Raw genomic sequence first — 72,089 nt, 5'->3', positions numbered from 1 at the left:
AATTGTAAAATTGCAAATAAATAAATGTTTATTGTACTCTATTACCACCTAACTACGTTATTTGGAATCTTTTGTAATAAAGATTGTTGACCACTGTTTATTTTTAGCTGCCCTAATCATAGGCATAGTACACGATTCCGCGTGAATACGAAATATGAAAAACGAAAGTATTATATAAATCTAGATAAGAGCACAAAACACTTTTGCACATAAATAAATTATAATCAGTATAACGTTATTAATATTATATTAATTGTAGCAATGTGACAATGCTACAATGCTCTAAATGAATTGAATTCGCTTCCATGTATATTAATATGGAAGTGAACTCAGATTATATTTCCTCTCAGTTGTACTTTGAGTACAACTTTATCAGTAGCTTACTTCAAAAGTCTGAAGTGGTTTAACTGAATAAATAAGCCTTAGAACTCTCTGAATTATGAACAGAACGTCTATAACTCGATTTAGAGTTTATAACAGCCTAAATCCCACTACAGCATCTCTTTGCAGTGGTAATATATTTTATTGACTTATTTAGTCATACACTGATGAATACAATTTAATTAATTTGATTAATACTAATACATTTGGATATTCCGTTATGTCATTTATGTATTAAAGTCGTTCAATATTATATTTGTTTTAACAATAAAAACGCATTGTGGCGCTTATTTGTTTATATATAGCAATATGACTTATACATCACACATGTCACGGGGAGCCAGTCGCGAAAATATATTTAAAAACAATAGATATTTTAAAAATAAAATTTTTTAATTCTATGTTTCTTCTAGATTAAGAATATATATAACACTTTATAGTTATTATATTTCGTTATTGATATAAACAAATTGTTCGTAAACCCTTACACTCAATTTTGAAGCTCGCTCTAAGACTGGCCTGCGTTAGGAGTGTTTTGTTATAGTATAGTGTTTCACTTTGGAATTTATTTTTCTGCTTAGGTTCGCTACATTGGTTTGTTTATATTCTGCATTGTAAAATAATCATAAGGCCATAAAGTGATAATGTTAGTATATGTAAGTTACAATGTGTTGGACACGTACAGAAACGTGTAGGCACCAGATTGCGGAAGTTGAAGAAAGAAAATAAAGACGTGAAATTGAGTGATGGTAAGTTATTGGCAGGAAAAGGAAGACTAACAGATGAAGAGATAGACCAGTTGCAAATGGCCTAGTCATTAGGAAAAAGACAGAAAGCGTTGAGGCTATGCAAAAAGCGATATGGGCCACCTTTTACCATAAATTATCTTCTGACGAGAAGCCTCAGCACCAGCTGTGTCCTAATGATAGCGAAACATGGTGTCAGTACAATAAGCAGAAACAAAAAGGAGAAGCCTACAGCCACAAACACTCTTTGCTAGATGCTTTCATGGATTTGATCAAACCTGTTTTTAGAGATTTGTCAAATACAAATCTTTTGAAACGGTGCTTACACAGGAAAACTCAGAACCCGAACGAGAGTCTGAATGGTGTTATTTGGCACAGATTGCCAAAAACTGTTTTTGTACGACTAAATGTAATTAAATTAGGTGCAACCGATGCTGTTCAGTGAGGGATCCATAGCCAAAACTAATGTCCTTAAGCTCCTGGGGTTTCAACCCGGAAAGTGTATGGTCGAAGGCCTACGGAACATTGATAGCGAAAGGATAAAAAGAGCCAATATAGAAGTAAGAGAGGGAAACAAGAAGAAGAGAGTAAGAAGGAGGCTTTTGAAGAAGAAACGAGAAGAGAGTGAAAGTACTGATTACTGACCTGGTGGATTTTAGAAGTAGCGTTTAGATTTTTTGACTTTAAACTCAATTTCCCGAAACCTGTGTTTTTTAAACTTAGCAACCATTATTTCAAAAACTATTCAACGTATCATCTTCAAATTTTGTACATACCTTCTCTATACTATGGTGAGTAATGGCATGCATTGTTGTTAGATTTTAACTAATATAGGCTATAATAAAAAAAAATATAAACTTTTTACCGGTTATTCAATTTTTAAGCAATGTTTAGTTTTGTTTTATAATTTGAAAAATTTATGCAATAACACTCAAATTGCATGAAATTACGCCTTAAGTAATAACAATCACACACCAAAAATTTCAAGTCTGTATCTTTAATACTTTTTAGTTAAACGGTACCTATATGTCATTATGTTTCTCCATATAAATAGCATGGGAGGAGCCGTCGCGACTGGCTCCCCTTAAGCATGTTTCTTAATGACATATACTCAATAATTGTTATACTACGTTATAATAGTCTTCATTTCCTGACAGATGTTTAAACTAAAATATGTATATGAATGTTTTCTACGCGTTTTAAACTATCAGTAAAGACCAGTTCACTTTTTAACCTTACTCCTGAGTTTTGAAGTTTTGGAGATCGTCGCAGATAAAATGCAAGGAAGCGTAAGACTTATCTCTTTTTATCATTCGTGGGATTGGAAAAAATAGTATTTCTGACTTGAAATTGTACATGAAGCTTCAATTTCTATAAAACTAACACATTTTGATGATGGTACACGTCACTCCCTGGTATTTGGATGAGCATTAGAAAATATTATTACTTTGGTCTTATGGGTAACCATGATGGCAACGTAAAACTATCAGATTACATCGACTTGAAAAAAAACTGAGTATACTCATAAGAGATTTTAACAAGTGATATATTAGCAAGTATATTTGTTTAATTTTATTTTTGACGATAGATTGTGAAGGAAACATGATTTTTCTGGACATTTTCTATCGTTTAGTGATACAAATAATCAGTAACAGGTTTCGAGGTCTGCAATCTTATCTCCTCCTCAAGTATATAACTAACCTAACACATAACCACAATGTAGGCTAAAATAAACCAATCATATCAGAACGATGAGACACACATCAGTCAGGAATCACAGTAACCATGATGCGTGTCAGCTTAATGCACGCTATCTCTAAAACATGCGTTTAATAAAAACAAAACACTAATTATTAAAACAGAACTGAATAATTACAGGTCCCAATACGTCTTCATTAAACGTCTAACCATAAAAATGCCAAATAAAAAAGAGAATATTTTAATTTTAAATGGGTCGCATTTTGAGTTTTGGTTAAAATAAATTCTTTGGAATTTTATATTTTTAGTGAGCACAATCATAGACATAAAGTTGTGGATCCACGGTTAACACAAAATATAACATAAGAAACTATGTTATGAATTTCGCTACCATGAGGTGAACCTGCACGAAATGGAGCCCCTCTGGGTCTTCCACCCTTACCGGCTCGTGGAAGACTACTAGATCTTTTATTCCTCCGTAAAATCGTGATCCTCCATTGATTGCCCAGAAATTCTTCAGATGGTTCACATCAATGTTTCCCAGCAAGCCCGCCACCTCCATCTATTCTCCAAACATTGCTACGTGTTAATTCAGGATTTTTGTATTTGTGTGTTATTAAATATGTCTTGTTAATATAATATTGCATGAAGCACGGATCTTTTAAAGTTGTAGTGAAGCACGAAGTTGTAGTGTTTCGAGTTACTTTTGATGGTTGTGTTTGTTTTCAATTTTTATATCTGCAAGGTGTATACTACTTATGCTCTATTCACTATTGTATTATGTTGTATAGTATTATGCTTATTATGTTTGGCTATGCTATGAAGTCTTAAATTATGTGTTCCTATTATATTATATCTTTCTGTACCCATTTCTTAGAGATAATTTCTATAATCTTGTATTTTTTTCTCTTTTTAATTATAAATCTAACATTATATTTATTTACAATGTAAAATTGTGTATTGTCGTTTATAATTAAATAAATAAACATCTTTTTGTTATCACATGTAGCCTAATTATCCCAAAACAGCCAACATCATTTCAAGATGACTTGATGGTCAAGCGCTTTGTTACTTAAACACTGATTTGAAATCCAGTTTAGTGAACTAAAATGTGAATGTATAACTTGGAAAGATATCTATAGAGAAATTAATGGGTTGACATGAAATTTCGCATGAGACTTTATTTCTACATAACCTAGACAACAATGGTTTCTATTATATGTCATACCATGGAATGTCTAACCTCAGTAAAGCCTGTTACATTATACATGGTACGCTTACGTGAAATTAAGATAATGTAAAACTGATCAAGTGCATCACACAACTGGACCATGTATCTTGTTTAAACTTTAAGTTTTCACTTGAAAATTCGTACATAAAAACTGTTTAGTGTGTAGTGGTGTAATTTTGCATGACTTTTTACTCTATTAAAACTGTTCACTGTTCTACTGCCATTTGTTTAAAGGTGTACAATTAAGTTGTAACTTATAGGCTGATCGTATGCTATTGTCTTAGTGTAATTATTGAGAATGCGTGTTTTTGAACTATTCGAGGAAAAATAACTGTAAATGTTCAAAAAAATAAAATGTATTTTAAATAAATAAACTTTAAGAATGCTTTTTTCTATATTCGGGTATTATAAAAATGGGGTAGTATGTCAGTAGCGGCATTTATATGACACTGAAAAATGTAATTATTAACCACGCTTTGAGAAGGGACGGTATTCTGTCGTACCTGAGGAAAATAATATCCTTTATCTGTATTCAAGCAACTGCACAAAGGGTAGAGTTAAATTACATTCCTGTTTTTAGAGTGACAGTGAAATAAGATGTTGACATTCCTTTTAGAATTCTCTTTGGTTGGACAAATATTCATAGCATTTGCAGTTACGAATAATTTTTAAACATATGTTTCTATCAACCTATCTATGTTTACGTTTGTAATTGACAATTATTTATTTAAAAGTGGAATAGGATTTCGGATATTTTCCATTACAAATTTCCGTTACGTCGTGAAATATTTATAACATAGTTATTATTAATAATATTTGCGCTCTGACATTGATTTGTGTACCTATGTTAACATGTACTTTTTTATATTACTCCATTGAACTGCACTAACTGGCTATGCACGAACAGTTGATTGCAGAGATCATGATTGTGATCTCTTATCTATGTTCGAAGGGGCAGTTTTCCGAACCTCTCTCAATCTGTATTACGGTGGATAGCGTACCCTGCCCCTGATAATATTCTTGCTTGAGCTTTGTAAGGAATGGTTAGTCCGATCTCTTTATCAAGTTATGTGGCTTTTCACCCTCTCGCTCTCGCCACGGTCACGTTCGCTTACAACGTATCGTGCCAGAAACCCACGTTCTTATTTTATTTCCTCACTTGGTGGAAACTCCTTTTACTAGGAGTCTTCTTTCGAGTTATGTTGTGTTTTCATAGGTTTGCCTATATCCTTTTCTCACTATCTGAAGTTGTAAACGAACCAGGCAACTGTTCTGGTGACTTTTGGAGATACTGTAAGCGGTGTTTTGACAGTGATGTCTAAGACAACCAGGTGCTGTTTCTTGGACCAAAACCAGAGCTGTACCGTGCCATGTTGTGCTGCACCGGTTACCAAGGAGTGAAGCCTTCGTTACCGTAAGCTCAAAAACTAACTTCATTCATTTATTCATTTCTAATTGGAAAGCTCTATTTTACTCCTTTGTGACCCTCCTCAGTCCAGTCTGTTAAATGTAATTATTATTTATTCGCTTATTATGAGCCTTTTTTTATTGTCATATGTAAAGCCTATTACCTCTATAAAAATCACGTGGTTCCCTAGGAGCCGAATTTGTCTATATAACAATCACAAGTATAGAACGCTATGTTTCAAATATTGAAATTGAAATACACCCTTTTACTCAGGTATAAAAAGCCGTAGACTAATACTTACGAATAAACGTGCAAAAATTCTTAAATCCAAAAAGTGCCACACATAAAATTAAATTTAACATCACACTATTGTGTACGCAAAGGTTAAGGGAGTAATAGCGTGGAGTCCAAACTGGTGAGAACGGAACCAAACGATACCACTGCACAGAACCAATAGTTCTAAACTAAACATGTCACGCACCAGGGAGGCTGGAAGACTGTGAAGAACTCAATATTTCCATACACTTCCTGCGTTGTCACGGCATTTCATCTGGACTAAAGGGTACAGGAAGGCGATGGTCTGTAGTTGGAGAGGTTAAGAGGTTAGACGCCTCCGGTCTTGTGTTTTTGGTCCTGGACTTTCATGTCATTATGTGTGTTTTCATTAGCTAAGATTAGTTTGATAGCCTATACTCTTTTTTAATATTGGCCGAACTTCTTAAAAAAAAGGCTGACGGTTGATCATATGTCATTTAAATGTTATTTTCCATATTATATAATAAACGATGTTACATATTAATTTCTTCTAGTTTTTATCTATACTAAAACATCCTGCGTTTCTCTCTGTACATTTAAATTTCGGCTCACTGATATCGCATGTTTCGCGCCTTAAGCACTGCAAAAATTGTTAATTGAATGGACATTCACCTGCTTACTTTATGATATTAAATAGATTAGACAGAAGTCTATCTATCAAAATCGCACGTGGGACAGACATTCGTGACAACTTTGTTACATCAATACCAAGAACTTTTAGTTTCAATGTGATATACTCGCGACATAGACCAGAGGTAATACGTTTATAAAGTGCACTGCTTACAGTTTTTTTTATTATTGTATGTTTCTTTATCTAATAAGGTTTCAAGGCCGTACAACGTTTCACAACAATGTAAGTGAACATGACATCTACTTTTATTTCGTATTGACCTACTACTTTTATGTACCACAACTTATCCAAGAATGTCAGTCAGTCTCATTTAATAAAACATTTCTTGAAGACGGCCGTTTTTATTTATGCAAAACATCTACCTATGCTATTGCACAACGAGAACTTAAATAAACCATTAATTACACGCTTATTTTTTAAGGATTCAAGATCAGAGACGCTCAAATTGTGTAAAGGTGTAACTAAATCTAAGCTTTAAGCCCATAGAGCAAAATCAATATTTTTTTTGGTAATTCTAAGCAATATATGGGTCAACCTCGATTTTTCTCATATTACAATATAATGTTCCAATAGTCAATTAGAAAAGGAAATGACTAGAATTTCTTACCGGAAAGCAGTTATAGGGAGCAGGCAACTCATATTACAATATAATGTTCCAATAGTCAATTAGAAAAGGAAATGACTATAATTTCTTGCTGGAAAGCAGTTATAGGGAGCAGGCAACCGCGAGAATTACCTATTAGTGATCAGGGGCACTGACGTGATCTGGGCTTCAAATTTGGAACTACTCGAGTTAATTTTTTTTCTAAAATAGCAAACAGCGCGAAGCCCTGCGCAGCGGGCAAGCATCGTGCGTGATCTTCGTCTATACTGAATTGATTCAGGCCAAAGGAATGACACAGATTCCTTTACCAGATTTTTACGGAGATTTTGTATTGGGCGGATTATATTGGTTTACTTTGCTTTCCAGCATGTAATTATGTGTTTAAAATTGTTTTACATACATTACCTACATTATATTGTAATATGTAATAACAATTTATCAGAAATTTTTAATAAAAAAAAGGATCACGCATTATGCCTGCCCACTGCGCAGCGCTTCTCGCTGCTTGCTCTTTTAGAAAAAAAAATTAACTCGAATAGTTCCAAATTTGAAGCCCAGAAGATCACGTCAGTGCCCCTGATCACTAATAGGTAACTCTAAGCAATATATGACCGTCTGGCGGTTGCCTGCTCCCTATAACTGCTTTCCGGCAAGAAATTCTACTCATTTCCTTTTCTAATTGACTATTGGAACATTATATTGTAATATGAGAAAAATCGAGGTTGACCCATATATTGCTTAGAATTACCATTTTTTTTTTTTTTAATTCATGACTCAAAGTTCTTGTCTATCAAATATATGTCTTCTATTTTCTAGATTGCTCGAAATGATATCCAGATAAATGTCAGAAAAAAAGAGTTGTATGCTGTACATGCGTTAATTAATTTGTAATTACGCAAATAAAGATATTTTCCATGACGTAAATAGTACGTAGTAAGTAGTTAATGATTACTTATCGCCTTTAGGAGTAAAGTGCAAACATACAGTTACTGAATAAATATAACTGTCATGGATATGCGATGCTTGTAAATATGATTAGCCTGTTTGACCATAGTTGGTAAGAAACCTTTATTGATTGAGCATCGACAAGGGGTAGAGTAATGAATCACCTCTTTAGATTGTATGAAACTGGAAACTGCAGGTTCTGGGATCTCCTAGGCGCCTGACCTGATAACCGGATGACACCCATGTATACTATTTATTCTATAAATAAATCGCTGATAAAGAAACTTTCAATTTTATACTTCAGAAGTATTTTAATTACTAGTAACATCAAGATTGACGGATGACGTATCTAGTCCACAAAAATAGTTTATTTCTATCATTTTTTTCTAATTTCGAAATTACTTTATGTAGTCATTGGTCTGATTAACATTGACTTCAACATCAAAGTAAATACTTACCATATTTGGTAAGAGATGCTTTAGACAGGTTAAACTTATTTGTGCCCAGTTATAAGTATGTAAATTTTATCTTCTGCAAACATTTCATGTACCCAATGTTCTGGAAATTAAAAGTTTAATCTCTAAAAAATCTCTTGAGTAGAGGATTTAATCATAAATTATATGAATAAAAACTGGACATTTTCACGATTAAAAAAGAATCATTAATTTAAATTATCCCTCTGTCGTATGAAAAACACCTGGTAGAGCGGAGTGACGACACATGGATACTAATGATTGTGTTATATTCACCAAACTGCTAGTAATACAATTTGTATGAATAATTAAATAAGTAATGTCTTTGATCGGAATGGAAATAAACCGTGACAGAGTAAACAAGTTTGAATAATTTATTGATATTTATGGAAATGCGTTGTTTGGTTTATGCAAATATGAAGAACAGTTCATTATTTCATGGTACAATTAGTTCGGAGCTCTGAAGTTAGAAAACAAAACAGTTTCTTATTAAGCCCGTACATAATATGAGGTAACAGGGGCCTAATTCCATACCCCTTTCTTGAGTAGTTTATATTATTCATAGCTGAAAGCCGTTGTCGTGGAACGAGTTTCTAATTGATAAACCAGTTTTCATGGAAACAGTGAGCTTTAAAATCGAACACCGTAATTTTTGTATCCTATTTTAAGTAGGACCACAATATTATAAAATTCCATGGTAAGTATTTGAGTATTTTAAGGGATTTTAGTAGTTTCTAAGTTCTAATCAATCACTCCTACATGATTATTAAAAAGTGCATGAATTTTGATTATTTCATTTTTATGTTTGGTGGAAGTATCAATAAATAATTATTCTTCATAAAGTAAGGATGCTTTTTAATCCGCTCCTTAATGAAACGACAAATCTAGGAATGGCAAATGGGGAGTTTTGGCTATTAAATTATCTAGGGATATATCGTACACTCCAGTCAAGCTGGGAGTCAGGGGGCTCGTCTCCGAGAAATGTTTAAATACTATTGGTAAAAAATAAAAATTTTACAGCCATTTGATAGCATATTACTTTTAGAAAGTAACCATACTACTTTGAGTGGAACCATATCAGAAAGAACAACCAACCACTTCTACGTGATTACTAAAAAGCTCATGAATTGTGATCATTTCATTCTTGTTTTGCGGAAATATGGATAAATAATTATTCTTCATAAAGTAAGGGTGCTTTTTAATTCGCTCTTTAGTGAAATTTCAGTTAGTTAAGAAACTCATCCATTTAACTCAGAAAGGAAAATTTGTGACAAATCGGCAAAAAATCAATTTGAAAATGCTATTTGTAGAGTTTATGCTTCTGAATTCTGAAATTGTTATCAAAACTAATATTCCTATTTACCGTATGTTTTATTTTTCTTCTGCTTTTATTGTAAAAAAAAGAGTTCACAACTGGAACTACCTTGATCCTACAAACGTTAGTTCGTTATACCACAACTTTTTACATCCAGTTTATAGAATCAAACTAAACGTTATTACTTCTCACTCCAGGTAAAATATAAACTGTATCCACTGCTTACTTAGTGACATAATAACTTTGCTACAAGTTCCGTGTTACACTGACGTCAAGTGTAGGAACTTTCACCTCTACACGTCTGTTTAATATTTATGCCCTTGGCTTTCACAAAAGCTTGGTTTGTACGAGTGTAATAATACGGTGCCTTTGTGAATGCAACATATTTTAAATCCTACAACCGTGTTTGACACGTGTGTGGTAATTAAGCAAGGATTAATTTAGATAAATAACGAAACAGAAGTAAATTTAATTTTAAAAGATATTTAAACAATAAATTACCTCCACCATAACCTAGCAGACAAAACAAAGCTATATGGCATGTCTATACGCGAATGAGAGAATTAGATCAATTCTCATTACATAATAGATGGCATCTCTGGTAAATCGTATTAACTTACAACTACAAACTTATGTTAGAAAGAAAAGATATGCAAATATAGCAGGAGCGATGTATGTGATTTGTATTAATCAATATTTGAGCTCAACACATACATACGGTAATACTCAAAGCCAAATCACACACCTTGTTGAGTGTCATGCACACTAGAAATGCATGCCCCTTGACATTCCTCGTGACCACTTAACTGTGGTCTCTTACTGTGGTAAACACTAATTGTGGGTGTACCAATCAACGCTTAACATAATTCAATATGTATCTCTGCTGACCAGCTTGATTCTAGGTCAGTTATTTATATAACTTATTTAATAATAAAATAGAATGCTTTGTATTTTGTTAATAAGATTTGTTAAATGATATTTGCCACTACGTAGCATACTCAAATATTGAATTTATGTTCATGCTTTCAATAGAATAACAAGAATTATAATCATAACACACTTAAAAGATACTTCATTATGGGGGTCAATATACCCCATGAGCAACTCATTTATAAAATAATAGCACCTCTCGACCAAAAACACCTTTACGTGTTGATAGGAAAACTTGCCGCTCTCAGCAGTTTTCATGTCCCAAGGCAACGCGTTGTACAGCCGTAGGGCGGAATAGTGAGCGCCCTCCTCTTTAAGAATAAGTCTGTGAATAAGAACTACCATGTTATGAAGAGTTTTGTAGGCCTGCCAAACCTCCCAATTTAAGAGAATTTGTTTGAAAATGCCATAGATAAAAATAATTGGAGAAGTGTTAGGATATTGAGATATATGAAGAGATGCTCCTAAAATTTGACTCCACTTATAACTTACACCTTTTTTAGCATTTTACAAACTCTTTGAGATTTAGAAAAAAAAACCTAATAGCTAAACACCATAATATTTTATTCTACTGTATACATATACATAATAAACACATATACATACTCAATTTTAGTATGACGTATATTCTGACTATGTGAACTGAGGTTCTGAAGGCAAATCTAACAATGTCAGCTTAAAGAATTGATGTGGTTAGATCAGTTCAGCCTTTTTCCGTACTAACCTCAAGAAGTCGAGTAGAATCTGAAGGACATGCCTCATTAAAATTAAAATAACTAACACTGCCACGTGGTAAAGTGACCATAATATTCCAATTGTTCGCATTCAAGTGAAGGTCATTTGACAAAAAACCATCTATCAAGATCTAAGTGTGTGTCACTCATAGATTTCTGCAGCTCTTTTATATCAAAATCGAAGGATATAGAAATTGTGTCGTCGGCATAGCAAATAATATTGAAGTCAGCGTTGGCCCGAAGATAATTTACGTAAAAGGGAAAAAAAGGACCCAATATCGAGCCTTGAGAGATCCCCGAACTAACCAGCGCCAACTGCCAACGTTAGTAGTCAAATACGAAACAATAGAGAATGCTCTACCCTCAACCCACACATCTGCGATTTTCTCAACAGAACTGAATGGCTCATACAATCAGATGCTTTGGACAGATCTCAGGACATCGCACCGAGGACATCGCGCGAGCCATCTAACTCATGCACGACTGCCTAAGTCAACTCATCAGTTGCATCAGATGTTAAACCAACCTTCTTAAATCTAACCTGACAATTAGTCAAAAGATTAATAGATAGGAAGTTATGATTCAGTCTATAAAAAGTTTTCAAACATCAGGAATTGAGCTTTTTAAGACTGGACTAACAAACGGCAGTTTCAGGATATCAGAAAAAATACCCACGACAAATAACTTATTTAGACTATGACTCAAAGGATGGATAAGGAACTGAGCACATTTCGTTAAAACCTCCAATTTAACTCCATCCCAGCTACTCGAATTTTAATAATTTAATTTAGACATGGTCCTTATGGCATCCTCACATATGGCAGATTCAATTCATATATACCGATATTTGTTTTTTCCTGTGTTTCTCAAAGATACACAATCAAGATTTGATATAGTCAAGAGATAAATCAACAGGCGTATTTCTAGATATGCAATCTGCCACCGAAATTAAATATGTTTTGTAAATTTATTTGCTACATCATCGGATTTTGCCTACGATCGTTTATTGGTATTAGATATGAAGATGTCACTGATAGACCAAGTTCGCCTCTTACAACCTCTAATATGCATTGACTCCATTGTTGCTGTTTTTGATAAATTTGCTGTAGTAATTCTTATTTAAGAGAGACAACTTTAGGTAACGTTTGCTTGTATCTGCTAAATAGTATTTTAAATCATCCGTCACATTTGTCTTACTGATTGAGTAACGTTCTCATTTGTATACACATCATAATATTGTTGAAGATGAGTTAGGTGTCTCCTGAACATCGACCCAAGTTTCATTTTTTAAGATTGAGTAACGTTCTCATTTGTATACACATCATAATATTGTTGAAGATGAGTTAGGTGTCTCCTGAACATCGACCCAAGTTTCATTTTTTAAGATTGAGTAACGTTCTCATTTGTATACACATCATAATATTGTTGAAGATGAGTTAGGTGTCTCCTGAACATCGACCCAAGTTTCATTTTTTAAATATTAATTCAATGTTGAAATGATATTGCCACGTATGAATCTATTCCTACCAGCCGATTACTTTACGGTTAGTTCACTGTGCAAAATTATTGCAATGCCAGTTTCAAAAACAAATTAATTACATTGTTGAAAACTTAGAGCTGTCGATAAACTGCTAGATCCCTACTTCGTTATTTTAGCGCGAGTTGTGGTGCTTAATTGACCATTAACAGATCTAACTACATCGATCCAAAACCTTGTTTACTTTGGTTCCCCTTAAAGGGGGAGAAGGCAAACAAAAAGTGAAATATTTTATTAACTGGCCATTTTTTTTCAAATTATACTCTAATGTGTACTTTTGGAGACGTTGTTAAAAAAAAGTGGGACTTTTTCTAACCCTCACTGCAGATTATATACCTTAATTGATTAAGATTTTTTGTTTTGTTGAACAAAACAAAAAATCATCCATCTATCTTTTATAAAACTTAAGAAATTTAATTCTTTGAGCGAAAAAAATAACTTTTGGAAATCGGTCAAAAACAAAAATATTGAACTTTATAAGTGTACAAAATTCTATTTATATTGAATTAGGGAGTGAATCCACCACTTTCATACGTAACACCTTCCTTCTTGCTCTGTTCTGTTCTTTTTCTTCTTGGATATTCTTCAATCTTAAGAGTATCTTCTTCACTGTACCTTTAAGAAATGGCTTTTTCTATTTTCTTATAGCGACGGTGGTCATACAGTTTAGCGATTCTCGAAGTCCATCACCGAGCGACGGGGATGCTCGCACAAGACGTGACAGTAGAAATGCAGTTTCAAGACTCAATTGTTGCCCTATCACATCTACGCCTAATATGCCTATGTATACTTTCATTGCTACTGTGAGTTTGACCTCTAAGACCCTATTTGAAGAGATTTGTGTCAGATAATAGGCAATGTATTTTAAAACAGTATCTTTGATAAGTGTTTTGATATCTTGGCTATGGATCTGGATTTTCTTTGTTGCCTACGGCACGGTTGAGGGAACTGCCATCCACTCACCAATATTATACAAAAAAACCTAACACAAGTTAGAAAACTGTTCATTTTAGATTATTAAATTATTGTGAAGATCCAGAGTAAACCACAGAGCAATAGGACTACAATCTTTATAACCAATACTTACATATTTATTTTTATTTTGTATTTAGCTGGTTGAGTTGTACTCTTTACAGCCTGCGATGAAATGAAATTAGACATAAACAACTTCATTTTCAACTCCAGGCTTCCGTAACCTTTACCAATAAGACACCTAGATACCAACATAATATTATCTCGTATGTGTTCTTTTAATTTTAGTATAGCTTACTCTAATTTGATACAATACCAAAGGATTATTTATTGCATAAACCCTCTAAATAAATTATTATTTTCTGTTTTCCATCAATTGTAAAATCTTATATTCAATAAAATACTGTTTCATCAATAATACCAGTCACAAGACTTTATTACAATTGTTTGTATGTGTTTTAAATCACACTTGTACAGAATCCCACCCAACCTGCACGTTTTATTAAAAATATCTCATTCAAGTCAAGACACAAAGAGGAAGTACAGAAATGAGTACCTGTTAACTTCTACACGAAAGTGGAAAGTTAATTCTCTGGAAATGTCACCAACTGAAAATATTACCACACATTCAGCAACAACATTTTTCTTGTATGCTATTGTACCTTTATACCCAATGGGAATCAGCACTCGTTTACCAACAAAAGTTTTGTTTTATGCAACTGTGCTTTTTACACAATAATTAACACGAAACTTTCTCTAACAATAGTTTTGTTTTATGCTACTGTACCTTTATACCCAATGAGAATCACCACATGTTCACCAACACCAGTTTGTTTTTTGCTACTGTACCTTTTTACCCAATGAGTGTAACTTTCACCTACAACAATAAAATGTGTATTGCTTACAGAGTGTAAATGTGTATTGTCCGACATTCATTAATAAGTTATATTTGTTTTCCACATACATTAGAGTGCACTACGATATGATAGACACGATTTCTAAACATGGTGGAGCAACCGAGTTTACTACACAGAACGTAGCTATGATGGGAAAGTGTGAATAAGTGAATAAATTGAATTACATTGAATCAACCCTTCCCACCATAGCTACGTTATGTGCAACCCTCTCAATTAAATATAGCATATGGTCACATTGTACGCTTGAGAATCTTTGAGGGGCTTTGAACTTAGTGTACTCCATCTATTTCTTATATCACTCCTATACAAAACAAGTGGTAAGAGCAATACTCTAGGATAATTCTTTGGTACGTTCACGCCAAACCACTGTTAATATTATTTCGCCTAACTCTTGAGCTCTCTCGTCTAACCCGTGTTCTATAACAAAGCTGGTCACCTAGGTTTCACATCTCCAGTCCCTAATAATATTAACACAGGTATATTATTACATGTGCGTTCCAGCTGCCCACTTCTAATCTTTCTTTCCCCGATTTTTCGTCCTCGGGAATTGAGTAATCTGGTTGGTCCTCCAATAAAACTTTGCAATGTATATTTATATTCTATGAAATCATTTGGTAATTTCTAAGAAAACTTAACTTTACGTGATCAAAAATCACGTGTTATCTGTTTTTATTTAATCTCCTCCCTTACCAACTGTTCTCTTCATTCTATTGCATAAAAATATGGCAGATGGGTTTGGAGGTTTAAGAATTATTGCAATTTTTAATTTGACACCATTTTTAATTCATGGAAAGAAACAACTAAACAATGTTTAACCTAAGCTTCACTTTTTCTATTCATGTGATATTATTTACACAAACCCCCATCAATTCGCTGTAAGTTAGGTAGGTTTTAGTCAACGTCTAACAAATTAAGTCTCTTAAATAAATAAAAAAGCTGTAAATTTGGGTTTTCAGAAATGGAACGAAAACCGATGCAACGTTATGTTTTTACACCTGAAAACTATGTTTATATATCATTATATTGATTACAGATTTACTAATGATCTCTTAATTCATATTTTAAATTTCTAAAATAATTCAAAAGATACCTTTTATACATAAAGAACAGTCCCTTTCATTTTTCAGTTTTATTCCAATGGATAACACTGGATTTTTTTTAGGTGGAGGACGTCCGAACTTATCATCGCATTACATGGGAGTGGGTTTACGTTTACTCTTTACTTTTTAATATTATACTTTATATAATATATTAGCTAAATTACCTAAATTAAAATCGATACCAATTTAGATGCGCTAGATTTGCTTTTATTTATAACGCATCTCATACTATTTTTGACGTGACAACGTCTTAAATTAGGTTGCGGCTCGGAGTCACTCATGAAAAAGTGTAACGCCCGGTAACGTTACGATGCCCGTCCAGTGGGTCCGCCGCACGGGATCCGCACGGGATAAAGCAGATAACTGTGGGTCCGCCGCACGGGATAAAGCAGATAACTATGTTTATTCGTGAAAATGTGGAGTGCTTAGATTCGTCATTTACAACAACTACAACAATAAAGGTAAATAATTGTACACTGATATTTCATTATCGTAAACTATGATTGATTGATTAATTGTTAGATTGACACAAAAGTTGAGAAACTGAGTTTATAGGTTATGTCATACTATTGACAAATGTTGATAGTGTTAAGTAAATTATTAGTTTAAATCACTCTGCAATCAATCGTAATTCAGTCGATTGAGAAGAAACAGCGCGTATTGCTAGTCAAACATTTAAAATAACAAATTATAACCTCTAACCTGTCATAACAGTGCGACCAAACAAACGAACTAAACCGACCAATCACCACGCGCGGAGTTAGAATTTAACTGTGTTTAGCAAGAATTTCAAATTCCAATTTTAGTAAATGTTTTATTCAACTTTACCATTTACAATAACAAATTTTAATTATTTTCAAATTATGTACAATGTTTTAGTAAACAAAATATATTTCTATATTTAAAATTTGTGCAATTCTTATTTTCATTCAATTCCTTGTTCCTATTGTGCAATTTAATAATATTCATATCAATAAATATTCTACCGAGAAAAAGACGTTGTCACGTAAAATCTTCGCCCGTAAAACCGACTTTACAGGCAACCATAATTTTTTTTTTATTACATAATATTTTTGCTCTCTTAGGACAAGAAGCTTAGTAATTGTACATAGTCCTAAAAGGACCTTTGCGCTGCTTCCGGAGTGACAGGATATTCTTGATGAGTAAGGTTAGGGGAATGGAGCCGCCTCCTGTCAAAATCCATGAGGAATAATTTAGGACATTAATCTCAGTCATGTCTCCTCGGAAGAAGGGGAAGCCAGCTCTGAACCAGTCTCTCCAGTCAAAGCAGGCAGGGTGTAACATGACCTTACTTCTAGGCTAGCAAGAGCCTTTGACACTCCCCCCTTCCCCCACCTACCAACTCAATAGCCATCTCCCGCAGTAGACTAGACCTATCGATTTACCCTTACATCCCAGAATGTCGACATGTGCGGTTAGTGGTGTGTCGCTCCTGAGCATCCATAAGGTTGCCCAGATTTAAGTGACACGCCAGTTTTGCTGTACCCAGTGTAGGTTCAACTGAAAGGTGTGTAGGTATAAACCAGTTAGAAGTGAACCCTCCTGGAAACTCGAAACATTTACTCTCAGGTCGTATCGGGTCCTTGGGCTCTCGATATAAGCGGTAGTGTTTTAAAATGTACATGTTTTTACATTCATATTGTAGCGGGGCTGGATGACCATCACTATACTTCAATCTGCCCTGGTTTACTAAAAGTGCAGGCATTGAAATCCTGACTAAATGTTTCGTTCCTTATCAAAATAGTATCGCTCGAAGTCCATACATAACAAACTGTACAATTCGTTCTTTATAAAACATTACTTACAAGTAGTTTTACTAATATTTAAAACAGGATGATAGTATCTCCAGCACGTATCTCCTAGCCCAAGCCAACCTGTACGAAATTTCCCACCTCAACCTTAATTATAAGAATTGAATTTATTGTCCCCGTGCAAATACTTATAATTAAGACAGAAGAAGGCGTGATAAAATTTAGTAACTAAGCTACAGTGTGTAAGAAACCCATACAATTTGAAATATTTTGAAATTTGAGAAAGCGATTGTTAGTATTATAAATGTCTTTAGAAGTGGAGGTAGAGATCGTAGGAGTGCAGATGGTTGGAGAGGTGAATCTCCTCGTAGCATATTGCTACGTTGATATAAAAAATACAGTAATCGTTAGCTTAGTATGCAGTGATACTAAACTAAATCTGGAATACAATACTTACATCTGTGAATGCGGCTGAGAGATGTAGTGTATTGCAACAATAGTAGGTTAATGGTGTCGTTTGTAATATCTTACAATGATAACCGTTGTTAGCAATTGTAATGAATTCAATAAAACTGCGGTACCCCTCTCTATCTCCCTGTAACGGTTTTTATACTATTAGATAAATATGCAGATTAACCTGAAAGTCCAATATTGCAGACGGCAGACTGTTGTTAACATACTGTCGCACTAACTGAAGGCTTCATTATGCATAAATAATTGTCGGTAAGAAAATGTAATTCATTATAAAGTAGGCCTGCGTAGTTAATATCGCTTTCTCAAATTTCAAGATATTTCAAATTGTATGTGTTTCTTACACACTGTAACTTAACATTTTTGATGAAATTATAGATCACATAGTAAAAGCAATGGTGTAAGTAAATGACACAAAATATCTATAATACCATTTAGGAATGGTTGATAATACGAGGCACTAAACTAACACTAGAGCACGGCAGGGTTTGTGAGAGATGCACAATGCTGACAATGTTTCCCAGTCAGTAATGACTAATACACATTATTATCATACCTTAATTGTTGTTGCTCTTTGGCTATCTGAAACCTCTGGGCCCCAATAGTATTATTACAGTTAACTATTTACGAACATGTTTTCACGGGTTGTCCGTACTCCAACAATCTGTAACTCCATCTGTTTACTCATTCGTAAATATTTAGCTTTCACTAAAAACATACAATTGTATACGTTTACTAACAGGCGAAACCTGGAATCTTCTCTGGGGGTGTCCAGAACTTCGGGGAGTCCATGGTATAGAAAACCCCAGTTCAGTGGTGGGAAGGGTACGGGTTTCTACCCCTTGAACTATTTAATTATTTAAGGTCCTAAAGTCTTTATTTATAGTACTTCTCAACTTGTAAAAGGGATGCACAGATCAGATCAGTGTATAAAGTTTAAAATAAAACCACTACCGCTAATCATCAGGAAGCTTAAATATGGATAAGTAATATCTTCTGCACCAAGCTCAGTTTATATACCGTGCATTTAACTAAGCAAAATCTAATAATAGCATTAATCAATGAAATATTGGATTAAATAGTTAAATTTAATGCATTAATCAACATCAAAGCTAAATGTTGATTTCTATTCTCAGATCAAAAAGGATAGATATCTAAGTTTGAAAGTTTACCACAACCTAACTAATAGAGCTACAATCACGGGAGTTACATTAAAGTTTAGATTTTTATTTATACGTTTCGACATATACAACAAATCATTTACTAATAATAAACCTATATTTTTTAATCGATAACGATAAACAGTACTGGTTTTTTACGCTTATCAATAAAACTGCAACATTGAACACTCATAACTCGGAAACTTTTGATCATATTTTTGGTACAAGATATATACAAATGTACTATAGTTGAAAAGAATGGATTTTGGTTATGAGAACCGTGAAATAAGATTTTAGAGGCTCGATTAAGAAGGACCACTTCACACTAGGCAGTGAAGACGCCGAACACACTGATTTTAACAAGAGTTCACCAGGTTACACATAATGAGTTTATGAACAGTGCATATTCAAATAAAGTGCAGAAAATAAACAGTTACCTTTGTTTTCATGAGGGGTAACCGTAGTCTGCTGTTGTTGAGGGCCAGGTTGTGATCAGGAAGTGTGGAAATAGGCTGCTGTTTTGTAGGCAGGCGTGAAGACGAAAGATGTCCTTCACGGATTCACTCACGCACAATACGACCGCAAACGAATAGTTCATAACACTGTGGCCAGTCCTGTAGAGCACGGTAGACGCGGGTGTCCGGGAACAGAGACGTTCTGGTAGAGATTGCCAATCCAGAGCACTGACTTTAATGTTAATGTAAATGTGCAACAAATAGAGATAAAAACTAATATTTAAATGAGAGAGTAACACATGGGGCATAAAGTCACGTGTTGAGTAAGTATGGTCAGCAGTGGCTAGAGTGCTATATAAGTGCCCCAGGCGGGACTGAGCGTACACTGAGCAAGCGTGCAGTCGCTTGCAAGGTGGGCAATTGATAAGTCAACCGTTGTGATTGGTTGGTGAGTGTACAGTAAACAGCTGATTCGTGAAACAATGGTTCATTGGTCTGTCACTGTACGTGAATATTTTAATCCAGTAAGGAATAGTATTGTAGGCACTAGGCCGCAGAAAGAGATATAGAATTAATGCAGTATATACAGTTTAGTAAAATAAAGGCGATTATAGAGTATAAATTGCACAAAAAATATATACACAATTATTGTTCAATAAAAGTAGCCTTTTCATATTAGGCAATAAAAAACAAGTTATTTAAGGCAATAATACTTAACAATAGTTGATTATGCAATTTTAGAATAAAGTGAAAAAAGTTGTTATTATTACAACTTATAATCTTGACAGGTCTAAAAGGTTCGGTAGTGGTCTTGTTATGGAGCCCTTAAAGTCATTATCTTGGGCGTGTAATTTTGTCAACTAGTAGGCTACTCATATTTAAAACGTTTAATTTCCAACACATATTACACTGACGCTCAAATTGCCAGGTTGCACAGTGCGGTGTTGCCTCGTGGTGCCAACAGAAGACAACAAACTAACACAATATGGAACTACTACGTTGTAACAGGTCAAATTACGACATTTGAATATTCGCGGGGAATTGGCAGACTGTGACGTCAGTGAATCGGCAGACTGTGACGTCAGTGAATCACATGTTGTCGGAATTGAGATTTATTTAATTAATAACGAAGAAATATATTAAACTTTATACGGGAAAAGATTTGATTAATTAAAATGAAGTAAACATAACCAAAATTCGTGTTTTACAAAGGTGCTAAATAGAATTACGCAGAAAAGCCAATTGTGGGATAAATGACTTGTATATTGATGACGTCATAAAGCACATGTTGCTAAAAATTTAAATAAAAAGCTTTGAAAAAATAATAAAAAGAAAATAGAAAGACTTAAATTGATTAATTATAGTAAACGTGATAAATTTCGACAATTATAAGAAAAGAATCAAATTACATTTCTTCGTGAAGACGCTGATTTGAACGGGAGAGGCGATGAGTATTGTTTTGAATCGGTATCCGTAGTTTTAGACGGAGATTCCGTCTTCTCTTTCCAGACTTGAAGCAAGGAGGTTGTGTGGATTCTCCTGAGATAGTAGTGGTGAAATTAATAGGAAACTGTAATATGGTGTATTAGAATTTTAATGAAGGATGGGATATTATGTTAGACTCTTAAATTATCAAAGCAAGGTGAGTGGAATTATATATGTATGGACAGTGTAATATGGAATAAATTAACGTCAAGGTCACTTGGTTTCACTTTTCTTTGAGTATCCCATTTATAAAAAGTGTGATAGGAACTTTAACCCTTTTACTGCCGGCCATTTTTTTATTGTACCAGTCAAAATTGCCAAGGAGGAAAATCGCTGTTGTGCATTCATTTACAAAAAATGCTGTATCTTTTTTATTTTTCATTAGATTTGCATGAATTTTTATTTTATTTACTCGTATTTAAATGCTGTTTTTAAATAATAAAAAGACATTTTAATTTGAAGCAAACACATTATTTAATTTTAAAAATGATGTAAATAAAAAATAAATAAAAAAATAAAAATTGTGTTTGGCATCTGATAATTTATTTTTAAAATTATACTAAAATTATGAGCATGATATCATTATAAACTAGAGCAATTGCTTAGAACATATACCAAATTTGAAGGTGCTACCTTGAAACATAGCTGCACTATGAGGATTTTCCCAAAACTGGTAGGCCTCCTCTAGGCCTACCAGTGGAAATTGAAGGTAAACTTATCTGTGCCACATCCCCCTCACTATCTAATAACTCCTCATTATCTGATGGTAAGATACAGTCAGGATCATCATCAGTGTCATCCAAATCACTTTGATTGTCATCAATAGCCCTAACAATAATATCAGATTCGTTTTCGGCATCTGAATCTGACAAATTCTGAAGGAAATCGTCACTCAGTTCGTCTTGCACTTAATTATTGTTCCCTCACTCACAGGAGAGTTAGATGTAACTCTTTTACTCATTTTATCCTTGATCAACAAAAGTAACACTTCAAAAAACTTTCGATAACATTGTAAACAACAACAATGAACGAAGATTTCAGTAACATAACCCGATCAACTGGTTTTGACAGCTGTTTAGGTAGTTCGTCAATTCTAGTCAAAGACGACGAAAATAGAAATCCAAAGTTCTTCAAATGGCTTCTTTCATTATCCTTTGCTCCTAAACAACCAAAATACCGAATATTTTGGCATTTGAACATAACAGTAGCCAGTAACGATAAAAAAAAAAACAGACGTCCGACATATCGGACGTCGGCGTTTTCGGCAAAAAATGCCGACGTCCGATATGTCGGACGTCGGCAGTAAAAGGGTTAATGGAGTGATATTAAATTTTTTAACCACTACTCAACCTATTTTAAAACCTGAGATAGATATAGACTTGTTGTTGGTGACAACACGACAGACATTCAAATTTAATAGTAATTTGGTATTAAGTTGGAATAGTATGAGTTAGCTAACACGAAGTAATTTACATCACCAATGAGAAGGAGCACTTTTTGAATAGTGATTGGGAGAGGATTGGGACAGCAATTTGTTTATCTGAAAGGTGGCAGAGTTTCAAGCAGTACCAAGGGGACGCAGCTAGCTTTGGGTAGATTTTGAGCAAGACGGCGACCAACACCATCCGGAGCAAAATGGTACAACAACGTGGGACTGGTAACAAAAAGGCGCACAACTACATGGGGCGTCAACAACACTAAAAAACCGACTCACTTCAAATTGACGCAGCCAACGGGGGCCGATACACTTCAACGTCTACCCGCGGATTTTATTGAATCCACTTCTTAGCTTTTTTAAGCTGTTTCCTCTTGCATTCTAAGTTACTATTAACGTTCCTTAATCTAATAAAAGTTCTCACTCTGGCATACACGTGTATGGCTTGCTTGCAAACATTAGGGAACTTTTCAGTTAAAATACTCTTCAGATTGGCTATAAAATGGTTTTGTTTTGAAAAATAATTTCCTTCTCCGTGGATCTTTAAAAATACATTTTCAAATTCTTTAATTGTTTTTTTCCAATCCTCTGAAGGCACAGTTAATTTTCCGTGAGATAAAGTTTTAATCCAGATTTCGTCATCTAAGTGTTCATGAGGTAGATCTCTATTCATTTTTCCCAGTGATGGGTCTACTTTCCTTGCCCTGTAAGCAACATAACCAGCTACATAAGAAAGCGCTTCTTCTTCCGGCCAACTCTTTTCTGAATGCGCATTTTCGGTTTCACTTCGATCTCTATCCTCATATTCGTTTAACAGGTCAACTTCATTCTTCTCTATCTCCTCGACTGGGGCATTCGTTTCTAAAAGTTCATCTTCAGAGAAAGCCGACTGGATAAGTTCTGCCGTCAAATACACGTCTACATTGATTACACCTTCTGATTCTATGTTGGTTTTCGACGAAGGCCTGGGCATTTTATTAGAAAGCAAAGTTTTTTATTCGTGATATTACTTCTGTTGCTGTTGGGTGGTCTGCAAACACTCCGGTACCACGGATTTGATTAAAAAAACTTTCAAGTAGGTCTTGCGTCAATCTATTAGTCATTATGTATGATAATCCTGACTTGCTATTCAACTTCTCAAACAAACCATTCAATGAAATTATTGATATGATAAAACCTTTTTGAAATGGTAACAAAGATTTCTTTCCTTTCACCCGCAAACCAAGCATTTCTAATTTTACATCATCTAACAATTTTTTATGAGTCTCGTAATATTGGTCAATGCCTCTTTTACACTTTGATAACCAAATTTTACAAGTCTCACTGTCTTTTGGAAACTTATGGTACACTACTCGCTGTTCACTTCCTTTAGTCTTTTTAGAGTTATTTGGACAAGTAGCCACAGCACAACAACTCATTTTGAAACTGCATAAATAAACTAAATCCACGTCAGATCACTGAGGATCAACCTCAATTAAATCACTTCGGCATGTGCAGCAGCGTGTAAACGACAGTGCGCCAATGTAACACATGTTCAACGCCAACACGGCCAGTCCCTGCAAGTTGCAACGCGGTGCAGGCGCGGTGGCGGTATCTGGCCTGATCAGGCCAGCGACGTCACGGCACCCCCCTCCCACCACTCCGCCTGCCGTAGCGGCACCGCGCTGAGATCAAAGAAATGGCTCAGCCCTTGATAATAGGCCCTGGGAGGTCTCCCCCTCCAGTGCACCCCTGCATTCATTGAATTCAGAAAAATTGTGTTAATACAACATGCTAAGATTTATCTTACGTACGGTACATCTATGTATGAGTACATCTGAATTATTAACAGCTTTTCTTGACTTATTCTTAATCGAGCAATACAGAAGATGACAAACTACTCGAAGGTCTTTCGCTGCTGTTCGGAATGACGAAACCCCTTGTGTTCTATCGAGTCACTGTGAAGTATTTTACGCCCAACTAATAGGATTTTTTGGGCATTTGCGACAGTTCAAAACTTCAGAAACGAGAAGATTCGAGATTTGTAATCAATCCTCAGGTGAATAACTAACCTAATACATAACTACAATATACGTGAAAATAAACAAATGGCGTTATGATACGAATAGGTCGGAATCACAACAAATATGTTATTTTTAACTCAATGCTCACTATCTCTAAAACATACAATGAAACAAACACTAATTATTATCAAGTAAACTAAAAGGTATTTTTTGTGTTCTAGCAGGCATTTAAGCAAGAATAATAACTTTTGTTCTAAATTACGTTTACTGTTAATCTGACATCAGGGCTTACAACTTAAAAAAACTGAATCGTCAACTCTTTTTTTAATATTTTGGAAAAGAAAAGTTCTGTTATTAATTGCCTCATTAGTTTGAATTTTAAGTGGCTGAAAGACAACGAGATCCTAACTCTGTCTCTCAATAAATATATTTTTACTTCCGATTCAATCAACTTACGAATGTTTCTGGAATTCCTCAGGATTAGAATCCGAAACCTCCTGCGTCGAATGTGCAAGCGCTAGGCTATATGAGAGCACAATATACAATTTGGAAGATTCATATAACTGATTTGCGGTCGCACAATAGGATGCATAAATCTATATATTTACTACGATCCTTGAAATATTCTCTCACATAGCGTTTTATAACTACTTTTCGTGGTATTTTTAATTTTTTAACATTACGTCCTCAATTTCCTCTTGAATTCTCATTTTAACAACAGATCTAATGAGAAAATTGCCAAAAATCACCTATTTTCGGCATGATTTATGGTATGATACATTTTTGGACTAATTCTTTTAAGTCTAACGGTCGTCTATCGAACAGAATAAGGTTACAGATACAGACTTTGAAATAAATCGTAAATTTCGCTCACTAGGTCGATAAAAGTATTTTATGGATCAAACAACTACAGACATATTGCAGAAAATCCCACCAGAAGCGACTTAACATCTCATCATGTCCGAGATAGCAGCTAAGTAGAAGTTATTGAAGCTAAAGGACGTAAATAATGTTGAGCCTAAGTACCCGGCTGGAAGCTTATCTTCACTCTGTTAAAGCTTTGTGAAGGAACTTCTCTTCCTTATGATTATCCTTAATGCAGAGGCTAATACCAATATACTAGAAATAATTCTCCGTGATATCATACTGAACAATTTTAAGACAAATATATAATTTACTTTTTATTTTTAAAAACATTATTTGATTGGGCGTTAGCAAAGCTTATCACTCACGTGGGGCTCGAAAAATTATTTTCTGTCTGTCTGTATTTCTGTCCACTCGATATCTTGAGAACAAAATTATTTTTACCTTGAAATTTCGGATGAAGGTTCATAGACAACATCGAGTTCGATGAAGGAGAACGTAACTTCATGGGATTTGGCAGAGCGTTAACGAGCATTTTTACGTTCGTCTAATAGGTAGTATGATGGCAACGAGAAAATCACAAAAAAAAAAAACAAATATTTAACCAAACCGAGTTTAATCATATACCACTTTTTCATCAAAGTACAGTAACACATAATACTATATTACTTTATGATATTGATTGGTAAAACTTTTATTACAATATGTACATTACCATTCGATACTCCATATTATCAGCTTATATATATATATACATATATACTACGTAGAATTCGACGATGGTGCATGCCCTTCTATGACATTTGGCCTAGTGTTAGCAAAATCTAGTACTCAGGGTGATATTACAATAATAAATTAAGCTATAAACTTTAAATTATGAATATTTTGCTATCACTAAGGGTTTTAGCAAAAGTCATTTTCTGTCTTTATGTGTGTCTATCTCCCTGTGTGTATGTTTCCGATGGATATCTCAAGAACAAATAACTACGAACTTGAAATCTTGCATGTAACTTCATTTCAACTTAAGCAACATCATGTGTTTTATAGGCCTCAGAGGATTTGGCTGAGCGTTTGCATACCCTAACTCTTCTTTAGGGTGCGGAAGTGGCGGGGTCTTCATACCCCAACACATGTGCCAAGCCAGAGCGTCCACGAAGCACACGCACAGCCACCTTCTCTCTTCTAAGTGCTGTACTTTTCGTGCGCGTGCACCTGGGAACTGCCTGATCCAAATCTTGTCTTTTTTGATAATTCCGATCAGGCTGAACTGATCTGGCGGGCTTTCTGTAAACTATCCCACAACATTCAATTTTCTTTTCCTACTACTCTCACCTGTCGGGTAATCTTCCCAACAATCTATCTTAAACTATTCTAAATCTAGTTTCCTTCTGTATCCAAGCCAAGGTGGAACAGCATATGCCGAGGGCTGCGTGATTAAGGGAAAGCTTGGTCGTAAATATGCGAACTCTGGATACCTGGCTACCTCCAGTTTAAACCTAGCCTTCCCCAAGTAGAGCGGGACAATGCTTGGGGTGACCTGTAGATCTCTGCTACTCGTGGGAACACAATGAGTACAGAATTTAAAGACAACCAAACAAAACCAGAGAGCTCTTGTAGCACTCAAAAAGTGAATGAAAATTCACGAAACATAGAGGGATTGATGATGGGCTCTGACCCTAGCAATCCTGAACAAACCCAAAAAAACAGGCGGACTTCCTAATAGAAGTCCAAAAGCCTCCGACTCGGTCAGAGTCGAAACCGATGAAGAAGATGCAATACTGGAGAGTGATCACCAGAAGGAAGAGGGAGCAAATGTCGAGAGACAGCTCCCAGTACTGCCTAAGTTAGGTGGAGCCGCCAGGAAACGCATGGTCTGGTTTCGAAAAAGAGGGTACTCCCAAGAAGAAGCCAGGGAATTGGCCCTAAAACCAATTCCAGAAGAAAGAAATAAAAAATTAAACAAACAAAAGGAGGGAAAGAAACCGAAAAGACCTCACTCTAATGGATCCACTCCGGAGGCCCATCGGAGGAAAAAAACAAAGAACGAAGGAAATCAAGGGGAACACAAGGAGCAATCTGGACAACCCCAGAAACCTTCCTACAAACAAGCGGTAGTTGGTATAAGGGTGGGGGTTTTACACTCCAATTTTCCCGAGACCCTACTCACAACGGAACAGATGGAGAAGATCCAGAGCTTCATTCTGGAAGCTATCGTGGAAGAACAGGAGGGTCCCTACTCCAAGATTCTACGGTATCAACAGGAGACAAGGGGTTCTAATCTTCACCTGCGAAAACACCGAAACAGCTGAATGGCTTAAAGGAAAGCAAGACTCCCTCAAGCCTTGGGAAGAGGCCAGTCTGAGGATTGTACCAGAGGAAGAAATCCCTCGTGCGAGAATTGCGACTGTCTATCTTCCTGATAGTACACACGAAACTACCGACAAGATAATGAAGTTCCTAAAAGGACAAAACAAAGAACTATCTGTCGGAGAATGGAACGTTCTGCGTAGGAGCGACGAGGGGAAGTCTGTTCTACTCACCCTGGCAGTCGACTGCGCTACAGCGAACAAGCTTGAGAAGGAAGGTCCATGGATCGGCTACAAGTTTGGAAAAGTTCAGCTTAGACTGAAAAAGAAACACCAAGGAAACACAGAACAACCTACAAGGGAAGAGGGGACTTCAGAGAAATCTGAGACGGTCACCACAGAAAAAAAGCACCGCAGAAGAGATGGAAGTGGAGGAGGCCACGAAGGTGTCAGAGCAATCTGTACATACCTTACCTGAAAGGTCTACTCCACAAACCAGTGCAGCGGTCGAAGATGATAAACCAACCTGTTCTCTCTTCTTGAAGAGGGGACCTTCTCTCAAATGACCATCCGTCTCGGCTCGAGGAAGAAAAGGGGACAAAGTCTCCAAGCAATCCAAAAGAATAGACGGGGATGGACCACCTGGGGGAGGTGGGAATAAGTATGCGCCTAATACAGATAAACCTACACCATGCAAAGGGCGCAACTGACATCTTGGGTAAAAGGTTTATCTCAACAGGCCTGGATATCGCCCTAATCCAGGAGCCTTGGATCAATAGAGGTTGCATCAGAGGACTGACGACTCAGGTAGGTAATCTCATATATGATCGAACAATTGAAAACCCAAGAACTTGTATTCTAACTTCAAAACTAATAACAGCCTTTCCGATTACAGATCTAATAACAAGATATCTGGTGGCGGCTACAGTGAAGGTGGCTTCACTGCAAGGGAACAGAGAGGTTACTATAGCCTCAGCCTACTTCCCCAACCCGTCAACAAGCTGCCCACCGAAAGAAATAGAAAGACTATTGCAGAGCTGCAGAGACAGAGGTTCGGCCCTCATTCTCAGCTGCGACTGCAATGCTCACCATACGTATTGGGGAAGCACAAACATAAACAAAAGAGGTGAGGAACTTCTACAGTTTATGTTTAGCAATGACCTAGTGTTAGAAAATAGAGGGTCAAGCCCAACCTTTATAACTAGAAATAGGAAAGAAGTCCTAGACATAACCCTATCTACAGGACTCAAAAACATAAATATTGAAAGGTGGCACGTCTCCAAGGAGGCCTCACTATCGGACCACTGTCCAATTAGGTTCGACATAGAGGAGATAGGGGAAAGATACGTGACCCACAGGGTTCCTAAATCTACCAACTGGAGAGGATACAGAGAGTCCCTAGCAGAAGAGTTGGAAGAAATAGGACCCTTCCAGAAAAATGAATTTGAATTAGAAAGGTCTGCACAAATAGTAGATCAAGCTATAATCAAGGCCTACGAGAAAAACTGTCCTCCCAGGCAAAACTGGTTGAAGAGGGATGTACCGTGGTGGACTGGGAGGTTGGAAACATTAAGAAACAAAACGAGGAAATTATTAAAATGGGCAAAACGGACAGACGATTGGCTCCCTTATCTAGAGGCTCAAAATGAATATAAAAAAGAACTTAGAACGAATAAAAGAAGAACCTGGAGGAATTTTTGTAAAAATATTAACAGTCTTCCCGAGGCATCCAGGCTTCAAAAAACTCTCCAAACGGAGCATACTAATTCTATGGGGACTCTAGTAAAGGACAATGGAGACCTAACAATGAACAGGAAGGAGACCCTAGAACTACTTCTGGAGACACACTTCCCGGGGGGTCAGCTAACTCGTAATGAGGATACTTATTCTCTATATGGGGGGGATCCAGTTGGGAGGTGGCAAAAGCCAGACAGTTGTCTAACAGACTATTCACACACGAAAGAATTAAATGGGCGATAAGACCGTTTAAGCCATTTAAATCTCCTGGGGCGGATGGAGTTTTTCCAGCCCTTCTTCAAGAGGGGCTGGATATCTTACTAAATACTCTTAGCATTCTATTTAGAAGCAGTTTCGCCTTAGGATATATACCAAAGAACTGGAGGATAGCACTAGTGGTGTTCTTGCGAAAAAATGACAGGGATCCAACAAAACCCAGTTCGTACAGACCCATAAGCTTAACCTCCTTCATGGTGAAAACTATGGAAAAAATAATAAATAGACACATAAGGGACGTAATATTACTGGAACACCCGCTTAGTCCCACACAACACGCCTACATAGAAGGAAAATCAACCACCACTGCTCTCCACAGTTTAGTGAGGGAGGTGGAGAATACCTTCGAAAAAAAGAAGCCTTAGTCAGCGTCTTTATGGACATCGAAGGAGCTTTCGACCGAGTAGCATATCAATCCATGGAGACTGCGATGGAACGTTTTGGAGTTTCCCCAGACGTAGTCAAATGGATAGTAGCCCTCCTAAAAAGCAGACAGGTGAAAGCCAAGTACGGGGACGAATCGCCTGCGATCACGGCCCAAAGAGGCTGCCCCCAGGGGGGGTCTTGTCTCCTCTCCTGTAGGCGATGGTAGTGGATGATCTCCTAAGAATAGCAGAGAAGAGGGGAATAAGGCTACTATGTTATGCGGACGACCTAGTGCTTATGATTAAAGGGAAAAACATAGGCAGGCTGGAACGCCTAACACAAACAGAACTGAACTTCATAAGCAACTGGTGTCATGGGGAAGGTCTGCGGATCAACCCATCAAAAACTAGTGTGATTACCTTTACCAGGAAAAGGAAATTCCAGCTAGCAAAACCGGTCCTGGAGGGAATCAGCATTAACCAAACAAAGGAAGTGAAGTATCTGGGTTTAATCCTGGATGAGAAGCTCACTTGGAACTCCCATATTAGAAACAGGACATCCAAAGCAATAATGGCCCTTGGGGCCTGTAAGAGACTCTTTGGATTTAAATGGGGACTTAAACCCAAAATGATATATTGGATTTACGAAACCATAGTAAAACCAATGGTCACATATGCTGCCTTAGTGTGGTGGCCGAAGGTCGAACAAACAACAGCTGCAAAAAGGCTACAGAGTCTTCAAAGGTTAGCTTGCTTAAGCATCACGGGAGCAATGAGAAGCAGTCCTGGGTTACACTCCTCTTGGCCAGGAGGTGATGAGAACAGCTGCGATGAGCGCAATGAAGCTTCTAGGAACAAAGGTAATATATGTTACCTCCCTAGAAGGCCACATGAAGATATTGGAAAATTTTCCTGAGGCTGAAATGCTAACCAAAGTATCGGATACTATGGTTAAGAAATACTCCTTTGAAAAACCATACACAGTCTCTATCGGAAGTAGGGAGGAATGGATTAAAAGGGAGGCCTACCCTAAAAAAGGAGTCCTGAAGTTTTTCACCAATGGTTCACTCCTAGACTCTAGGGCAGGATATGGAATACATGGACCTGGAGTCGACATGGCTGTGCCCCTAGGAATACATGCCTCAGTTTTTCAGGCGGAGGTCATGGCAATAGATTCATGTTCCAGAAGACTCACACAGTTGAGGACAAAAGGATTATCATACCTAATACTCTCTGATAGTCAGGCTGCACTGAAGGCACTGGATACCTGTTCGATTGATTCGAAAGCGGTCTGGGAATGCAGGAATGCTCTAGCAGAGCTAGCAACAAATAACAGAGTAACACTCGGTTGGGTGCCGGGTCATGAAGGAATTCATGGGAACGAAAAAGCTGACATCCTCGCCAAAAAGGGAGCAGAATCCACATTGGTGGGGCCTGAGCCAGGTTGTGGGATAGCCTTCTCCAATATTAAAGCTCTGGTCAATATTGAGATTGGGAAAAGAGGACAAGATACAAGAATTGGAGTAGTGCCTCGGGTTTAAGAATATCCAAAATGTTTATCTCTCCTTATGCAAAAGGGTGGATAGCTCTCCTAGACCAGAATAAGGAGGATATAAGACTGATATTAGGAATGTTGACAGGACATGGCCCTCTGAGGAAGCACCTTCTGAAGGTAGGCCTTAGTCGGAGCAGCGAATGTAGACTCTGTGGAGAAGAGGAAGAGTCAGCGGAGCACATTTGGCTCGATTGTCCTGCCATCATAGAGACTAGGAAAAGATACTTGGGAGCATATCTCCTCAGCCCCAAGGACATTAGAGAACAGGAGCCCTTAAATCTGATTGGTTTTTGCAAAAGCCTCGGTTTTTGAGGGCACAAATTAAAGTAAGGGAGGCGCAAAGGTCCTTTTAGGACTAAGTGCGGGGACAAAGTGTCCTCTTCCCTCAGAAAGGAAAAAAAAAAACTCTTCTTTAAGATATCTTGAGAAAGATTTAAATTTTGTATGAAACTTTATTTCCACCTAGACAAGAATGATTTCGATAATGGCACATATGTACATCCATGGGATTTGGTTTAGCATTATTGAAGTTTATCACTCTGGCAAAGAGACAATAAATGTGTATAGATAGTTGTTTGAAAGTTAAGTAGAAAATTGAAAACTTTTTCGGACTTTAAGTTATTTTACATAACTTTAAACGCATATTACTATTAGTCTCATTTGCTGAGCGTAAGTGAAAACAGAAAAGAAAATGTTACATCTCCAAAGCAGACATTTGCCAACCCACTGGGTGATAGGTTTAAATGACACTAATCCAAATTCCATAGATGGACATCATTGAACTCATTTTTGTCTATGTAAAAATGAAGTGTCATACAAAATTTCCAATCTATAGGTTAGTTTGTTCACAATGTCATGCAGACAGACAGACATACTAGTCATATAGACAAAATGAAATTTTCAGTCCCTCAAGGTTAGACTTTGCTAAGGCTCAGCCAATAAGCTAAGGTAAAATGTCTTTAAAGTTACTTAAAATAAATGTTATTCCAGAAATGTTGCCACATAACTTCCAAAAATCCTAACATATATTTTGTTGTCCTTGTGAAGCAAATTTTAGGGGAAAAACTTTAAGAGCAATGGTTTGTTATAAATAAACTAATGTACTTCAAGTAAACCATGATTATAATGAGTTAATTATAAATCAAAACTATAGCAAAATTAACAGTTTTGATATTTTGTTACATTTCAAACTAGCAAGAAATTAGTTTGGTCAGTATTTCCTTCAATGAATTTTATTGATACGACTAAAGCCAAACATTGTTTTGTAATGTACAATTTACAATCAGATTTGAAAATAATAATATTTCATGCACACTTAAAAAAATGTTTTTCACATCCTTCACTAATAAAACAAATTATAAATAATATTACCATTCACTTTGTAGAAACTGAACTTTTTTTTAAACTATGCCGTAAAATTGTTTTATTCGAAGCATAAGTAGTATCTCACCACCCTATGGTATAATACCAGTAAACAAGGGTTGTCACATAAAACATGTGTATATCCTACCCCGATCCTTGAACATACACATAAACTGTGGTGTAAACATTTTTATCTCACCATTTCCTAAAGTAGAACAGTTTTCTTGAGATATACCGCATTTTCTTTTATTACCCATTGAGCTCTTCATGTTACGGTTACAATATGCAACATCCTCATCACAGTTATACTTATCATAGCACGCTTTGTACTTTTATACATTTACATGAAACTTAAAGTTATTATCTATAAAGCAACTCCAGATTTAAGGTCGGTTTGAATTTTTAACTTGGCAACTTACAAGCAGTATTAAAATTTAGAATTTTGATAGAAGAATAGTTTTAAACAATGTGTAAAAAATTTACTACATATTTTAAAATGTTAAATAGTTTTTTTTAAAATTTGTAATTACATTCAATTAATAGTTCTTTGTAACACCTCCAGGAGAGGCCTTCTAAACTGAGATACTATAACTTGAAAAAATAAATATCACCAAGATATAGACAAAATAGTTTCTTTACGTACTACGCGATATAGTGTCTACCTCGCCCTTACTCACTATTAGAGAATTCTGACAAATCTAGATTGGAACACCTCTTAGGTTTTAATGGTGTAAATCATAAATTTTACATATAACCAAAGATATGAAAAGTCTTGGGCATGCTCATACTACAGACTAACGTGGTTTTGCAAATACCAAAATATTGATGTCTTTGCTGGAGCTCAGGCAATACATTGTGTTTCATCATGATGCACACTACAAAAAGCTGTCTTGGATACACTAAACAAACTATAAAAATTACACCTTTAAATTTATGTTAGTTACAGAATTTGCATACCAAGCAGTGATTAAACGTATTATTTTTAAATCTAAGGAAAAATAATGAATAAAAAACAGTTAAAAACAAAAGAAAGACGTTTTAGATTGGACTTGTTTCTCCTGTGTAATCGGCTTAGTTCCAGGATTAAGGATTGCAAAACCAAGATACTTTGTGTGACGTTGTTTCAATCTTTCATTGTTTACTTTGTCCAGCTTTAGAAAGCTTTATACCTGGATTACCACTTAAATTCCAGAAATAGTTATTTGATTCTAGGCCAAAAGATATCAGATATCAAGAAGCAGTCATCTAAGGGAACTGTACATTGTCACAGTTTCTTCGAAATTGTAATGACCGATATTACAAATTCAGCCCATAACAGCGTTACAGTAATTAGATTGAGCTATTTCCGAAACTATTCTTTCAAATAGACAATGTGGCGGAGCCCTAGTTTGTGGCCCCTGAGAGCCCAGGCCCCGGTAAAATTGTCCAAAAAATACTGTATGAGTATGGGCCTGGTAAGGAGTAAATTAATATATGTGTTACTGAACAGGGCTGACTAATGGATGATGGGAGGGGGTGGATAGGAATGGCGGGTTTAGGCGATGAACAATTGATGGTAGAGGGGCACACATTTTTTAAATATAGCATGCTTTCAGATATCTTAATAACAAAAGGGAGATTCTGTCAGAATGACTAAATGTGTGGGACTAAATGGGCTATCTCGTTATACTAGCTTCGAAGTATCACAAGTCTACACACCAACCCCACTGCTGCACCACAAATTCTTAAAACATGGGCTTTGTACTGATGAAAGTTCCCTACTGTGTGAAAATGACATTGTTCCCTCTTTCTATGAATTCTGTATAATAGATTTATGTTTCAAGTATTATAAATTAAATGGTGATGAAAAGATAATTTTTGTGTGAATTTATCACTATAACTCTTAAGTGTTCTTATACGCTAAATCTGGCCTAAGTATGTACAAAATCTTGTGGCCTAGAATCAAGTATATATAATCATTTCTCTAATATTAAGGGTAATTCAGGTAAAGCTTTATAAATTAAACAATAAAAGGTTAAAACTATATTGTACATAGTATCTTGGTTTTAAAATCCATAATCTACAACTCAGCCAATTATACTAGAGATAGTAAGCCCAACCAAATTCTGTTACTTTTATTTTTATTTGTCTAATATTACCTTTTTTTCTTAGCGTTTTAATATAGTATTAAATCTGTCTTACCATGTCCCCATAGATTATCTTTCCTTACTGTTAATAATTTCTTCTCTTAATACTCTGTACCTGGAGAAAAACTTCAATTTTGATTGTGTACTTATATAGGTATTTATAAAGACACTCTGTATTTACAGCTACTGTTAAAATATATGTAAATTCTAATTATACTTTATTGTACTCTTTTTAGTTGTTCAATATTTGTTTTAGTAATCAATTTTCTTGTTGCTGATGACAGTTTTCTTATTAAATGTCAGAGCTAAAGAGAGCAGTATGGCCCAGTATAGTAAGAAATTCCAATAACCTTGAAAAAAAGGTGGATTGATATTTACACATACTATTTCAATTAAGATGTGTACAATTAAGTGATGTGATATACTAGTTGGTGACAGATTAATGTGTGAAATATTGAGTCTCACTGACTGTGTATGTTTCACTAAACACTTAACTGTCAAAATTAAAATCTCTCAGTTTGTCTTTTGTTTCAGCAAGCAAATTACATAGGTGGTTTCTACTCTCCATTGATATGAATTTTCTATTTTTAGTAATACTAATCCTCACTGCTGCCATTCACACACCATATTAAGTCTTCACTGTTCTATACTTAATGTTTTCACTTTGTACTCTATATTAGTGGCTTTAAAAATTTCAACACCTCCCTGTGTATGCTCTCTATCCACAAGCAACAACTAAGTATTCACAAAATTGGATTTTAAACTTAGTGAAGCTTTCACTGACACAAACTCTTTCTACACCTGTGGATTTTAAATACAATTCAATCAGATTTATTGAGGAATTTGAAATGCCAAAATATTTCAATTAATTGTGTTTTTGTATTATTAACACAATAAAAGGTCAAAAAAGTGACCTGTTGAAAGTTATAGCCAAAAATAAATTCATGAACTATAAAGAGCTTGTTATAGTTACAGAAAGAATAAATGCTTTACACATTATCAGCTGTATGCATTATTCCATTAAATCCTCCTCTGAAGCAGCCCCTGAGCCCAGCCTATTATCTCTGACCAAAAGATGCTGTACCTATTTTACATTGATTTGTTTATATCAAAAGCAAATTCATTCTTTTATAATATGTTACAATAGCTTTAAACTATTCTAATACTCCACATCTTGATTACTCTGTATTACACTGTAAAGCATTTACTGTAGTAAAAATTTTTATTTTTTTAAACTATATTACAGAGTATAAATAATTTATAAATACTATTAAGCTTACTGTACTTCAATCCCAAATTATCTCAACACGGAGTTGTTTTTGTGTCACTTAATTTTTAGTCCTTACGTTCAGTTTTTCTTGGCTAAACCTTTAAAATCCGGCATTTAAAAGGTGATTGCCAAAGGCGATTTTAAGTAGTTCAGAATCAATGACACAGCTCCCAAATATTTAGCTGTATTGGATGAAATCTAGTTAATCAATGGGCTCCCTGACAGAATGAAACATCTTAACAGTTCAAATTAATTAAAAGTTTGTTTGAAGTATCATTTGTTGTAAAACACTTTCTACTTTGTTGATGAATTCATTACGAGTCATTGATACATTTAAAACATTCAACATAAAAATCTGAAATGAGAACTGGACATGCTGAAATGTCATTCATGTGTGTTTCATAAAGTACATGTTTGTAGGTATAGGGTTGAGTGATTAGCTTAAGAGGCAAATAACTAAATGTGTGACATTCAGTACACTATTGCTTATAATGAATGCAGTGTGTATTGTTACTGCCCAGTAAATGTATAAATATTATTGTGGAAGATAGTTGATTATAAATACCACACCCACCTATACAGGAAGTACTGTAGGAGCTATATGGATAATTGTATTGTCCTGTAAAAAGTGTTAGAAAATTATTACATTTAACGTAATTTAATTAAAGTATCGAATCTATTACATGAACTTGAACAATATTTTCCATAGTATCAAGTATGAAGGTCCAGAATAAAAATTACAAACCATTATGTTACTATGAGATAATTCCACAAATTTTTGTCTTTATACACAAGGAAAGCTATCAGTCAGATTTCTCATACTCTTCACTGTGATATATAAAACATTGCATCAAAATAAAAATGTTTACTTATGGGCACATGTGTACATTTAATTATAAACAATTTCACCACTTTACTTATGCCAGGTTCAGTTCTGACCTACTATTTGTTAAAGAAAATAAATTGTCACTGGTGGTTTCAAATAAAAAGCTGAGAAAGAAGAAGAAGAAGGCTGATAGCAAGAGTGTGGTTAAGTTAATTTGATAGCACAGTCAGTAATATTGGTCTTTTGCTTCTGTTTAGTATCACTGTTTGAGGTTTGTACATTATTCTGGTTTGATGTAGCAAACAAATGTATTTTTATGCTATTAATTTTAGTATCCAGTATATAAATTCAATAAATAATAGCACATATTAAACATGTAATTTGATTAATTGAATAAATCATTATTCTCTTTTAACTTCCAAAACTACCATGCTTTTATTTAAAATTTTAATCAATGTAATTTTTCTAATCAGGCTAGTTTTAAGGTTATGTTTAATATTCTGATATTTTAGGTGTGGTTGTAGGGCAATCAGTAATACAGAAGCTGGCTTCAGTTATAAATAAAATCATGAAATGTTTTTTTAAATTGTCAAGATCAATAATTTAAGGATATGTGGAAGTTTAAAACAAAATATTCCAATATACTGTACTCTACATTATTAGAAGAACTTTTTATTTTTGTACACTGATTATAGGTATCAAAATTATTATTTCCATACATATTTCGTATTAATTGAAAGCTCTTTCATTCTTTTGTGGATTTTAAGTAGTGTAACTCACTTCCAAAGTTTCAATGTTAACTTTACGAGAATGTTTCTTTGATTTTAAACAGCTGATATCTCATCATACTGATAACAGCCTTATTACTCAGGAAGTTAATCTCAATCCACTAACCAAGTTATTATCAACCAATTAGCTAAACATAGACTGACAATATCAGCTTGTTTGTTTATCATTGTTTACACTCATATGAAATGAATGTGTGTATGTTTAAACTATAATTTAAAAAATGCTTGTTAAATCACATATAAAACGTGGCTACAAAGGAAAAACTCAAAGTAAAATTTGAACAAAATAGTTTATTTAATGTAAATAGTTTAAACTAAAGTTGAAAAAAAGTTATAGAGGCACAGATTTTCACTAAAACAATTTGAAAAAGTCAATTATTTTTTATTTAATTTTCATTGAAGCTATGAACAAAAATTTAATACTTTCTTTCAGCTAGGCACTTTTATAAATGTTTTTAGTAATTTCACTTAAATTCTAAGAATAAGAAGAGGGGCAAAAATGAAGTTTTAAGTTTAATTAAATATAAATGTACTCTTCTCACTTAAAATAAACTAAAATAAAGCCTCCAGATTCTCGAAATAAGGGCAAAAGAATGAAATAAATATATTTTCATAAACCAAACTAAAAAGGAGACACTTCAATAACTTAAAAACAATCAGAAAATATTTCTTAGATAGACCAAAAAGTTCCTGTCAGATTCTGCTCAGAAAAGCAGTCCCTGCTGCTACACCCAGAAAGTGTTTTATGTGCATGTCAAAAGCACAATCAATATTAAATTATATGTTAATGTAACAATCCAAATTGTTTTCAAATTTAAGTAATAATAATACAATTTTAACTTTGATGTTATCCAAACTCAAATGTCTCAAATTACAAAACAGTTCTTTGCCTTCTCTAGTAAAAAGTGTATATTTTATTTCAAAATCTGAATCATTAATGTTGCTCAAAAAATGTCCAATTAAAATCAACAAATCTTTAACTATAAATTCAGATAGCTAGTTTCTCTTACTCATGAAAAATTTAAACCTTAGTAAATTGGCTCATACTTCTCACAAGCAAACATTTGCTACACGCGCTTCTGATATCACTCCTGAACAGATTCTGTACATCGTAGAAATCACCACCACTGGTTCAATTTAGGATATTTCAATCCAAACACCTCCACTATCCACGGTGTAGGAACCAAAGCCACATAATGTTGTGTCATATGTCTTCTTGGTATTGTTCCTGAAGGCATTACAGGTTCTTATGTCAGAGATTCCCATACTGTTGTTGCACATTCTTCCACAATATACTGAGTTTGAATTTAATGGAAATTAAATTAGTGTTAAACCTGTTTGGCAGAATACATTGTATCAGAATGAATAGGTGTAGTTTAAAATTTCTTAATATTTCTAAAATACTTGTCATTTTGGGTTTATGTTGGAAATAGTTTATACAGGGTGAGTGGCTCTTGGTGTGACAAAATTTTTTGGGCTATAATGCAATGTAAATGTGATACAATGGCGGTTATAAAAAAGTCTAACTCCAAAAATTAGGTATGAAATGAATTATTTTCAGTTTTTCTAAAAAAACCGTGTTCTTGTATGTAAATCTGATATTTCTCAGCAACGTATTATCATTAAAATGTCACATATTCGATGGAACTGTAAAAGAACAAACTATTTTTTTGCAACACGGCCTACCTAACCTTCTGGATGGTTTTGAACAATGTTGAAAGAGGCGAGCTTCGGGATGAAGCCCCTCCACATTTTAATGACTAAACTGAGCAGAAAAATAGTTTATTGGAGGTAGAAGTAATTCATGTGGACACTGGTCTTACAAAACAAGATAAGGAATGAATGCACAATACTGGTGAAAGTGATAAGATAAGGAATTAATACATGGATAAAGGATGTGACCATTAATCCATAACTAGAATCCACAAATTATTTTAAACTGCTTTACTTTTTTGTAATCTTCAATTCCTTGTTTTATGAGGCAGTTTTATGAAACATGAAAATTAAGTACAGTTGTTATTAAATTGTTTTAATCTTTTTGTAGCTTGCATGTTTTTTAATATTCAAACCGCTTAAAGTCGGTTACCGAATACTTAACTATGGTCATATGGCATACCATTTTAAAGCCTATTAAATGGCAAAGCTTTTAATATCACTTGACACATTCTTGTGTACAGGGTGTGGTAAAAAGATGGAGTTCAATGATATTTCAGTTTTTCTGAAACTTAGCAGCTTTGCCATTTGAATCGACCTGAAGCTTAATTTTCTTTTCTTACTGTTAAAACCGATAACTTTTTCAAATTGAAAGTTTAACGGAGAATCTAAAAAATGATGTAGTTTGCTCACATATGTCTATACGTTGCTGAGAAATATCAGATTTACATACAAAAACACGGTTTTTTTTTAGAAAAACTGAAAATAATTCATTTCATACCTAATTTTTGGAGTTAGACTTTTTTATAACCGCCATTGTATCACATTTACAATGCATTATAACCCAAAAAATTTTGTCACACCAAGAGCCACTCACCCTGTATAAATTTTGATCAAATACAAATGACTGCTATCATGGCAATTTTTATTGGTTGAGATTGGCCAATGAATATATTCTAGCCTTGTGTAGGTATTATTTCTGTATTATTTTTATTCTGAATCCATTATGAAATTAAAGGAATTATTTCATTCGATCGTATTTCCTCGATGTAATTGTATACTTCTCATCATTTTGAATAGATTCAATCTTAAAACCTTATGAGATATCATAATAAAAATATATTATAAGAACAAACGTTGCTGTAACTGACCAGAGAACTCTATAACACTTTTCAAACCTAAGGAATAAAACTTACTAGTTCAAACACAGTAAAACATATTATGAATGTATAAAATCAAATGGCAAACATTTTGTAGTTTATAAAAAGTTTACAAAAAATTGTTCTTGGAATGTGTACACAAACAGTTAATGTATTCTATTCAAAATTTAAATAAACAAACTAACTATTTGAAACATTATTACGAAAGCTACTAACACTCCTAAATCTAAAATTAGTGAGAAAATCAAGGTCATATGTATCAAAAAAATTTATTTTCTGGTTCAGAAACATTATCAGATATTTTAATGAGCTTTTACAAATGTATATTGAAATCTGAAAATTGTATTCTAGTATAAGGTCATCTTATCTTCAATCTTCAAAGGCTTGTTTGTGATCATAACGAAATACCAAATCTTATACTAAAATCTTGTATTTCAAAACAATTATAGACCTATAGCTACAATACCTTCATTTTCTAAAGTATTTGAGAGAATAATTTGTAAACTGATACAACAGAGCATCAAAGAGCCCGACAGAACGTAACGAAAAAGTTATTGTACATAGGAACAGACATACAGACTAAGGTGAAACTCTGCACTGTTTCAAGTCTATAAGGCCTTTCTATCAAGAGTTCTATCATACAGGAAGACCAAATGGGCAGTCAGTAAAATGGATTGCCCTTGGAACTTTTGACACCAAAATCAATAACGTTATTCCTTAGACGAAGGGGATCTCGTGTACCAAGTTCCTTCACTAGGACCTTCCTATAAAGAGCTATCACACAGACGGACACACAACATTATTTTAAGAAGACCCTTTTGGGATCTTACCAACAATTTAGTATTATATTTGGTTAGTAATAATTTAATTTATTACTATTAATTTATTATCCCTATTATTTACTATTATTTTTTCCCTGTGATCATACTAAAGAGATAGCTGCTTCACTGGATCACCCACTGATTGGAGACCATGGACATATCTTTGCCGATATCATGGCCAGATGAGAGACAAGTACCTTCATTGAATTATATCTTGCATAATAGGCTAAAGTTTCATGGAAAATTTCAATAACACTTCATCTCAGAGCAAAATTATTTGTATTATGTATTTTCAAATAAAAAGAAAGGTTTGAAGCATATTTTCTTAAGAATTGTATTTATTTTATTTTATTTTTTACAGTTCACTATTAGTTTAAGTCATTTAACAATATTTGTTGTTATCAAATGTGATAGAAACAAGGGTTTTTCAATTATAACTGGTAAATTCAAAGGTAAACTTTATCAGAGCCCAATTTATATGTTTAGAATGGAAACCTCCAATGAACAGAGACCGACAATAAAACATCGGTCACTCAAATGCCACTCTGACTCTGACAGTGGAAAGGATGAGATTTACAGGCAGCATAGGAATAGAAACAATGAGGTATGACTTGTTTTTGAAAAATTAATAGTGTAATTTTAATATCAATTTAAATTTTGTGTATTTCTATTTCTACCACAGAAAAAGAGAACAATCCTTTATTCATTCAAGTAAATTTAAAAGTATTTTGTCCATTCTTTCATTTATTCAGTTAATAAAATATATCTGTGACAGTTGACTATATAATATAATTACTATACGATGTTACGAGAACTAATTGTAGCTATCATATATATCAAAACTTTTATTAAACTAAATATTGAATATAAAATGTTTTTTTTATTTTTATTGATTACATTTGGGTAGTTATTCTTAATAAAAAAATCAAATTGATCTTTCAGTACTTAATCTTTCTCATATGTCACAAAATGTATTGTTTTATTTATTAAAACATCAAAAAAAAGGATTTTATGATTCATCCCATTTGCAATACTAAATATTATTACAATGTGATTTGAAAATTACTTATGAATGATAATTTTATTTTCTTACTCTATGAAAACTTACAAAATGTTATTAGAAATCTAAAATTTGTTTTAAAGTAAGTTGCCAATGCCGTTTTTAGGAGATTCCATATATGTGTATAATAAGCAATTAATATATTTTTAGCCAGTAATATTATTTTGCAATATTTTGTAACCACTAGTTAAAATGAAAAAATTAAGTAAACTAAACTATGATCAAGACCTTCATAAGTTTGGAACTCACACATTAACGGTGTGACAGAAATCATACCTATAACTCTTCCAAGACAACAAAGAGAACTCTAATACATTCACAAGGTTACCACTACAGAGAATGTCAGAAATCAGGAAATTACCACCCTCCTATCCTAAGTGGGAGTTAAGTTCGTAATGTGTGTTCAAGCATCTGTCAAACCTTGTCTTCTTCTAAAAAGAATGTACACATTGCTATCACTTGCAGGCTGTAGAAAGATGCCGAAAGAGGAAAGCAGAGCAAGCAGAAAGAATCAAAGGGCGCATAGAGGATCTTGAGAGGCAAAATGAGAAACTATCAGGCTACATTGAGGCTCAAAAACAGGAAATAATTAGAATGCAAAAAAATTGTGAAGAACTGAGAGGTAAGAAGAAAACAGGCTACAATTAGGAAGTAAAACATTGTAATAGGTTGTAAACTTAAAATATGCCTTAATTATGATAAATGAACTTATAATTTATAAAATACATTCCAAATCAGCTGCCAACAAATTTTAATATTGTTTGAAACGTGCAGGGAAGTAGTCAACACCACCAATCAATACATTTTAGTTATCTAACAGGATTTAACAAACAAAAATGACAAGACTTTTTTCAGGAAGTTTGTGGAATCAAGTAATAAAATAATTGCGTCTACAAATAAACAACAAAAGTAATATTTAAACCCAAAAGTGATAGAAATCTAACATGAATAAACATTTTTAAATATTTTTATTTCATATAGCTGTAAACTATCACAAAACATAATTTTAAATAGAGATTCAGACATTCGTAATACATATATATTTTGTTTAACTCTTCAAACCTGTATAGCGCCAGAAGTAACACGAAATACTACAATCATTGTGTCAAGTTCCAGTGTTTTCACATTATTAGCTAAGCATCAGCAAAGCTTTTAGCTCAAGGGGCTGGAAACATTTTATTTATGTCTGTCTGTCTACACCAGAAATAACTTAGACCAGAAGTAGATTACAATGACAAAGTAGCTGTTTTTTAACCAAAGCAGACTTTTCAGACCAATGCATAGTCATAGTCATAGTCATAGTCAAACTACTTTATTCTGTAATATGTACAAGGTACAAAGAATAGCGTCACTACAATGAAACTAAATACTAATATTAATTTTAAAATATAAGTAAAAAAAAAAAATACAATCGTAACATCTCAACAATTTATCTTCAATTCTTCTTTAAATGAATTAATTGGTTTTTGTATTGAAATATTCCTCAAAAGAATATAGAGACAAATTAGTTAAATAATCTTTGACTTCTTTTTTAAATTTTAACAGATTTGTTTCCATTATAAATTTTGTTGGTGTATACTTTCTTGATTCAAACAAAAAGCAAACATTACTAAGGCACCGGAAATATCTTAAGCTAGAAGTAGATTATTATGAATGGAAGTAGACGCTTTTTTACCATATGTCATTGTTTCAAGCTTAGAGAAATAAATTTACTATAGTCAAATTTCTTTGAAAATCGTCTAAAACAGATTGTTAATACAAATGTCCTTAACTCCTTTTTCATTGATAAAAATAATTATTTTTGAATGGTCATCTGACCTACCTATATAATGTTTGACTACCCATTTAATTGCAGGTTTTAATGGAAACATATTTTAAAAATTTAAAAATAACATTCCAAATTCAAAACTAATTGTTTAAATACAAACAATTTATTATATTCAAAGAAGTGCACCATTTACTGGTAGACAAAAGTTACGTTTATTACACTAAATTTGAGTAGTATATTAAAATAAATCAGGCTTTTAAATAATACTTCTCTTTGTTCTATGTTTCAGTTTTGTTGGATCAAATTGGCAGAAGTTTGCTCATAACCCAAGGGCACAGTTTAGTTAAGGTCCAATTACCAATAAGGCACTGAGTTAATCCTACAGAGTATTGTTTACTTACTGGGACTCCCTCTCCATTAGGTTTAATTGAATTTAGCTAATATATTGGCTTTGGGTTTTACTCTAACTAATGTCTTTGACAATATTAATATATATTTAATTGCTTAAATAGACAGTAAAAGTCTAAGAAATATTGTCTACATACAGCCTATTAATAATCATACCCATTTTACATGTTCTTTTTCGTTATTGAAAACCTACCCAACAATAGAAGCAGATTTTATTACTTTTTTAAAGATTACGTACAAATTCAACCAACTACTTTGAGTATGTTTTATATGGGAAGGGTTAAAAATATTATATATATATTTTTTCCTCAGATATGTTTTTATCTTAAAATTAACCGTCAGACTTGTAAAGAATAGTTATATGACCATCAGGCAAACATATTTTCAGCCAAGTAGTTAGTCTTTATACGGTTGAATACTTAACTAAGGATTTTAGTGGAATATGTATATTCCAATTATAAAACTGATGAATACAATAGAATGGAATAGAACATTTTTTCATTGCACATATTCTTAGAACAGAGCAAAGATCATAATGTTTACATTACAATTAGTCTATGTATCAGTGTTTGTCAAAAGTTGTGTGTTCTCCATTAAACAAATACTTTCATAGTATAGGTTGGACACTCCAGCAGCAAATCTCTCGAAAAAGTTTTAAAGGTCTTCTCTGGAAATCAGTTTAAGGGTTCAGGCAGAATTTTGAAGAACATCATGCCTCGTAATTCAAATAATCACTCAAAATAAATTAAAATAAATGAAGATTTTTTTAAATCATGTTCTTTTTAAATACATTAAAATACAAGTTAAAATCTCGTGTTCATAAATAGTTGAAAAGGAACAAGTTACAGAGTAACCCATAGTGAATAAAGAATTGATATTATATTCTTCCATGACAAAAACCAAAAGAATTCAAATTAAATTCTCCATTTTTTATAACACATTAACTTATTGTTTGTATCCCTCTAAAATCAGTAATATTCTTGCTCTTTCCACTTTTGAGACCATAATCATGTACAACCAATGTAAAGCAGCATTTTGAAATTAGTTAGAACACTATGAGCTAATGTGTTATTGTGTTTCAGAAATGATTGCCCCACACATAATTAATAAGAGTCTTGGTAGTCATGATATTTAAGGTAATTATTGTATATTAAAAGAATACTGTATTCACTTTAGAACTACAATAAGAATACTATCATTGAGATTTTATTGAACAATTCTTAAATCTCCAGAGTGAAAAGAAAAATAATCTGTTTCATTTACTACTTTTATTTCCATAACAAAATTATTTATCAAGTGAAAAACAGCGACACTGGGTACAAGTACTGCAGAAACATTCTGCAGCGTTACCAATCTCAGGTAAAATAGTGATGCCGGCTTTTTACAAAAGATTGCAGTTGAGAATTGTTCATCTGATACAGTGGTTCCAATAAGTATACACTTCAGCTTACCCTAAGTATGCTATGAACATAAAGTGTTTTAGAGCAAAATTCATCTCCTTATATAAGCGGCTCATGAATGTTTTTTATGGGTTAAAATATTAACAAATTTTCTTAATAATTTTTAGGATTAAATTAATAGCTATGGAGAGTTTACAACAACTTTTTTAAGTTTTCTATAAAAATATTATATGACTGAATTCTTTGTTAAAATCATATTTCAGAATAAAAAGAATTCATGTTTGAAACTTTATTGCATCATGGAATGATTTGCCAAAGTTAAATGCACACTTCCTTGCACTTAAAGTCTATTAATATTACTCTTTGTTTTTATTTGCGCAGGAAACTCATTACCATCTCCAACTAAATGTTGTCAGACATTGTGGGTAAGAAGATTTATGGTGACAGCCCAAGTGACATGAGTGAATCAAAACAAATCGAAGATCAAAAGAACCAAACCAGATGGGAAAAAATTATGAGAAACCAAAGCCTAAAACAGCGCTGTTCTGTAATCAATACTGTAAAAGGACACAGAATATCACTCTATGTGGAATTACAGGCATTTAAAATAGGAAAGGTAGACAACTTTGTAATCGGGCCCAAATAAAAATGGCTGATAAAAATGTAAATTTTTACACTCTGGGTGTGAGTTCAGTACTTTTTAACCCTTTCATGGTTTTTTATGTAATATTACGTTCATAGCATATGCATAAAAGTGTGCTAAGCATAAGTACATTGTTCCTGTTTTATACTGTTGTCTGTCATAATATTGAGCAAGAAGCATTTCTATGACAGCCGCACATCAAGCAAGTAGTTCTGGCTTTTCTGCTAGATGTCAGCACTTCCTGTGAGTTCGATGCAGTTGCACTGTACAGATAGCAACCGCATGTTGTTGCATGTCACCCATCCTGAAGTATTTTATGATTTAATTTTTAATGTTTATTGTTCTATGGAAATATGGGATGCACAGACGATTAGATTCGTTTACGTGATGAGACACGAACACGGATAGTGAAAATGACTTAAAAAAACAACAATAACAAAAATTTTAAAAACTGCACTAAAAATAACTTTTTGTATATAAAGGTATATATCTAAACTCTACAAACATATTCATGTAAAAAAAACAGCAAAACATTTCAGCAAAATAACAGTGTTAAGGAACAAAAATTAAAACCATTAAGATGTTAATTTTTACAAACAGATGTTAAAATGTTTAATTTAAGAAAATACATGTTTTTTGATAATTTTTTTCTTAAGGAAATTAATTTTGTATAAATAAAAGCATGTCACTACCTTACCAGTCACTTATCATGTATATAATGTAAAACATCCAGATCCTTAACTAGAACCGCCTTTCTTCAGGTGTTTTAGATGTCCCAAAATTCCCCTTCAAACTCCTATCATTCTTTGTTGAATAGTCAAAACAATTTAAATTGTTTCTGTCTTCAGAAATGGTATCTGAAAGGGCTGACCTAAGTTTTCTTTACATATAAAAAACATTATTACAACTCAATATTTATTTCAATACCTTAATATTTGTAGTATTTAATGTTTAATGTGGAATAACTGTGACCGTGATGGTAGACAAAGAAAAAGGCTAAAGTAATAAATGTAAAATAAGGAATGCAGCTTTTTTATAGTTTTTAAGGAAAGATTTACTAATTTTCATCTGTAGATAGAGAGATTATTGCTACCATAGGCTATATAGTTCTGGCATAACTAGGACTTGGCTTTCGAGGAGGGGGATGTATGTGATTAAAGAGCACAGCACACCGAGGGTAAAGAACAAATCTAAATTGAATAGGCCTAATTTTAATTAAAACTTTTAACTGCTGAAGAATTTTAAACAAATTTTACTGATGTTATATGCATATATTTTTTATGTTAAGGCTCTCTGAGGGAAGTTTTATCACCCTCACCCCCCCCCTGTACAGAATGATAATTTTCATTTTGTGTTTCAGCTTAAAATGTATAGTATGAATTGAGATGTAACTTGAATTGTGTATTAACACAGCAAACAATAACTGGTCATCTGCTGAAGCATATAATATTGGCAGGACTGTGACGTTTTTTGTTAATATAAAATGTCATACTCAGGTTTCTAGCATTGTGGTATTTTCCAAACAAAACTCTTTTAGATAATATATCTATAAAAGTATATGTTGTAAACAATAAAATTGGTTTTATCACTATACTTATTTATTCCATCAATTAAAAGTATTGGTTTAAAATTATAGTTGTATGGATAGTATGTTAGATTCAATATGTTTTTATTAGTCACTAAGCAACATAACAAATACAATAGACTTTGTCAAATTATTAAGCAGTAATGAATCAACAAAATTTCAGCAGTATAGTCTAAGGAACACATAGATTTCTTTTTAAATTATTAGAAACATTACAAAAGACAATAAAACTTACAAAATTACTAACTTAACTAGGAGAGTAATCATATAAAGTAATTTGGGAAGCATTATATGATAAGCTAAAAAAAAAAAAAAAAACACAAATTGTACAAGAAACATAAAAACATAGACAATAAACGAACGAACAATGCAACAATAATAATAATATAAAATATGTCAATTAGATGTTTAAAACTTAGAATCTTAAAACTATAAAACTATCAAACAAAAATTAGTTTATATATTGATTCAAACCAAACAAGATAAAATTTAAAACTTAAGGAACTAATATCACAGTCAATATATTCATTTACAAAGTAAAACACATTTTCTTTAAGCCATTTACTTACAACTCTTTCAAACCTATTAATATTTACAATCCATGCTCCTTTTGGTAATTGATTAAATTGTTTTAATTCAAAACCAAGCTCTAACTTCATCATTGCTCTCAAAAGTTTTATACTGTCTTCCAATTGTTTTTGATTTTAAAACAAATTTTATTTACAAAAGAAAGGAACAGCCATGGGTACCCGAATGGCTCCATTATACGCAAATCTGTTTATGGCGAAATTTGAACAAGAGTTTCCAAATTCTCAAATAAAAGACTAGATATATAGACAACATTTTTAAGTTATGGACAGAAAATAATGAAAAACTTTTAGATTTCTTAAACGCATTGAACTCCTTCAATAAAAATTAAAAATTTACTTGGAAAATTTCAACAGTCAGTGACATTTCTGGATATTGACGTTTACATCAAGGAAGGTTACTTGAAACACAAAATTAATGTAAAACCTACTAATACTTTTTAATATTTTTTTTCTACAACAGTTGTCACCCTGTCTATGTAAAAAGATCGATTCCAAAAAGTCTGGTTATATGAGCAAAAAAACTTTGAAGTGACAGTGAAGATCTTAACAATTATTGTTGTATCATGTGTTTTTAAAACGAGGATATCCTGAGAAGCTAATGAATCAAAAGCTACAGCTCAATGAAAGTAACCTAAATTAATAGCACAATATCATCCTGGTCTCTAAAAAATTAAAAACATTTTTAAAGTAGCTTACATAATTTTTCAAAATTCTCCACTGACAGGCTCATTTTTTGAAAAGTATTCCACGTATTGTTTGTAAAAGGCTTCCTATCTTTAAGGACATTACATCAAAACCAAAATTACCAGCTTATTCTGATGTGGAAACTAAATTTAACGAAGCACATCCATGTAATAAATCAAGATGCATGGTATTGTAATCAAACAGAAGAGTCATCAGAATTCGAAAGCATCAAATAAAAAAGTTTACAAAATTATTGGAAATTTGACATATGATTAAAAAAACTTAGTGTATCAAATCTAATGTAAAAATGCCTGAAAGACTATATTGGCTCTACAACAAATAATCTAAGAATAAGAATGACACTTGCTCAAACACCAATCTTACATCATAATAACATGCTAATGTTATTTTTGGGGAAATTTGCTTTGAAATCTAGAATTATTGAAATAAATGAAGAATAATTGAACATGCTGATAGATAAAACACATACTTGAAAAATTATTGAAATTTATGGTCACATTTTTTCTATCAGTGATAGACAGGCTGCAATTCATTATGAACTACATTACATGTTTTTAGTGAGTGGCTAGTTTCAATCTCCTTACTTAACCAAAATTTGTTTAAAGCAAATTTCTCCCCACAGCAAATAAAACATTCTACTAATACTTTAGGATTAATTTTCATTTACTAAATTTTAAAGACAAATAGTTTAAAATTGGTTAATAATATCTGTTCCAAAAGAGTTACTGTTATAGAACTATGTAATTACTGGATATGAACTTGACATTAATGTATCAACTTAAAATCAAAAGTTTCAATAATTTTAGTTTATAAGATGCTATACTGAAATTGAATTTGAGTTCTACAAAAGTTTTTTCTAAGAAATGCTTTCAAGTGTTGAAGATAGAAATATGAATTTGTTACAAATATTTCAGTATTACTATAAAAAGACATTTTAAGATGAAACAAATTATTGTGTTAATGTCGAAAAGAGATAAATAAATTTAGTTAATTTATTTGATTAACAAGGTCATCCGTGGTAAATGGTATCAATTGTATTTTTCTCTAAACTACTGTTATGTTGGCATTCCTTTTCAAAACTAACATTTCTAAACTTCTGTGTAATGTTGAGAAGTTGGTCAAAACTACAAGAGGATCCACAACCAGGTATAACCAGAGGAGTAAGTTTCAAGTCTGGGGAGCTCCCATCTATGTAGAGTACCTGAAGAAAATAATTAAAACACTTAATGATTGATGTAACCAGAGTGAGGTTGTATGGCTTCTTAATACCCTTATTACAAAAATGTATGAGTTTGGTCAAGATAAAAATATAAACACAGTGTAATATAAATATTTGCAGGGGAATATACTTGGGCCCGTTTTCTCATCTGGTGGTATTTTAGACCTCTTCATAATCTATATTTCTACCTCATTACTAAACCCATTTTAGGTCTTTCCTTGTTTAAAATACAAGTATGATGTCCAAAATTCTTAAGTATTTGAATATTACTTCAGCTTGTCATAAAACCCTTAAATGTTATACATTTAGAACAATTTCCACAATAAATGTTGGAATACCCAAAACTAAGAGGGGTGTAAGTAATTAATATTACAGTAATTCAAAAATAATAAGCTCTACTAGTTTTTAATTGCTGTTTTCAAGTATTGTTTTTAATAACTGTTAATTATGTTAAGAGCCATCCAGGCTATCAGGTGAGTACCTGAATAGAAAACTCTTCTGTGCTTGGATCCTGATGGAGTTCCAGTACCATTCCAGAGCCAGATGCCACCAAGGTGATCATGGAAGTCTGAGGTATACCCAAGATGGCTTGGAGGGTAACAAGGGAGATATCATGTCCAGAGTAGAAGTACATCTTACGATCTGGAGTCAGTGTTCCATTCACTACAGACTTCATCACAGACAGCACCTCGTCTAAAAAAGAACCTTGGAAAAATACAAATAAGGATGATCTCACTTTTTTAAGAATTTTTGCTTACAATTGTAAAAATAGACATTTATTAATTGCGCTAGTTTCTTCTAAAATATTGGTGGGCAAAAAAAATCAATAATTGAAAAATTATCTTTGTACAGTTGTGTTTTTACATACCCATAACAAGCCTGATTATAGTGTCAGTTGACGCAAAATATGAATAGTATAGTCTGCCAATTAAATCATCCATGGGTTGAGGATAAACGTCTTTCGTCCATTCTGGCAAGATGTATCCCTCTCTTTTCTGAAATTTATATTTTGTTTTAAATCACTGTTAGTGCCGTAATTATAGTATCTTAAGTAGATTTTTTTTAAATTAGGTATGTTTATGTAGAGAAACCTATTCAGCAGTTAATTGAGTGACGGAGTCCTCATCCCTCCTAAAAATAAACTACAAGATGGACAAGAATGTAGCCAAAGGAGATGCTGAAGGTGCTCCAGCACTCCCCGAAATTCTCGTCAAATTTTGTTTACGTTTTAACAATGTCTTCTTTAAACTAGGCCTACTCAATAAGCCTCAGTGTTGCTGTCTTGTGTTATACGTTCATGAATTCAACATATTTAGTTATGATACAACAATGTTTAATCAGTGGAGTGAGCTAGGTTAGTTGGCACGGACTGTATGCAGCGTGACATCTAAACGGAGAATCTGAGGCTGGAGCTCTTCTGATGGTGGTATCATAATAAATTATATTCATTGCTGGGTTTCTAAAAGTCAAAAATGTTTATTTTATAATATTTTTAGCATAAAAGCCAACAAGATGTAAATTTAGGTGGCATTTTAAACTATTGCCATAAGAAAAACTATACAAACTGTTTCTATTGATATTTTACTAATAATACTATAGCTTCAAGATCAGTGTGTAAGAGAAATAAGATTCCCCAATTATACACTCTTTTATTAAAAAGTATGGCTGGTAAATCAATATACATTTATTTTTTAAGGGATTTATAACTCAGAAAAATTGTATTTTCAAAAATGTTTTGTATAAAAATAAGTTTTATTTGAGTCGTCAATTCAGTTGGTAATATTTGATATTTGACTATTGCATAAATGCCCCTGCAGAAATTAGTAACCCTCCAACTTTTAAAATTGTCAACTATAGAATTTTCTATTATTACGTCCTTGGGGAAATTAATATCGCTGAAATTGATTACTAGAGTGTAATATTATAATGTATAGTACTTTATTGTTAACCCCAGGAAGTTTTATTAGAATGAACTTAAAATTGGTTTAACTGATTCTTCATTTGCTTACACTTAATTATGATATTGACAAAGTTCTTGTTTATCATAAAGTTTGATTATTATGATTTAGACATGTATATTACTAAGCAGTTTGTTGAAATATGTGAGCACCTTCATACCGTAGTAGTAAATGTGTCCCACGACGCATATAAATCCATGACTGAGGTTACACTACTGCCAGTAACTCCATGGACGTACAGGTAACTGAGAACCACAGTCAAGTTGCTATAATTATCTGTAACATAGCTTTTCGCTGCTGCCACCAACTCTTGTAAATACATGGGACAGCCAATCATGACCTAAAGAAAAAACACATTTTTTAGAATTAAATTTATTTATATAAATTTGTACTGTTTTTAATACTTAGTTTTTAGAGGTATTTCAAAAAAAATTTAAATAATAGGAATTTTGGTTTTACTTAGACAATCAGGCTCAGAAAACTAACATATTTATAACTATATGTCTATAAAGTTGTAAATAAAATAAAATACTATTTCATATTAAGTTAAATTTTAAATAAATTCCTAATTCTAGAATATTATTTATGTTTTACAAAATAAGGCACTTTGAAAAGAAAATAGAGCAAAATTTAGAAAACCAGGAAATTAAACAGGTGAAGTATAGTATGCCTACATAACATACGATGGAAAAGAGGCAAGCCTTGCCTGAGACTTATCTGGAGAGTTGGGGTGTATAACTACGGACTGCTGGAGTAATTCCTTGTTGGGTTGGAAACCTGCTGAAGGATACAATCCAGCTAGGAATGCTTCTCCACTCAAGAGTGCTCTATTTTTTGTAGTACTTGAAGCATAAATATCCTTGTCATAAAACATTGGGTTCAAGAATCCATTGTACAAAGAGTATATTTTCACACCCAATTTGTACATTTGATTACGTCCAACCTAAAAAGTAAGAAAAATTAACAGTTGTTTGAACTTTTGTATTTATTATATCAACACACCAATATAATACTTTTCTACAATTGAATTTCTCAGAATTTCTAAAAGTAACATTTTTAATCTCTTTAAATAGAAGTCCAATCCCCCCAGCATAATCTAGATGAAGAGGTTTTCTCATTGTCTCATCAGATGCACAGTTGAGTGCACTAAGTTGTTTTAGACACGATCCGAAAGCATGGCAGAGCAACCAAGTTGGGTGGCTACTGGGTAACCAGACAGAGCTCTTTATTTGTACTTTACATGTCTCTGATGCTAAAATTTTGCAAAGAGTTCGTTTAGAAAGTTTTCATTGTTGACTCTATTGGATCTCATGAAATGAACGGATATTCCAGATTCCAGAAATCCAGACTGTTACAGTGTTAGATTACAGACACTGCAAGAAGCGGAAGGTGAAATGCAGCTTAACTTATCATTCGCATTGAATCAACCCTTCCCACCGTAGCTATGTTATGTGTAGTATGTACTTACTGCAGTCAATTGTTCAATACCATAAGGCCAATACTTGGTATCATTAACAGGGTACGGACTATATGGAAGGTCAAATAGAGGTCCTCTGTTCCCATGTCGTGATATCTAAAACATAATATAAACATATAATAAACACTTTTTATTTTAACATGTTGACTGCAGCAGAAGCCTTGCAGTGCATATGGTGAGTGCTCTGTTTGATGTCACTCAATATAGATCACTAGTGAAAGTGTTGTGTTTAAGTACTAAAAAAATTTAAAATATTTCATTCATCACAATGGTTTAAAATTTGTATCTTAATGAACCTATTCACAAGAGAATGGATTTGTAAATAAAGGCTTGTAAATTTAATTGCACTGTATAATTGGCAAACTCCACCCGTAAAACCGTCACTAAAGAGATCAAAAGGAAAATTACTGGCCCCAACTACTCGTAAAATCCAGCCAGGGCCCACCCATGACAGCCATACCACGTGCTGCAGATGAAACAATAGAAGAGTTCTATAACAACCACATTGAGCTCTATAAAAAAACTAAGGAATGATAATCCCTCAATACAACCAATAACCAACCAATTTGACCCTGCCAAACATTTTTTTAGAGGCATGCCGTTTAATAAAGTTCAGGGAAAAAACAGGACAAGAGCTTCAAAAGAAGCCGCAAACCCAGAGCCACTAAAAGACAAAACACCTCCAGGTTCTCCATCAAAATGTTGCAGTAAACACAGAAAAACCAGCAGCCACCTCAAGTTTTAACAAATCCTTTAAATAAACCTCCATCCTGCACCAAAACATGCAAGAAATGAGCAACAAAAACGAATAGGCCTAAAACCACCTACTTGATGAAATAAACCCAGACATTATCATTCTTAGTGAACACGGGCCTAAAAAAGGACCAAATAGAAAACACCAGAGTGCCAAACTATTGCTTAACAACACACTTCAGTCGCAAGACTCACAAAAAAGGAGGCATTGCCATTTTTGTTAAAGATGAACTGGAAACATCAGTACAGGCTATAAATATCAATAGCCATAGCCAAGAACTGACACTTGAAATGGCAATGATCAAACTAACCATGGGGGAAAAGGCAACAGTACATTCTTGGCGTGTATAGAACTCCAGCAGGACGGCTGGGAAGAAGCACTGAGTCTATTTTCGGGCAGCAATTGAGGAGACAAAAGCAGGAAAAATCACCCACTTCTAGTAATGGGGGACATTAAATGTTGATGGGTTTGACAACAAACAGGGACAACCAAATGCTAAATAACACTTTAAGCAGCCACAACATCTCAAGACTGCCACTCCCCCCAAACCCGGGTCACCCCACGTCTAGCACATCAATAGACTTTATCTGCACGAACCTACACAAGGAACAAACAACCTCAACTGTAATTCATGCCGGAGTCTCAGACCACACTGCTCAACTCTGCGAAATAAACCACGCAACATCAGTACCAAACCCAAAAGAAGACAATCTGCAGAATACTAAATCAAGAAAACCTAAATCTTCTGAAGGTTCAGCTGGAAGCAAGAAGACTGGGAAAATGTACTTAACTCGGGACTCAGCGGAAGGAATAGCCTACAACAACTTTCTATCAACCATTATCGGAACCATGAACATGATATGCCCTAGGAAGACCGTGAGACAAAAGAAAAGGAAGGCACCAATATAATGGATGAGGAAACCAATCGTCTTAAAGCAACATATCTGACATGGCTCCGAACGTACGAGCTCACAGGTGCACAAACAGATAAAAATGAAATGAGCAAGGCCAAAAAAGAATATGATATCAGGCTAAAATTAAATAAACGGCAAGCAGCACAGCAAATCACATAGCTAACTCCGAAAACAAATCAAAAGCCTTATGGCAGGTTATAAATAGTGAGAGAGGAATCAAATGTTCTAAACTATCCCAACCACGACTTAACATTGGAGGAGACGTCATCACCAACCCTCTTCAAATAGCTAACCACCTTAATGAATACTTTGCAAATATAGCAGATCACACCCTAAGTCACCAGCCAAGAATAGGAAAACAGACTGCAAGCCAACCCCAAACCACAAACCACGATTTAACCCAGCTGCCCCTCACTAATGAACATGAAGTCGAGGCCATAATAAAGAGTCTTAAAAACCTAAAACCTCAGCAGGGATTGATGAAATTTCAGCAAGAATGCTAAAACACTGCAGTAAACCACTGATACAACCTCTAGTTAAAATAATAAAACCTATCCCTTGCTCATGGCCATTTTCCATCAGCCCTTAAACAAAGTAAAATATACCCAAAGCTCAAAGGTGGAAGCCACACAGAAGCCACTAACTACAGGCCCATTTCTCTGATCCCAACATGCTCTAAGGTGATCGAGAAAGTAGTTCTGAAAAGACTAATGGACCACTGTGAGCTACACCACCTCTTAACAGACAATCAACACGGCTTTATTAAAGGGAAGGTCCACAACATCGGCCATTATTAAACTTGCGGAATTTTATCATCGATAACCTAGAAGAGAAAAACATAGTCACAAGTATCATGCTGGACTTCAGCAAGGCATTTGACTGCCTGGGGCACGAGCTGATCTCTCTACAAACTCGAACAACTTGGAATTAAAGGACATGCTAAAGAGTGGTTCAAGAGCTACCTGGAGGGGAGAAGCCAGACAGTTGAGATTCAATGCAGACACAAAAATCTCTCACAAACACTGAGATCAAACCCCCTGCCTGTCAAGAGAGGCGTGCCTCAGGGCTCAGTGCTCGGACCAGTCCTATTCATCCTCATGACTAATGACATGCCGCAGTACTTAGGCACATACTGTGCGCCACTGATGTACGCCGACGACACAACACTTTTAATGTCTGAGTCAACACCTAACAATATGGCAGTCAACTCCTATACTGCGCTAAACTTAGCATACCAATACTGCCACGAAAACGATCTGGTTGTCAAACACTGAAAAGACCAAACAACTGGCTTTTGGAAGGAGACGAGAGGACGTTCCCGCACTGCCTGATGTATCAATGGAAAGCCAAACCAAATTCCTCGGGATGACCATTGATAACAACCTATCATGGAAACAATCACCTTGACACACTCTCAAAAAAACTGAACACATGTTTATACATCTTAAAAAGAGTAAAAAGTGCCAGTGATGACGCAACTACAAGGATCGCCTACTATGCTCTGATCGAGTCACACCTGAGATACGGTCTCGTGGTCTGGGGAGGCACAACAGCAGGAAACGTAAAAAGAATCCTACTGTTACAGAAAAGAGCAGTCAGAATTATGTCAGGTCTCGGTCCAAGGGAAAGCTGCAGAGACGCCTTCATTCATGAAGGTGTCTTAACGATCATTAGCCTTTACATTAGAGAGGTCATAATGCATGCTGTCAAAGAGGAGTTACAACGAGGCCACAACCTTCACAACTATAACACGCGCCAAGCTTTAAACTTCCACCTGCCCACAACACCGCACTGCTCTGTTTACGAGGAAACCATCCTACATTGGCAGGAGACTATTCAACCACCTTCCGGAGGACATAAAAATGCTACAAGGAAATACATTGAAGACCAAACTAACCAGATGGCTGGCCGGCCGACCATTCTACTCCATGGATGAGTTCATGAAACTGGAAAGGAGAAGAACAGGATGGCAGATAAAGAACCAACTTTGTAAAACTTGACGCCATTGCAATTCTTGATGTTTTGTTAATAAAGAGTTTGTCTATTGTCTATTGTCTAACAAAATTCAGTATACAGTACCATGAAAAAACTTGTGTAAACTCTTGGAAATTACTCCTCCAATCAATTATTAAGCTTCTTCCAACAGTATATTTTCTCTTAACAGCATTGAGCATTATTAGAATCACACTAACTCTCGGTAGTTATTGCTAACTTGCCACCCTCGAAATAGCATTGAAAATACACAATGTCAACTAGCTACAACTTCATAGCAGCATTGAGAATAAACTAACTACACCAATAACACTGGCATAACATCCTCAGGACAGTATTGTGAATAATTAGTTCTGTTAGCCTTATCTCACTAGCCTCAAGTCTTACTGCCACTCTATATTGTCAACCTCATGGTGTTATTGTGAACAAACTGGGTAAGCCAGCTATATGATTAGCTAGTAGTCAGGATTAGAAGTACACAGATTATTCTGGAATCATTACCAATCTCAAAGAAATATTGCAGACAAACTGGGTAAGCTAGCACTGTGGTCAGCTTTTTGTCAGGATTAGGAATGCAAAGATTTACTTTAAATCATATTTTCCAACCTCACAGAAATTTTAGAGACAAACTGGGTAAGTTTATCTAACTCTGTCAGTCTCATTTCAGGATAAGAAATACACAGATTATGCTGGAATTCATTGTCGTTGTAGAAATATTGCAAAAAAAAACTGAGAAAGCTAACACTTTATCAGTCTTGTGTTAGAATTAGGAATGCACAGATTATGCTAGAAATCATATTTTTGCAATCTTAAAGATATATTAGAGACAAACTGGGTAAGCTAGCACTGTTGTCAGTCTCATGTCCAGATTAAGAGTACACAGATTTTGCTGGAACCATATATCACCACCAGTAGTAAATATTCCTAAGAACTAATTAAAAAATAATAAATTGTCCTTGATCTTGGTGATCAACACAACAATATGTTTTGCAATGTTTCCCAACACATACACACTAATAACGCTGAAATAATTAAAAGATAAACTAAACAATTACAGTAATTATCTATTTAAAACAGTAATGTTTTAACTATACTTACAACAACCAAAAGTTTGAGGGTGTCTGATGCTCTAGAACCATTGTAGGTATTCTCTTTATCTTGATCAAAAGCTGAACTCGTAGACAAGTTAAGAGTGTAAATGATAACATTCACAGAAAAAATCACCACTGTCAACAAAACAGAGTTACTATGAGAAGACATTCTTCACTGTGTTCAAGTAAAGCTGTCTCTATTTAGCTTTGTAACTTAAGAACTGTTGAAAATAAAATATACATGCACTCCCTATAACTCAAAATCAGTAAATAAATCATCAGAGGTGAAGGATAAATTTTATTTTAATACAAAGATAGCATAGAGTCAAGGAACTTTCTGGTAAACTAGAACAATATTTTCAAAGTTAAATATTTTTACACAAACATATAGTGGTTTACTTGTATATCTTATCAGAAATATTCAAGGTAACCACAACATTTTCAAGTGTTGTTACCAATCTCAAAAAATTGGGTTATCAAAATTCTCTTTAATATTTTTGCTATCACATAAATTTAATTGTGTACGGTACTGTTTTAAACTTATCATTAATCCTGACATCATACTATGCATCAATTAACAAATTATTCGTTCAAACATTTCAACCAAACCATTCATAAAAACAGGTTTTGTTTACAAATTTCTTGCTAAAGTTTTAATGGATTCATAGGTTATTTCTTTCTTTCTTTCTTTCATTCTTCTTATTTGCTGAATTTCAGCAGGTTCTGCTTACTTTGTGCATGGAACCTCGATAAACATTCTTGATCAAATAAGATATAAAGAATAAGAATAAGATATCCAGAAGAAAGGTGTGACTTTTTCGGCAGTCAAGTATAAATATCTGCCATAATGTTTCTCTATGCTCAATAATAGCTCTTAGTGTACAGGGAACCAGTCATTAGGTTTTATCATATTTGTAATCTACCTATTGCACTGTTTGTTTAAAAGTTTAAAAATGTATATCTACATAGAATAAAAATTATGCATTTGTATGTCCATAGGTGTTTCTAGGATGACGAAAAGGGGGGGGGGTGTTATCACAACAAATTTTTTATACTTCCCAATCAAGCTGGGGTACGGAAGCACTCCTCCAGAATATGTTAAATACTAATAACATTAAACATTGTAAGGTTGACAGCCGTCTGAGAGCATATTGTTCTTATTTTGTCCTCTGTATAGACGGGTATAGCTTAACGTAAATTTCACCTTTTAGAGAACGCACGACGAAACAAAATAATTTCAAAAATAAGTAATTGTGTGTTTTAACTACCGTTGAGCGGTTGGCGTCATTCGCGTGCATTGTGCATAGATGCGGCACACGCTCAACGATGAACAATAATATAGAACATACGAACGTCAAGTTGAATTGTCTTGACGAAGCTCGATATTCGTTACTTTGGTTTTCATACACAAAGTGTCACCGAAGCACGTTATAGCAATCGGTACATAACTATAGTAATAATATTAATCAACGTACACGAATATACATTTAAAAAAATTTGTGTTTCTTGGCGATTTTAATGTCATTCTACTAATCGTAGCAAAGACTCTAATTCCACATTGTATATTATTTTGGTTACAGTTTTAGACAAACTATCACAGGCATCTCAAAACTGACAGGGGAGGCGCAGGGTAGACAACATATTGCTTAGTCATGATAAATTAGCCTTTTATTTGTTAAAGCAAGTACGCTGAACCTGAAAAATAAAACTGATAGTGTTTATTCAGGAAACTATCAAAAAATATTGCAACATGAAAATTGGAATAGTGTTTCAATGGAAGTACAGTACATGCTGAAAGACAGTTCATTAATTATTACAGATACGTTTAGAGACTATTGAAACAGAGCGTTTTCTTTAATTCGCTGAACAGTATTAGTTTATAAAAATCCAAAGTTGTTAAAACCTTATAAATAACAGACAAGAAGTTCAAGATGATTATATTTTATAGATTAATGGCCCAATAGAATTAAATAGTTATTATAAATTAAAGAAGTTTGAACATAAAACTTATTGCTATAGAGTAAAATTCTACTATGCCATAGGCTTGACTATTACCTGTGGTAACACATTGAAGGCAACCATGAAACTTGGGCCTATCAGAAATTTCAGTTTAAAACCTTCGTCATCTAAACACGTGAGGTGGGTGAATTAACCTCAAGTAAATTATCACACACGATCTCCAAGAAACCCCTATACACATATCTTTACAAGACGTGCGGGTCATCTTTTACGAACTTTATAAGCTGTACCTATATAAAACGTATAATTCCATTTATTTCGTTTTTGTGTCTTTATATAAAAATGCTCTTGCATTTTCAACCGGTTAGTTTAATGTTTAATTGATACAATTATCCCATTATGTATTTTACGTTAATTTTGTTCATTCACTGTTTAGAAAATTTATAATGATTTATTAACAAAATACAGTTTTGAATCAAGCTGTTTTCTAGCGTTTTGAAGGAACTTTTAAACTATTACCGTGCATACAGGGGCGTGTCCAGGGAGTTGGAGTTATAACCCCCCCCCCCCAAACCACAATTGATCAAAATTGTCCATGTATTTTTAACTTGTGTTAAAGAAGTAAACTCGTAGTCGATCCATGTATCAAAGCTCACTTTTGCTTTTATTTGTTTTGGTATTTTAACTATAACACCTGACATGTAATAAAATACAATACATGGTATTAGTAAGTTTTTGGACTGACGAGTCCGTATGCATCCCGTAGGGTTTGACAAATATAATACACCCACTGTAACTTCCTCATTTCCCAAACTTCGAGCTAAAGAGACAGTGAGTAGGGCCATGAACATGTCTTTGAACAGGTAATTTGTAATATCCTTAGTATAGATCTCCTCGCTTTCGCTGTTGGCGTTAGCCGTGTATAAGTGAGTTTTGTTAATAATAATGAATACCGATAGTGGTAGCAATAATGAAAAAGTACTAAATTTTAGTCCACTGATTTTAACATTTTAAAATATTTTATTTCTTAAAACATCTTGTTGTTAGTATTACACTTCACGATTTTGTTTCAACCAAAATTGTCTAAGATATTTAAAATTAGATTATTACCTAAACGTGTTGACCTACATATAAAAATGAAATAATGAACTTTCAACCCTTTGGGGGTGAATTCTGATATATCACAAGTTATGCAATAATCCATTTAATTTATTTTATGACAATTTGATCGAATGTTCTCAAAAACTGTAAATCCACAAACAAAGTAAAGAAATAATATCACGATCTTTTAAATAATATGTTACTTCATATAATATATGAAGTTCATATTTGTTAAATGTTTTAATTTACACACTAGAACATGTTTTTGTATAGATTAATTCCACGAATAAAATTATATACATAAATAATAATAGTAAAAAATTAATAAAAAGTAAATGTTAACTTCATGTTAAAATAAACTATGCACTAAACTGGCTTTCAAACCAGATATAGTCATAATTTTGACGAGTTAAATTGAAGACTGTATTTTTAATTAATTTTAGTTTCTCAAATCAAAATAATACAAATTAATAAATATTATATTAAAATTCTAAAGTAAACAAATATTTACAATTAATCCCAAATTGAGATGAAAATATTATTGTATTGGTTATAGCATTTGTTGTGGAATGCAGCCAACTTCAAAGCGAATAATAAGTTTCAAGGCTTCTAGGGTACTAGGTCGATGTTTAAACAATTCACTCCTGGGGTAGCTCCATAAAAAGTAATAATACGGAGTTAAATCTGGTGAGAGCGTAGGCCATGGAATGTCGCCCTAGTAGGAGATCAATCGTTCGGGAAACATTTCCCTCAAACTGCCGTCGAATATCTAGCAGTATGGGCTGTGGCAAGAGGATCGCTTAGGAGACTGCAAGATTCATCTTCTGACGCCGACAATATTGTCTGAAGTTAGGACGGTCCTCTGAGCCCCAGCTCTCTTTCTCACTGCACTATCACATGCACGGAAATTCTCCACCTAAAACAAAATGGATTTGCGTTCAGGAACAGGATTGCGAGGGAAGATTCCGATAACGATGTTGCAGTGCATGCAATTGCAACAATAGATTTATCTTGAAAAAAAATATATCACGACTGCAAAACCACATTGCTCTTTCGATCAAGCCATGTCTACAACTGACGGCGGTACTAACGGGAAATTCCATGTAGCGTCCACAGCGTCATTCGAGCTTACCCCACTCCTCAATACTCACAAACCCATCTCAAAAGTAGGGATACTTCTCTGTCCCACTCCATACAACAAACTAACCTCAAACATAAAGAATTTAGACTTCAAAAGCTGTAAAGCGACTTCAAAAAAATAAACTCATTGCTGATCCCATCATGAGGACTTTTGATCACAAGCCTTCTGCTATGAATATAAGGTTGGACTCTAATGAGCAATATGTTCAGTGATTTCTGTAATCATTTCACAATGCGGGTAATGCAGTCTGAATTTATAACGTTTTTAAAGTAGTAAAAACATTTTGAATAAAAAGATTTTGTTTTTTCATACACTTTAAAACTTTTAATCTTGTATAACTGAGACAATAATTATAACCTACATGCATATACAGGCTAATATTATAAAATGTCTAAAGGAAGTTTTTGATAATTTTTGTTTACAAACAGTTAGGAGTTGTGAGTAATCAGCGTTTTCCACGAAATTTCCCAAAATATACAGTATTATCTGAATCTAATTCTGCCCATATCCCTCGTGACGTCACTAACCTTCTGTTAAAACCAACTTGTTAGTTATCTACTAGTCCCACTGAGACTCCTCTCACCACATAAATGTTCTAGTCATTTTCTACGTGTGATTTCACGGGTCTGAATATGAATCTTAAGGATGTCTCCACTACCAGAGATTGCACTGACCATGGACGCAAGTTGCTCAAGGAACTTCTTAAAGAGCTAGATGAGCGGAATAAGAATGGTGAAACAGACCTTAGCCTGAAGTACTTCAATGGCATTCCAAAAATTGTAAAAAGCGAAAAACTAGTTAAGTTTAACGTTAAACCAAACGTCTTGGCTCCGTACAAAGGTTGACACATTGAAAAAGTATCTATTTCCCTATATTTATGATATTGTTTGCCTCACCTTTCCTCTGAAATTTTCAATGATGAACTTGGTTTTTACTCCAACAGTGTCTATCGGACGGACAGGTCTGCCCAAAATAGCAACAATCTAGCGGCGCAGTTTCCTCCAATATAAAATCTCAAGTCACCCCTACTTCAAATATATTGACATTGAGTGCGTCTTCATTTCTGTGGAGCTTTCTCCTGAAGTTCGTCATATCTTCAATATTGTGTATATTGCACCCTCTTCACCTTCCTCAAAATACATACTTTACTGTGATATTGTGGATGCAGTTACGTTATCTCATCATAGAGGTAGCTCTCCAACCTTTAATTGGTGATTTCAGTCTTCCGAATGTAAACTGGATTTTCCCTGACTATAGTGTTTCTTCGGTGAAATGCCTTAGAGATTTGTTCGACCTCATCGATCTTCGTCAGTTAAACTCTATCCCTAACCACACAGGCACAATATTGGACCCTGTTTTTTCCAATGTCCATTCAATTACACTATCCCCCGCCATAGGTATTCTCGTTCCTGCGGCATTTGTACATCCTGCTCTCTGTTTTTAATTACAACTAGATGCTAATCAGGGTGGTTATAATGAAAATAATTGGTTCCTTATGTCGTTATATTGTTGTAGAGGGCCTGTTCTTTACAACTATTTCTTAGGAGGCGACCACGTTATTCGATGCTCTGAAGTTAGTGATCTAGATATTATTATCGTTGATGCCTCTCTCTGGCCACAGAGGTATATTAAGGATGTGTATGAGCCAATAGGAAGCTCAGCTTGTTTTACAAACTTGAATTCAGTATACCAGTGGCATATTTAAGGGAGGGTTATTGGATATGTAGCCCAGGGCGGCAAGATTTTGGGGGCCGTCATACTGCACTGTTTTATACCAAATATTAGGAGGTTAGACTATTAATTGTAGTCTATACTGTATAGGGCGGCAGAAGTAGTGTAGTTTCCGATGATACGCGGTTTCCATATATAGAACTAGTCTCTTTCAGCTCAAGGAAGTATGCCAGGGGGAAGTCGTGGACAAACACACACACGGGGAAGGAATTCGGTCATTATATTGATAAGTTTATACTGATAATACCTTTTTACAAAGAAATAGAAATTGCTACTTTTGCGTTTGCGTTTTATTTGCGTAAATAAAAATTAAAGGGCACAAAAATTCTTAAATAACATACGATTTCTCACTGTGTAGTTTATGGTGGATTAGATTTTTCTGTTTACTTTTCCATGACTTCCAAAGAACATAAGTGACGGTAGAAAGCGCTTAATTGGAGCTGTTTATAGGAAAGTAGCTTTAGAGAAAGTTGAAAAGCAGCAAAAAAACAATAAGAAAGACAGCAAAAATATATGAGTGTTTTTTTTTTCTAAAAGACGGTTACCTAGTGGAGACATCTTTAGTCGCAGGCAACATAATAGAAACTATGAGTACTTTGCTCCTCTACCTCGACTCTAACGCCTTGGCAATGAACTTTCCACTAAATCGGTCTTCTTTAAAGATTGAGTGTCATCACTTTTAAGAGGAGGGTTCTCTAGTTTTTTTAATCGCACGTGAATGAAGACTCCTCCATTATTTTAACTGGATTTTGTTATTATTAAAATAATTGTTGAAATGTCAGCTACTTGAGCTTATTGCGTTTCACATTATCCTTGTATTTAATATGTTTATTGTTTGTTATATATTGTTACAAAATGGTTGTATCGTTGATAAATAAATTAATAAAAGTTATGTTAAGCCATTTAATTCATCACCGAAAAGTTTTAATCATATATGTTATAAGTGTACACGTGTTTGTTTGTCCAAGATTTTAACACGTCTATTCTCCTGAGGCCAAGACCAGGGAAAGTATATCAAGTAAGTTAAACTGTAAGTAGGGTACAGAGAGATCTATTTTTAAAACACGCTACCCCTTTTTGATAAATTTAAAAGATCCTCGATCCTAGATATAGGATGTATGCTTACTTCTAGATAAGAATTTAATGAGTAGACCTTAAAATCTCCACATATTCTAATTTACCCATTTCTTATAATTAATGGAACGATGTGTTCCGCATTCGCTACTAGAGAAACAGGCAATAAGATTTATCTACATATTAGATCTACCTATCTATATAGAAGGATAATTTGATTATTTCTTTATTTCTCCTGCCATGTCTTAGACCAATGATTCAAATCTACCACCATCATAGGCATAAAATACATGTACATTACATAGGCACTTACGTATTTCTCAAAATTGTAATTTCTTTATTTACATTTTGTTGACTATATGTATGCGGTTATTCTCTATTATTTATTATAGTTCAATATTGTAATATTTACAGCGCTTATAATTACGTTATTACACGGAATGTGAGTCAATAATACTGTTACAAATCATTGTTTTACATAATTGTTTTCATATTTTTATAACAATTAATAATGGTTTCCAGCAGATGTGGCTTTACATGTCTCAAAAAAAGTTTCTACTATCAACATTTTTATTTCATTATCTAATAAATGAAGTAATCTTACATACTGCGTATGAAATAATCTACTAGACCACAATTCTGTGCATTAACAATTGTGAGTCTCATTACTAAAGCGTATCTCTCTTACATTTCACATTGAACTATATTTCTCATATAAATACTGATGTTGCTTATATTTTAAAACCAGTGACATCATATTCCAATCTTTCTTTCATCTTTATACAATATAACACTATATTATGCTGTAACATGATCATCGTAAAATTATAAATAAACTGAATACATGTACTCTGAGTTCTTTGCAATTTTCATACCAAAGCACTATTGACGTCACAAAAAGCTAAACTAGCATAATCAAATAATGACCAAAATAATATAATTAACCTCTTAATATTATTATATTGGATTAAAACCAAACCTTTTAAACTGATATGCAAACTGAAAACCAGGTTTTTATTCGCGGGTTCTGGCCTAGATAATGTATTTGTTTTTTTTTTTTTTTTTCAAAAGCTTTATTTCTGGTTCAATTACTACAAGTAAATAATTATACACAGAAGTTTTGAATCATAGAGAACAGAAGAACATAGAAATATTAACATTAGTGGGTTTGCTCCAATGGAGACACCCTATAACATAATACAGTTAACAGAAAATAAACAATAAAATTAGTACTTGACAAACAATGTAAGTTTCAAATTATAATAAAATGTCTTGAACAAGGACGTGCTTTCAGTCTTCTGTTGACAGTTCTTTGGCCAATGTTAAAATGGACAGCACCTGTTGATTGGTCCAGAGTTTCTAGAAATGTAGCACTTAGTTTTCGGATGTAGTCACAGATGGTCGGAATTTCTAATTCATTATGAATCTGTCGGTTTCTAACAAAACCATGGAGAATTTGTTGCTATTCTCAAAAACTTGTTTTGGAATACTTGAAGTTTGTTCATTTTTGATTTATGAGGCAAGGACCCCAAACTGGACAAGCATAAGTTAAGAGGGGTCTGAATATTCCTTGGTAGATTAAAAGAGCGCATTTAAGTTTAAGAGATGATCTTCTATTGATAATTGGGTACATTTGTGCCAATCTTGTGTTTGCTTGATTTAATTTTGAATTTATGTGCTGTTTATAAGTAAGTTTAGAGTCTAATTAAGACACCCAAATATTTAACAGTTCTGTCATTTTCATTCCATGGTATGATGTTATCTTGAATTTCTATATTCCTTAAGGATTGAATTTTCTTAGCGAAAATATTTTCGCTTCACATTTTAGAGGGTTAAGTGCGATTTTCCAATTAACGAACCAATCCAACAGTAGGTCTGTATCAGTCTGAAGCATGTCAACTGCTGTGTCAATGTCTTGATGTTGGGAAATCAAGGCAGTGTCATCAGCGAAAAGAGAAGCGTAGAATGAGCTGGAATGGGTAGGTCATGCATGAACATATTAAACAGGATAGGTCCTAAAATTGAGCCTTGTGGCACACCAGCCCGGATCTGTCGAACAGTGGAATGAGTAGAATTTATTTTTACTGAAAAAGTCCGGTTTTTCTAAAAATGATTCGATGATGTTTTGCAAGTATTTGGAAGTCCAGTTTGAAATAGCTTATACAGAAGGCCTTTGTGCCATACTTTGTCAAAGGCCTGAGCAACATCCAGAAACAAAGCAGCAGAGTGTCTTTTATTTTCAAACCCTTGCACTATTGTTTGTGTTAACCTCGCAAGTTGCTGCGTAGTAGAATGTTTTGCCCTAAAACCGAATTGGTGGGGAGGAATACATTGAGCATCTTCAATGAATCTGCATAGTCTCTTCTGTATTAGCTTTTCAAATACTTTTGCCAGAGTGGGTAGTAGGCTGATGGGTCTGTAACTAGAGGGATTTCTAACAGGCTTACCGGGCTTGTGGATAACAATAACTTCAGCATGTTTCCAGGATTTAGGAAAGTAACCAACGTGTAGGCATGCATTAAATAAAGTTTTTAATAGCTGATGGGCTGTTGGCGGGAGTTCCTTTAATATTAAGTTTTGTTATCAAGTCATACCCAGGAGCTTTCCTCAACGGTAGGTATTGGATAACATTTCTAATTTCAGATGTTGAGATATACTGAGTGGGAAGCTCAGCAGATAAGATTGTGCTATTTAAAAACCTGTTGACTTCATCTTCAGTTTGCAAATTAACAGTAGGGTTAGGGGAAAAAGCATTTTCAAAATAATTCGCAAAAACCTCACATTTTTCAGAGTCACTCTGGTACGTCTCCTGGCCTTGTTGAAGGGGAGGGATCGTAGAAGGCGTTCTGAGAATTCTTTTGGTTGCCAGCCACATTGAACTATCGCCTGGGTTTTATTCACTCAAATATTTCTGATTAGTCATTAATTTTGAAAATATCTAATTCTGATTTTATTTTCCTGATGAGCCTGTTAAGCTGCATGCGATCTTCTGGATGCCTGTGTCTCTGCCACCGTCTCCTAAAAACATGTTTTTTCTTTAATTAAATTAAGAATTCTTTGCGGAGGGCGATTAGGACAAAACATGGTTTGTGATTGTTTTGCGACTGCTTTTTTTTAACCGAATTTTTAATCAGCTCAGTGAATTGTAGTACACAGTTGTCAATATCTTCGAAAGACTGTAAACAATTCGGCAAGATAATATTAGTTTCTAAATTCGTTATGAAATACAGCCCAGTCAACTTTACCATTTATTAGTTTCAATGGAGGATTGGTAAAATCGGGTTTAATTGAAAAAGTTACAATTACTGGTAAGTGGTCAGACGTTAACTCGCATAAGGTTTGCTGTACTATCGGTTCATTGAAATTATTAAACAAAACAATATCTAATATGTCAGGTTGCTGTTTCTCTGCCACGGATAAAATGTTGGTTCTACAGGAGCAGATATATTAATAGTTGTACGCATCAAGTAGTCATCTCAATTTATTACCCTTTGGGTTATTAGTGCGACATCCCCATAAAGTGTTTTTTACTGTTTAGATCTCCCATTAAAATAGTAGGACTATTATTATAGAGAATCCTATTAAAATCTTCATCAACAAAACGTTTGTTAGGAGGTAAGTATGCTGATACTAATGAAAAGTTGAGTCCATTTTGTAAAAAATATTTTTATGGAAACAGCTTCTAAACTTTGTAACTGGGGAGCAAGAAATTCGTGGTGTTTTATGTTTCTTTTGATCAAAATTGCGACACCCCCAGAGGCATGAGGAGCCACTCGGGTCCTGTTCTGTAAATAGAATAGCCCACTTATTTTAAATTTATCATTGGGCAGGAAGTGAGTTTTCAGTGACACATGCAACATCTATATTATGTCTTACTAGGAAATCTGTAAAGAGATGTTTTTTGTCTTTCAAGCCATTGGCATTCCAATTGAGAACAATTAAGTTTTTAAGAGAGTTGGGGCCTGATTGTTAGTCACGGGCATTTTTAAAAGAAAGAAGCAATAACCTGCTGAATAACCTTTTTCAACTGGGTATGAGTATTTTTACTACATTGCTTATTATTTCGTCAAGACCTGAGATGTTACCTGCTTCCCAGAGATTGTGGATCCTCTACGGAGTTTGCAGTTGAAGGAATGTACGACGGATGAGCCACCTCAGCATAGCTGGGGGAGTTCATATTCAACGGAGATCGAGGTGGAGATGATTTTGGTTGAGTTTTCCCTAGGTTCGTTGAGTTTTCGGGTCGTGTCGTTGTAACTTGTGGACGAGATTCTTGGGTCGTTCCCTATGGAGGATTTCTTGCGACCGGTCAATTTCTGCTTGATGCCCTGGTAGTATTTACACCTCCTGTAATTTGAAGTATGTTCCTCGCCGCAGTTAACACACACTGGTTTGGTTTCTTTACTGACCGGGCAGTTTGAATAGAGATGGGATCCCGAGCACCGCACACAGCGAGGGTCCAGTTTGCAGAAGTTTTTTGTGTGACCAAAGTCTTGGCATCTCAGACACTGTGGGATGTTTTTTTGACTTCCTTTTTAATTTCCACTTTAACTATGGCGTGAAACAATTGTTCAAGGTTCATATATATCACGACCACTTTCCGAATTCACCAGCTCTACAAAACAGAGTGGCATTGGACTTTTGTTTTTGTTGAACAATCTTGATACTTTAATGGTCGGGTAACCCATGTCACATAACTCTTGATTGATTTTCTTCGTCATTTAGAGAGTAGGGAACATTACGAATGATCACTTCAAGGTTTTTGTCCTGGGAAGGTTTAAACGTGAAAAACTTTTACTTGATTTGTTTCATAAAAGTTAGTTAGTTTCCTGTAGTCATTTATTTCTGTTAGGTTTATCTTGATCGATTTAGCTTTGATTTCAGTTGTGAAACTTGATATTACATTACACTTAATATCTTTTATTATTTCTTGGTGGTTATTTACGTCACGCAAAAATATTGGTGGGATCTTAGATCGTGATTTATTTTTCTTTATATCATCAGGAGATCCTTGTTCCATTTCATGTCCTTGTGTGAGGAAGGAAGACAGTAGCTATGATCTGCAACATTGGTATGGGTTGGTTTCAAGTATCTTGAATCGGTTTTTTGAATGAATCTCACTCACATCGAGGTAGTACTTCTTAGGAGGTGGAGAAGCATTTGCAGTTTTTAGTAATATGTCGCTTTTTTGGATTCACGAAGTCGTTGTTGTTATCGGGAAGAGGAACAGTTAGCATTTCATTCATGTCTAACGTCGAACTTTGTCCGAGCGGGAACAATTCATTAGCCTGGCTGGCTGTCATAGCGGTAGGAGTAGGTAGGTTTAAAACATTTTAGGTTAAGCCTTTGGTTTACAATATTTGAATTGAACATCAAATTTCTTGTGTGAACGAATCTTGTGAATTAATCAAACAAATACAATCTAAACACGGTAAAAAGTTAAAAACAATAATTAAAAACACTTAAATAAAACTTTTGAACAAACAATTCGAAGAAAATAGCGGACTAGAAAACACTAGGTAAAACTGTTTTGTCAGTCAGCTCAATGTATTTGTAATTCTTACGGAACTAGAAAACCTAAATTCCAAACATATTTTGTAATTTTTAATTTGGCCATTGATAGTCACAGATTCAATTATAATAACATATAATGTTTTAAGCAATCAAACACAAATGTACGTGTTTGAATTTC

General features: G+C 34.0%; 2 protein-coding genes across 5 annotated transcripts; one reads left to right on the top strand and one right to left on the bottom strand.

Moving 5' to 3' along the window:
* The first annotated feature begins 37,582 nt into the window (after window positions 1-37,582).
* Window positions 37,583-47,144, top strand: LOC124354824 (CCAAT/enhancer-binding protein 2-like). Of its 3 annotated transcripts, XM_046805570.1 has the most exons (5): window positions 37,583-37,676; window positions 42,314-42,431; window positions 43,353-43,509; window positions 46,146-46,199; window positions 46,845-47,144. In XM_046805570.1, exons 2-4 carry the CDS (start codon window positions 42,315-42,317, stop codon window positions 46,196-46,198), a joined length of 327 nt encoding a protein of 108 aa, XP_046661526.1. In that variant the 5' UTR covers window positions 37,583-37,676; window position 42,314; the 3' UTR covers window position 46,199; window positions 46,845-47,144. The 3 variants fall into 3 exon arrangements, with proteins under 3 accessions (XP_046661526.1, XP_046661525.1, XP_046661524.1); XM_046805569.1 differs by lacking the exon at window positions 46,146-46,199; XM_046805568.1 differs by lacking the exons at window positions 46,146-46,199; window positions 46,845-47,144 and adding an exon at window positions 44,945-45,227.
* A 1,614-nt stretch (window positions 47,145-48,758) lies between these two features.
* On the bottom strand, window positions 48,759-60,074 carry LOC124354823 (lysosomal acid phosphatase-like). 2 transcript variants are annotated; one of them, XM_046805566.1, is made up of 7 exons: window positions 59,399-60,074; window positions 54,632-54,736; window positions 53,870-54,106; window positions 53,324-53,503; window positions 52,074-52,200; window positions 51,687-51,910; window positions 48,759-51,187 (listed from the first exon to the last, which is right to left on the bottom strand). In XM_046805566.1, the coding sequence occupies exons 1-7, from the start codon at window positions 59,558-59,560 to the stop codon at window positions 50,996-50,998; spliced, it is 1,227 nt and encodes a 408-aa protein (XP_046661522.1). In that variant the 5' UTR covers window positions 59,561-60,074; the 3' UTR covers window positions 48,759-50,995. The 2 variants fall into 2 exon arrangements, with proteins under 2 accessions (XP_046661522.1, XP_046661523.1); XM_046805567.1 differs by having other exon boundaries at window positions 51,687-51,898.
* Window positions 60,075-72,089: the final 12,015 nt, after the last annotated feature.

Source organism: Homalodisca vitripennis, chromosome 2, assembly GCF_021130785.1.
Source record: "Homalodisca vitripennis isolate AUS2020 chromosome 2, UT_GWSS_2.1, whole genome shotgun sequence".
Lineage (NCBI taxonomy): Eukaryota > Metazoa > Arthropoda > Insecta > Hemiptera > Cicadellidae > Homalodisca > Homalodisca vitripennis.
This window is presented reverse-complemented; position numbering and strand designations above follow the sequence as displayed.

Bases quoted from the DNA above. Each gene is read 5' to 3' on its own strand.
- LOC124354824 (XM_046805568.1), top strand. From the start codon at position 42,315: ATGGAAACCTCCAATGAACAGAGACCGACAATAAAACATCGGTCACTC. The intron at 42,432-43,352 runs GTATGACTTGTT...TATCACTTGCAG, and splicing joins ATAGGAATAGAAACAATGAG to GCTGTAGAAAGATGCCGAAA. The intron at 43,510-44,944 runs GTAAGAAGAAAA...TCTATGTTTCAG, and splicing joins AAATTGTGAAGAACTGAGAG to TTTTGTTGGATCAAATTGGC.
- LOC124354823 (XM_046805566.1), bottom strand. From the start codon at position 59,560: ATGTCTTCTCATAGTAACTCTGTTTTGTTGACAGTGGTGATTTTTTCT. The intron at 53,504-53,869 runs GCAAGGCTTGCC...TTTTTTCTTTAG, and splicing joins ACTCTCCAGATAAGTCTCAG to GTCATGATTGGCTGTCCCAT. The intron at 52,201-53,323 runs GTATGAAGGTGC...TATAAATTTCAG, and splicing joins GGGACACATTTACTACTACG to AAAAGAGAGGGATACATCTT.